The 60,948-nt window shown below is 45.9% G+C and overlaps 1 long non-coding RNA gene across 1 annotated transcript; it reads left to right on the forward strand.

Annotated features, from left to right (window-relative positions):
* Positions 1 to 9,266: 9,266 nt before the first annotated feature.
* LOC118099765 lies at positions 9,267 to 57,986 on the forward strand. Its single transcript, XR_004694363.2, has 2 exons — positions 9,267 to 9,367; positions 55,735 to 57,986. It is a non-coding gene; the product is annotated as an uncharacterized LOC118099765 (long non-coding RNA).
* The last annotated feature ends 2,962 nt before the right edge of the window (positions 57,987 to 60,948 follow it).

A 60,948-nucleotide genomic window follows, 5' to 3' on the forward strand; every position in this document is an offset into this window, starting at 1 on the left:
CCATAATACAAACAGCCCTGTTTTAGTCCGTATCAAGGCTCCAATACCGCTACTTTTGAAATACTTCTTCTTGTAAGAGGAAGTGTCCCCCTCTAATTATGCCCCCGGGAAACAAAGCTTCTAGGAACCCACCAGTTGCGGCTCATACATAAACATACAACCTGGTGCAGAAATGTCTTGTTCTGACGTTTGACTGTTGCGGGGGGGGGCAGACTTCAGATTTGATAGTCAGTTTACATGTTTGCTCTTTGATGAATACGATAATAGGAGTAATAATCTGACACCGTGTTGACAAGGCTGTCCTGTGCCAGGGAGGCTGAGAACATTTGGAGGATCAAAAGGTGAGGAGAGGCTTACATTTTCCAACAATCCCACCTCCAAGGTTAGAGGGAGGTGAGCTCTGGCAGGGTTCACTGCCAAGGTCCGGACATTTGCGTTGGTGTGTGTGTGCGAACCCTGACTCCGTCTTTATGAACGTCCACCTGAGTCGAGGCTGTTTCCGCTGTCACGGTAAATTCCTGTGCAGCTCTCACAGTGTCAGTGCCGGCAGTGGGCTGTCTTTGGGGTGGTCGCACTCAAGAGGCCCCCTGTTTCATAGCTCCTCAGGTCGTGCCCCCCCAACCCCCACCCCCACCCCCCCCTGCTATGCCTGTCTAAAATAAAGAGCCTCTCTGTCTTTGTGCTCTGGAAACATCAGTGATATACTTCAGCCAAGTAGCTTGTGTTTCGGCTGCCAACACAGACTGTGATCATAACTCTTACTGGTGGATACGTCTTTATGTGCAAAATGAAGATGTTTTTTTTTTTCCTTTAAGTCATAGAGAGTCTGTAAATCTTAAAATAATATACGGTATAAGTACCATAAATAATTGCAGTAGTCTAAAGATTACCAGTGGGCTACACACTGGTAATAGAGCAATTCAAGAAGATGTAAATTATTTTTGGATGATTCTTTTACTGCTTGTGAGAAATGCATTACTTGTCGCACTGAAAAAGAAAAGGACTGAGTGATTTCATACTATTCTCTGTAGTTCAATTCGTTCACTCTTTGTTTTGTTTTTGTTTGGGCGATGATTTTTATTCTTTTTGAAATTACCTTTATCGGAGAAATCAGATTTTAGTGAACTGGACTCCGCCAGTCTTCGCTTTTGGTAAAGTTTTAGGATTCACCTCGAGCAAGTGGGTGTGTTTATAACATTTCTAACATGCGACAGATGCAAAACAGAAAGAAAGAAAGTAAACAGATATATTAATAGCGCTGCCATATACAGAAGACACTAAGAAAAGAAGTGATAAGTGCTGAAGCTGCTGAAGCTGTGCTATAAACAAAAACATGTGATCTCCACAGTGGAATTTATACGTTAAATCCTGCCTCTGCCAAACGCTTGACCCCTGCCGTGAACACTCTGTGTTTTGTGAAGGTGTCTGAGTGGAGAATCTCCTGCTGTGTTGCTAATGTGTTAAAGGCATCCTTCAGATAGAGTCCAGACCCAAATGCGCAGAGTTCATGTCTGAAAACGGTTTTTGTTTAACATTTTTTACATATTTAGCGAGAAGGACATATTGAAGGTGACAGAGACAAACACAAGGACGAATTGTCTCAATTATCTCAAATCACCTGAGTCTCTTGAGTGTCCAGAGGGATGTGGCATTGAGAATCTCCACCACCGCGCTGAAAGCTCTGTCCCCAAAAGTCTGCAGTCTGGTGTTGGGATGTTGAGCAGACTCCGGTGTGTAATTAACACCTTTTCTGAGGTCAATTAAAAGACAGAGAGTCTATATTCAGATTGTGATCATGGACACATCATGTGGTGGAGTGTCCTGACTCCTTTGGGAGATTTATTCCTATACATTACACAGATTTTTCCTTTTTTTAGACAAGGATTTTTTTTTGCAGTGTACCATCAAGGTGCCCTTGGACCAGGGACTCAACCCCCAGCTGCTCTGAGCCAATAAATGACGACTGGTCATACTGGGCAGCTCCCAGTTGCCAGTGTAGGACTGTGGGAATGCGCACTGCAGTGCTCCAGTGACTTTCCATACATGAATAGCAGATAAGCTCGACTGTTGCATCGTTTCCAGCACAAGCCTCCACGACAGCGCGCTCCAGTTTTGAAGCACCGTGCATCAGATTAGAGCGCGATAGTGATCTCCAGCCAATTAGGATTTAAGAACCCGATAATTGGTGGTCTCCTTTTGTCACCGCGTTCATTATCCTAATCACGGCGGGTGGAGGAGCCACTAACGTGCATATGTGCACATTAAGGGCTTTATTGTTTTTGTGAACTGGGCTGTGGAGGGGAATTGAATGTGCGATGAGGGAGAGGGGAGGGGGGGGTGGGGGGGGGGGGTGTGGATGCTGTTATCTAATATGTGTTCGGGCTGATTTCTCCAACTGCAGATGTAACAAAGCCAGAAGGAGGGAGGGGCAGACACAAATGAATTTACCATTTTGCTGTTTTCTTTGTCTTTAACCCCGTTTTGTTTGTCGTCCATATATATACGGCGCATCCTCTTGCCCTCTGATCTCCCCCCCCCACACACACACACACACACACACATCCCTGTATTCGCAGACCTCAACCCTGTCTCCTCTCTCCCTCCCTTCCTCCCTCCTCTCACTTTATCTCCCTTAAGCTCTTTGTCCTATACATCAGGACACGGAGTAATGCTATGGATGCATGACGTCACTCCGCCAGTTGCACTCATTATTGTAATAGCCGAGTGTGCTCTGCTCGGGGAGGGGAGGCCAGACGGATTTCGCTGCTATAGGCTGCATAGGTAGAGGATCGTCTCCCTTTGTCTCCCTCTCTCCGTCCGTCTCTCTTTGTGCCTTTGTCTTGCAGCCTACCTTTTTCTTGTCGCCCTGCTTTTGTCTTTGTTTCCTTTTTGTTTTTACCGTCACACTTCTTCTGCTTTTCCTCTCACCGTTTCCAGCTCCCCTCCCTCCCACACCCACCCACCCACCCAATCGCCCCGCCACACCGTCGTCTCTTAATCCCTCTACGCCTTGGCACATACACATCTCTCTCCTTTTTCCTGTCTCTCATGGCAGTTAGTTGAGTGTGAGTGATGGAGCCTACTCTTCGCCATATAGTGCACTAATAACGCTGGCCCTGCGGTCTGACGTGCAGGATGTCTTCCTCCACTAGGACCCCTCTGGGAGGTTCCAGTACCACTCTGGGATGGGGTGTGTGCGTGTGTGTGTGCGCATATGATTGCTCATGCTGGTAATGCAATGTAAATATCAATCACAGTGGATGGGAAAATGGAAGATCAAAGCCGGGGGAGATGGGGAAATGGACGTCTGTGTCTAAATGTGTCTGGCCTGCAATGTCAATAATGAGCAGCAGCGAATCCTGCGGGGCCCCGATTCCTCAACAATGAAGTTAACAGACGCACTTGACGAGAGCAGTTGTGCGGCTGCTGTGTGCAAGCGGCCATGTGCTTGTGGTATTTTCGGAATTACAACACGATTCTCATGCACATGTGAGGTTTTCCTGTGATATAGGAGACGGGAGGAAAAGCAGTTGAACAGAAAAATGCAAGTCGAGCCCCTCAACTCTCAACGGGGCAATGAGAGATGATGGGTGGTGACAATACACCCTTCAACTAAAAATGCGCTTCCTCTCCACTGGCCTTCCACCTCTTGTCCCCGGGCCCCCTCACCGCTGTCTGTACCACGGGGCCCCGGCTTGAGAACCTTCGGAGGCTGCAGGACCCCGCCAAGCTGTCACCCTGCCCTGCCTCAACCATTGAGCCCTTCTGCTGGGCCTCTGACCAGGAGCCACGGGAAAGCATAGGGAAACTGTAGAAGTCTTTTCGTATGATGTGGCCTGTAGAACAGTCTTGATATGAACCGAATGTGACAACAGCAAATTACCGCCAACGAAGGGCGCAGAGGCCTGAGGGAAGCTATCACACACTGGACAGCACAATGACTAGTACAAAGCTACTGTCCTGCTGCATTAGCTGTGTCTAATTTTTATTTCGCCTGCTCCGTCTGTCTCTCAGTCTCCGAGTCTCCTGCTCTCTTTTCCCCTCGCCGCTGTCATTACTCCTGTCATGCTCAATGAGGCCGCAGGACGTCAGTTAACCGGGCACATGTGGGAAAACTGTCAATTATTAATCTCCTGTGAATTAATTTTGTATTTTCGAGTCAGTTCGACCTAACTGAATGTGGGATTAGGGTTTTGCTTTCCTCACGCCACGCTGAGATGATTGTTTGTCTGCTATTGATCACAACCAGGCAGAATCAATCCTTGCAGTCTTTCTGCTGCGCTCAAGACAAATAAGTAATTTGAGCGTTGCGGGAGAACTGGCCGGGAAGAAGTCTGACCCCGTCTGCTCCTCCACATCGTATTGATCCCGTGTTGCTCCTCGCAGATTACCGTATGTGATGCCAGTTGCTTGTAATCTCACCACGTTGGCAGAGGCGCAGACCGGCCCTGGGTGGTCGCCATGACAGTGCACCAAGACCAAGGGTTATGTAACCCCCCGCTGATGGAGTTGTGATTGGGGACCGATAAGGGCATGTGATCCCTGCAGAGGAATTAACACATGCCTCACTTCATCCTTGATCCCGTTTCCACTCAACATAAAGCAAATTACTAGTAACAATCTGCAGGCAGGCAGGCAGCGGTGGCGGCAGCGCAGGCTTCTGGTGCAACAGGGACAATGCCATTGTTCTCCAGCTCCCTCCCTCCCATACTCCCCCAACAAATTATAAGTACCCCACTGGGCTCGAAGAAGCCTGTCGGCCTCAATTCCATGAAACTTTACACATCTAAACCGTCTTCTTAGATGGCCGTGAAAAGAAAAATGTTCCTCCTTTTTTTGTCTTTACCCCTTTGTCCTCGCAGTCCTGGATTGTCTTCTAATTAATGGCGCTTTGAGGTTCATATTCATCACCGATTTTCCCATGCCTGTGACGGGCTGAGGGCTGATCGGACGGACAGGGCTCTGGGAAGGTGCCGACACAAACAAACACAAAGCCGATTCGACACCTGGACAAGAAGCAACGAGATTTGAAAGCTGAAAACAAACAGACTCAGAGTTCAGGGATCCAAGCATTGAGCAAAAAAAGGTACATTTGTTATTAGGCGCGGTGCAAAGCTGTGGCTCAATATCAAGCTGTAAAGTCTCACTCACATCTCTTACCATGCGTATAGAAGGCTAACAAATGGGAATTAGAAGATGCATGTGTGCCACTTTGTGTTCTGAAGGTCACCTCAACATTCAATGTAGCTGAGAGCAGGTGTGTGTGGGGGAGGGGGGTATTCAAGTGGAGTGGTGAGAAATGAAGACTAAGCACAAACAAAGGCGAATGAGACAAGGGAGTGCATGAACTCCAGGGTCAGGGTGAATTAATCTTCCATGCATTGAAATTCCAGAAGTGAAATTGCGACTCGTCTGTTGGAATCACAGTTCCCCGAGGAGTGAAAGCTGAATGTCCACTTTTTTGAGCATCTTTTAGCTGAACTCGGAGCGGAGCCCTGTCTGAGACTGTGAACCCCTTCAGCGCAGCAATCAGCCTGCATCAGCGTCTTCCTCAGAGTTGTGTAACAGCGCCCTGACCAACAGTCTTGGCTCGCCCTTGACTCTCACTCTCATCATCCCCCATTACTCCTTAAAAATGGATATTGAGTGCGAAGCTGCGACTGACAAACATGTTCATCTTTGTCGCCACTTCACCGCTGCCTTTTGATTACGTGCGATCGCCTGTCCGGGTCACCTTGCGATTTCCTGAATGTCCCTTCGCCTGCAATGAATTGTCCTTCTTTGAGCTCTCCCTCAACGCCAAGGAACAATACACATGTGAATGGATTTGCCTCGCAGTTGACCATTTGCATATCTATTTAACTAAGGATGTTGTCATCATATTTCATTGATTAACATATCTGCGCACTATGTTCCACGAGATTAATTAAAGCCATTTATCTGCTAAAGGTCCCCACTGTGCTTCTGGACATTATCATTTGTCTCTGTGATGATTACTGTTCGCGGCAGAAGAAAAGCTCCACTCGTCTTCACCGGAGCACCGTCGAAAGAAAGGGGTCCCCACATGTGGAGACAAAGGAGGCGTGCAAAACAAGAGCGTGTGGATTTAAGGCGCCGGTGACGTTGTGTACATCATCTCACCGAGTACACTATCCTCGCTGAACCTCCTGTTGTTCACATCACTCCCCTCCCCTCTCTCCCGCCCCTTCCCTTCTTTCTCTTGCATAATAGCCGCCGTGGCCGTGAGCTAGTAGCAGCAGCGATGAGCTCACAGCAGCTCACCCCGCCCACCCGGACCTGGCTGGGCTCAGCCGTTACTGAAAAGCTGCCAGTATTTCATCATCCTCCCCGTCTCTCTCCCCTCGATGACCCCCTCTGCAGCTATACCGCTTCCTGCCTCAGGGTGGCAGCGCAGCCACACATTTTTTTTTACTCCTCCCTCAGCCCCAGACACATTGTCCTCATTGACTCTCTGTGTGTGTGTGTGTGTGGGTGTGTGTGTGTGTGTGTGTGTGTGTGTGTATCTAACGGCTGGCAGGAACACCAACCGCCTGGAGTCTGCAACGCTCTCTCTCCTTCTCTCTACCACAGTCTGGCACTGGCTAACACCAGTAGACACAAGGGAGAGAGAGAGAGAGAGCGAAACAGGAGAGTGAGAAAGAAGGAGGGAGGGCAAGGAAAGAGACTGCGGGGAAAAAAAAGGACAAAGAAAAAGGAGGGAGGGAAAATTGAATGCAGGGATGAGGCAATGTATGGAATGATGAAGTGAGTGAGGGAGATGGAGGGAGACACAATAGGATGCTCTGGGACGTTGAGGGATTTAGGGAGAGGATTTCAGAAAGGGAAAGGGACTGGTGGAAATGGAAAAAAACGAGGAAAGACAAAGAAAGGGACAAATGTAGAAAAACACAGACAAGAGGCTGATATAAAGACAAATGAGGTGAAAACACAATGGGAAGGGAAGCAGGGAAGAGGGAGAGAAAGTAAAGGAGGAGACACTGATCAGCACCCACAGCGCCTGAAATTGAGTGTTTTGTATTTATATATCTGGGGCGGAATTCAGCTGCAATGCAGAGACTCATAAATCTACCCATCTGACAGCAGATGGCTGTGGATACAAGTGTGTGTGTGTGTTTGTGTGACAGAGTGTGTGTGTGTGTGTGTGTGTGTGTTTAGCTTTATAAAAACACAGCCCCATGCCCAGGTATGTTTATTAAGCGTGTGTGTTAAGAAGAGGAGGCAAAGGGCTCCGGGCTGGGCTGGGGGAGGAGGGTGGCAGGGCATGTTGTAATGGGCGTGAAGGGGGCACAAGTGGACGTGTGAGGCGGAAGGAGAGGGGCTCTTAAGTCAGCACCTGTCGCGTGCTGGCCCAGGGGAGGTTCTGTGTGAGTGTGTGTGTGTGGCGTGGAGGCACTTAGGGGAGGAGGGAAAAAGAGCTGGAATGCAGCCCAATCCCTTGAGGTCACCCCCCCAACCCACCCTCCAATGTCGCCCACCACCCCCCAAAAAGATTCCTTATCTCTCCCATGTAACCCTATGATCCCTGCACTTATTACTCCAGGCTCGATAAAGAAAGACAGTCACAGACAATAAGCGCATATCACAATATGCACGTGCACCCCCCCCCTGCAGAAAGGTGCGGGAGGTATTTTTGCACAGGATGGAAGATGTTGGCCAATGTCCAGACGAGGATTATATCACTTCCTCGTCGCTTCAATGCAGGGAAATCTAGTGGAGCCCCCGACTGCGCAAGCACTTCCCCTTCCTCACGCTGGCACCTCTGCCACGCCAGCTGCACGTCAACTGGGGATTCAGGCTAGTTAGTAATTTACACAATCTTAATCCAACGGCAAATCCCATTTGTAATAATAGAATATCTTTACGTCCCGGGGAGTGTTTTTGCTGAGCACACAAGCGCTCCGCCATGTCTTTGGACCAGACTGTGCTCCGACTGTTGGTCAATGAAAAGCACCGCCAGTCGAGGCTTAATTGTCCAATGACACCTCCGGGGCCGGTAATCAAGACAGAATGTTTTTTCATTCAGCATTTTTTGGGTAGTTTTAACTTGCCGCTGTTAAAATCATATTAAATCTTCATGTTCATAAATCATTTTTATGCCGTGGAAGTGCTCTGTAATTTCCTGGAGCCGTAACAGCAATTGGACCATTTGATGCCAAAATGATGAGTATCAATTTCAGACGTTAGCCCCCCCACCTCCCCGGTAAAGGCTCCTGAATTGCCAATAAAAAGGGATAAAGTGAGATGTCTGGACACTTTCACTGTGCCGTGACCTCACGTTGCGACCTTTGACCGGCAGAGTGTATGCACAATGAAGAGCGATGAAACACCAGGGATACGGGAAAGTAGTGGAACTCCCCAAGGTCAATGGCTTTATGGGGCGCAGAGAGAAGGATGGGTGGGGGGGGGGAAGGCGAAAAAAGGAAGTGGGAGCGGATGCAGGGTGCTGTCGGTTAGTAATAATAAATAAATAGATAAATAAGCTGTGAACCCCCCCAAATACACACACACACACACACACACACACACACACAGACACACACACGGTAGCCTACTTTCCCATTGTTTAGGCCAAAACGGCCCAGTTAAGATCCCCAAAGTAATTATGAAATTTAATTACAGTTCCTTGGGGAGCGGCATGAAAACGAGTTCCCATGTTTCTGTGCCGCCGAGCAGGGATCACCGCCGCACAGCAGTGAAGTGAAAGAATCTCAGGGCAGAGACACCCAGCGTTGTCATGACAGCTGGGGCATTACACAACAGGAGTTGACGCCGAACATGTGTTGACAGCGGCCTGTCACCTGTGACAGCGGTGACGAGGTCTCTCACACTTCCAGTTTGTCTGCCCTGAAATAGTCTTTTTCTTCAAATGAGAGCCGGAGTCTGTGAATGCAGAGCAGAGTAGACGCTGCGCTGAATACTGAATCAACCCCCGACGCAGTATAGATTACCGTCTGTCAGACTGACGGAGGCTCTTATGATGTGAAATCCACTGGGTGTCGGAAATAGAAAACACCCAGACTGAACTGCGGCCAACAAGTCATTAATCCTGCCTGGCTAACACACAGATGTGCAGCGAACAACACGATCCAATCACGTCTCCGAGTCATGGAATGCAGTCAGATGCCATAACAATATATGACATCAAAGCCTGTACGGTTGTAAGCTCCAAGAGGTTGAATAACCCCTCAGATTAGCGCTGTAAGTCATGGCAGCCACCCCTGCTCAGGCACCCAGACGTCATAAATGTCCCCAGACACAGGGCCAGTGTCGGGCTTGGCCCTGCTGACCCCAAAGTGGACGTCTCTGGGTGGTTGGATTTTTCTTTTTTTGTGATCCGGTTCCCGAGGTTAGTCTTTGTTTGTGTCACACTGAGTGTCTGAAGTCCACTGCTGGCTTTGTTTTAGGTGCTGATTTCTGACTCTTGAGGCCGGGGAGGAGCGGTGTGAAAGGGAGCAGCTGTTTGTTGCACGGCAGGGTGGGGGTGCACCCATGGGTCGACCCAGTACCAGTGACCTCAAAGACGAGCAGTGTCCTTGAGCACCACTAATCTGAGACAATGGAAATAAGTAATTGTCAGTGTTCAGCATTTTTGTCCTACAAGATTATTGATTATGTAAATATTTTCACAATCCTGATGGCTCAGACTAATCCTGTGTAAGTACTGGGTTCTTGGGCTGTGTCTTTATAGTGTCGCCGGCTCTTGTCTTATAAATACTTAATTTAAATCGGAAAGACAGTTGGAACAGTGCAAACGTCTGCAAACACTGAACAGAAAAATGTCTCCCAGCACTCAGGTCTGGCTTGATTTCATGACTTGCCACAATGTCCTTGGACGTGGAATCAAGTCTTCACCTTTCTTTTGATATCTGCCTCTTTCTTTCTTTCTTTCTTCGGTATTTTTGTATTTATGTCTCAACATCTCTACTTGTGAAGTGGCAGTAATCCCACATCTGTATCACCATCCAGTTCTGCTCGTTTGAACAGGCTTTTGTTGGCACAAGGCCCAGTTAATGAAAGTCTCTTCTTAGGTTTTCAAGATACTGGATTAAGGACAGGCAGGCAAACAAGAGAACAACTTTTTGGTTGCTTCATTTAAGCTGCGTTTCTATGCATTTCTCCAATATTTATACTGACGCTCCGGCTTCTGAGACTGGTTTGGAACAGGTGTATGTCTTAACAGAGGACCACCCTACAGGGGGAATAAAATCCACTAGCAAATCCACGCACAAGGCACGCAGACACCCAGACACACCACAAAAGAGGGCTCAGAACAAAGTGCAGGCCAAAGAGTGGAGTTGCTGAATGAAGCAGGTTTAGATGAAAGGGGGCCATTCTGACATCAGCAGGCTGCTGAGCCTCCGCTGGCAGCTACAGACGGGGTTTGTGCCAACAGGGCAGATGCTGAGGCCCGGCCACCTGATATGGAAGGAAAAGTCTGAACAGCAAGAGAAGGGGAAGAGAAGGTGAAAAACAATAGAGGACGAGAGCGACAGGAAACAATAACCAGAAAAACGGCAGTAAAATAAGCGCCGGGTGCCGTTTTACAGTGACTGCTCCTATCAGTTTCCTTCCCCTCCTTCACTCTTCCTCTCTATCGTACCCACACACACTCACACTGCCTCCCATTAGCATAATCCTACCCATGAGCATGGGAGTCATGGTTATGCTCCCAGGCAGGCGCTGACTTATGTTGTGTGCTTCTAATCATATTACAGTCAGCCATAAGCTGATGTTCTTGGCATGGTCCCTGCTGATAGGCATGTTAGACCCAACCCTCAGCCTGCGAGGAGGATGAGGAGGGATGCTGATGCAGAGTTTTGACATTTGTTTCTGAACAGCTGTTGAAGTGATGGGGCTATTGTTTTAAAAAATAATTACACTCTAAGTACTAATAGTTCATTATATTGTATTAATCTGTTCTAATTACAACAACTCATTGACTGACATGAACATGCTCCACTCTGCAGACATGTTTAACCCCCAGGAGTCCGGGGCTGTCAGGCTGTTTTTAGCACAACGTTATGATCAAACAAGTAATTTTTCACTTTGACATAGTATATCAACATATTGCTTTACTGATTTTACAGCAGCGGCTCGTCGCTAATGAATTATTACCATCACTGTGCCAGGAGTATTGTGTACTCACGCTGTACCGTGCCGAAGTATTGTCCTCCCCTCCTGTTCTGTGTGAGCACTGCACGTTCACAGTGGAAGCAAATTGCTCTTGAAACGTGTGTTTCCTAATCCAGAGCCCCAGGAGTTGATTTTGAAAGCAAACTCAAAACTCAAATGCTCTCAGAAAGGCAAGACAAATATATTATGTCTGTAAGAAGTCGGTCAAAGACGCACTGTGTAGAAATACACAAAAGGACCTTTAACTTTCCCCCATTGACTTCCTGTGTTTAGTTCCTGGGACTGTTTTTTTTTTTTTATGGCCCTTGGTAGCAAGTCCTTAGGAAAGGTTATACGGCAGTAACACTTGGCACCAGGAGGTCGCTACAGCCTGAATCCTTGGGCAAACTGAGGATATTTGCTGAGGGAAAGTGGAATTAAGTTCTCTACCACTGTACCTGTCAATGGCGTTGAGTGGCTTTTTTGCGCATGGCATGTGATGGAGTACCGAGCTTCTCAACGGTTCACCGATATGTTTGCCAAATAAACTACTCCCTGGACAAACATTTGTGGAAGAAAAAAGGATGAACATGTGTTGGTTCTAAAAACTGTGATGGACTGCTGATAGAGAAATTAAAGAGCGGATAGATAAAGAACTAACAAATCTTTGACCACATTTAAAGAGTCGTGGAGGAAGGTCTGTGTTGACTTAGCGGCACATAGAGATCCTCTTGTTTGCTGCTCCCTAAGTGAAGTGGAACATGCCCGTTAAACTCTATCAGATGGCCTGAGTGTTTTGTAATTTTCAGCATAAGGCTGTCATCTGGTCTGTACCCCACACAGTCACATAGGCGTAATGTGCGCGTGCACATGTGTGCGCACAATAGTATTGATATTATCCCCGCAAACCTACACATCCTCTTTGATCGAGTCCCTTTCCTGATCCTCCGAGGAAGGGGAAGGGGGGGGATGAGGCTTCCTGCAAGTCACAAAGACTCGTGGTGTCGTTGTGGCGAGGCAGCCCGGGAGCCAGGCTGATTCACCGCTCCGTCACCGTAAACAAGACATCAATCATCATCATCATCACAGCCTGATGAAGAGAAAGGAATCTACACACAGGGACTCAGCTGCATTGCTAACTGGTGTAACGTACATTACAAACGCACATGCAATTGCCATGTGTTCCCCGGCTACTGCCGCTGGTACCCGGGGAACACACACACACACATACACACACGGGGCGAACTCCTCGGTACCCACATCTCGTCCTTCACGGCATCGCCGCAGCATACGAGCTTGACTGACAGGCGGTCTGTTTGTTTTCCTCCTCAAGATGGAGTCCATTTCCTGTGCTCCCTTTGTTTTAGACTGTAGATTAAAAAAAAGATCTCCCTTTTAAACGCTGTGTTTACATTGTGTGAGCGCTTTGAGGGAAAGCACAAAGCCGCCACACAGTGGGTGGATTATAAACTTGGACCGAGTTTCAAACAGACTGAATTTATAAACACAGAATTCCCCCACACTCGACTCGCGGGTCTCAGCCTGCTAGCATATTACTGTGGATCAAACACAGACGAGGCCTGTCCTTGCACTTTGATGCATTGGTGTGTATGTGTGTGTGTCTGTGCTTGAGTTTTGTTGGCACCTGCTTGTGTTTTACACTCCCAGTTTAGCACAATTGGTCATTTTTAATGTCATTTTTCACCCGGTGTTGTAAGTTACGACACTTGCGTGTATAGGCATTGCCGGTGTGATGGCATCCTGGACGCCACGTCGGTGGGGATGATCTCTGGATGCCATGTTGTACACGCGAGGGGCGACGACCTGGGATCTCCGTGTCCTATCGAAGGACTACAAGTGCCTGGATACCCATTATGTGCCAGCTGTTCAGAATGAGGAGTAATTGCACTGTTGGCAAGGTTCCATGTGGGCCCCTGCGCTGTGGCTTTCCCCCACCCTGGGCCCGCTGCCAAGCCCTCCTGCATACTGCCTCCCTGACCCGTTCTACCACCACCAAACGGCACCCCGCCCCACACCCGGGGGCCCACCCCTACCGCTCCGCTCCCGACCCATATCATCCCCTAAAACTCTTCCACCCATTACCACCAGCCCTCTGTTCCACATTCCTAGGGGGGCACTGGTTAAATCTAATCCCATAATAAGACACTCAGCTGTCCAGGAAAAGAAAGAGAACTTTCCTCTGGTAAATTCTAGACTTCCTTTTTTCTCTCCCCCCCTCCTCCCTCCTTTTCACCCCAAGTGGAGGCAAGATGACACTTTGGGCCCCCTTGGCCAGTTGCCTTTGTCTTTCTTTGGGCTTGATTTATCCTTTCTTCCTTTTTCTCACTCCCTCTTTCCTCAGTTTTATTTGTCAGTGGTATAAGTTTGCCTCTGTGTTGGGTCCAGAGTCCCTGAACAGACACATGGGAGGGCCACGTTACTGAAGGGCCACATGGCTCTGTTGTGCAAGAACATATACACACACACACATTCATTTAATGCTCCCAACACACAGATGCAAGCAATTTATGCATTCCATTGCCAAGTCCTTTAACATACTAGGGTCTTGCCTGCAATCACCTGGTAAATGACATAGTTTGGATGCTATTATCTTGAGTTAAAGGGTTAAACATAGATTTCATAGGAATTTTGACCTTTCACCTAATTAAAATAGCCTGTTTAACTGGCAAAAACAGGTGGATATGGCAAAAGTAACTGTTTCTGTTTATCCGACGGAGAAGATCCATGCTGTGGATGACTTTGCCAATAACACAGTTAGATAGTCAATGGGCAAGACATAGGTCAACAGCTGAGGGAAGTCAGGCGATAGGATCTGTAAATTTTTACACCTTGGTTTCTATACTTACCCAGGTTAAGGTGGTAGTTTGCCTATTTCACATTACATGATTTTCACCCAGCCGACCAAAAGCCCCAGATTGGAGCCAAATGGGCTTTAGTCAGCAGTCGCCAGTTGCTATGTGTGAATTATTTAAAGACTCAATCCAAGAGGCTCGCCGACACAAAAACTCAGGTTCACATAATGTTTTTGATTTGTGCTGAAGAGTGTGTTTTAAACAGGACTGGCTTTTAAACAACAGTATTTTGTACCCCACTGAAATGTGTACCAACAGCTTGCTTTGTACATTTTAAGTTTTTCATTTGTGTTCTTAAATCAAACACATAATTAACTAGTTTCTTTAAATTACCCCTCATCACTTGAGATTCTGTTGTCACATATGGAACCTCCACTTTGCATCTGGTGCCCCATGTGACCTTTATGGCCCATGCATAAATTCAGAATACCAAATGAATTGAGATGATGTGTTTACATGCCCGGATAAATCCAGTGATTGGACAAACAGCTCAATGTGCTAATGAGGTTAATGCTTACATTGATTATTAGTTAAATGCGATTGAAAAGATTAGAGGAGGGTGTTCACAGAAAAGAACTCTGTAGTGAGAGTATAATCCTAATCTGATTGTAATTAAATTTTACTTTAAATGCTGAATGTTGTTGGGAGGTGGGGACGGAGGCCTCTGAGTTTCCAGTGAAGTGCTCATGGAACAGTTAAATGACTCTGGCCTGTATGAACTGCAACTTTCTTGTCAGCAGAGGTGTCCCTGCGCTTGTAGCTATCAGGTCAGTGTGTGAAGGGAGACAAGAGTCGGGGCTGAAGTGTGTGCACATGTGTGTCTGTGTAGAAATCACTAAGCTATAGGTTATCAGCCGTAGGAGCCTGGGAAACGGCAACAGACGGAGATACACATAGGACAGATAAAGATGGAGGCGTTCAGAAAGGGAGAGAACAATCGAGTACGAGGGATAAAAAGAAAGAAAAAACTAAGAAAAGTGTTAGTCATGAACTCTATTATTTTTCTGTCAGTGGTGCAGGGATAAAAAGAGAAAAATGGCGAATCTCACAACTTTTGGATTTCTGGAACAAAAGCCAGAGTTTATCACTACGTCACATTTTCACTCTTTCATCACTCTGTGTGTTTTTTCTCTCCTGCTGCTACAATCAGCTCACATGCCCGTTTCTCTGGCTTTGCCTCAGTATTTACGCCGCCTGTTTACTCTGGTGAAATGAAGAATGATTTAAGTCGGGGGGGGGAGGGACTACGTTGCTCGCGGTCAGCGCAGGGGGAAAATCAAAACAACAGATGGGCTGTGTAGTGTCTTTAACCCAGATTGTACCGCTCTAATCCCGTCTTCACTGCAAGAATGTTCACATTGGACCCGATGCGCCAAATGACCATTCGGATTTGAACCTGGCTGAGCCGGGGATAAAAAGGTGGCTAAAGCAGTGTTGTGTCTCACCCTGCAGCTTGTCGGGGTCACGTGTTGGAAGGAGAGCAGTCCAGATCGAGTTGCAGATTACTTCGTGATCGACGGCGGGGGGGGGGATGTTATTTTGACAGGAACAAGTCTGCTGCCGTTAGAAAGCTGCGCTGGGAATGAATAGATATGTGTTAGGGCGGCATGTCAGTGTGAATAGCTCCAGACGTCGCTTTAATGTGCCAGTGGCTGTAGATTGCATGACTCATATGAGGGCTGGGCGGTGGATTGGTGGTGGGGGGGAGTCAGTCAGCTGATGGGGTTGGGAATGGGTGGGGGTTGGTTGTTGGTGTGTTGGTTGAAAAAGTCAGCTGGCATAACATCATTAGTCGACCTTATAAAACCAGGTCAGTGGTGGGATTACGAAACCAAGCCTCGTTGCCCACTCCCCCACCTCCCCGGTGGGCTACCTACACCTCTACATAATTACCACTCCTTCTATTCTTAAGTCGGTAGCTTCTTATGCCTTCTTAATAGTTCTTAATCTTAATGATCAACCCAGTTTTGACGTTTTCTGTCGTCATCAGCTCCACATCCTCACCCCCCCAACCGCCTTCTCTTGCGTCCTGCTCCCCAATATGCTTGATTTCATTCTTTGCCCTTTAATCCTCCCCCCCCCCTTGCATAACCCATCTTTCACCCCCGTTGCCACTACACTTCGAGAACCCTTGCCCGTCCAAGGTCGGAGAGAATGCGTCGAGGCTTTTTAGGTCAGGTCAGAGGTTTTGGAGGGTGCGAGGGATTTCGCTGTAAATTAGTTGATCAGAAATCCCTAATTACGCGCGTCTAATCTGTCTCAGGGTGCCAGTCTCCAGCTTAGTTGTTGTGCCAGCTGCCTTTAGCGTGGGAGAGAATGAGCAGGAGAAGTCTGAGGGTTTTAGGAGTTCAGGGGTTGAAGTGTTAAAGCCATGAATAAAACAGTTGAGCGAGTCTGGGTTGAATCCTGGCAGCAATGTGGCATACAAAGTTTTTCTTGTGTAATTGTGGTGTGTTTGTGCGATTTCATTACACCTGAGGTGATCTTGTTTATGCAGTGTTGAAATTTTAATGCCAGACACAGGTAAGTCTAATCCCAGCGAGTTACCGCCGCAACATTGTTGACTCCTTCGCGAGGGCTTCATGACATTATTTGTGTTTGCTCACAATTAGCAGTGTGCAACTGCTCCCGGTATCGAGTTTTTCTCTTCCCGATGGAATCACAGCAGCCAGGTATTTATCATCCGAGGCAGTCATTGATGGCTGGTCAGCGCTTCTGTTGATTCTACCTGGAATCGATACAATGCCAAGGCTGACGTTGCAGATCAGGAGCCAGACATGGATCAATGAGTCTGTGGGATCAGAACCAGCCGTTGCTACAGAGCCTCTAAGGTTACAGCTCTGAAGCAGGGGTGTGATCTGACCAAATCTGCTCGAATTAGAGATACTCCATCATGGCCGTCAATCAGAGCGAGTTTTTCATGGGTTTTACGATGCAAAGAGAATCGAAGACATAATGTAAGTGTGTTAGATTTTAAAGGTTAAAACCCTCCACTTCACTCTTCACACAGAACTTGTCCTCACGACTTCCTCAGACATGATAACTGTCGTTCTCAGAAGACCACGCAAATAAGAAAAGACAACTGTAGCTCAACTAGTGACCAGTTGGGGCGTCATTAACGTAATTCGCTCAATTCGCTCAGTCAGTTAATGATGCGTTAAACACAATGCATTACAGGGAGGGGTGTTGATGCCAGATTGGGTAATCAATGAGGAAAAAAAAAAAAGTTATCCAGTGTCACGCTCTTTGATGGGAAGAGGAACACAAGGGGAGGTCCGTGACCGTGGAATTGAGCCTTGATAGAGGTCATGGGCAAATTATGTAGCGGCCAGGCAGTGGAGGCTATCTGACTCAGCAGGGGTTACAACCAGTAGGATGTGAGGTCAAGGGTGAAGACCTCGTCCAGTGGCCCTCTTGCTCTCCAGACAGCCGTAAACGGTGTCTTTCATTGTCAGAATCTCAGCGGTGACCCATTATGACAATGACTGTCAAGAACGGGATCGAGTCACTGGGTGTCTGTAACGTTTCGAGATCATCAGGTTGGCAAAGGAATGTCATTGGTTGCATGAAACGAAATGAAGACATTTTGATTTGAAGGCGTTTCTAAAGACTAAACGAGTAATTGATTTAAATGGGGAGAAAAGCTCAACTAGACCTTCAACTTGAGCTCATTTTGAAAAAGTCCGTATTGGAGGGTCAGGGACTTCTACTACAAACTATTCCTACAGCCTTGGATTTTTAGTCTCACTTGTACACACATAATCAGTCTTTGAATAACAACATGTACAGTAAGTTGTGTTTTTAACAACCTGGCAGTATGTTTGCTAATATAATGTATGTTTACTTAACTTATCAGGCTCTCGCTTGGAAAGTACCTGTCAGTTTGGGGATTGTAGTGATGAAATAATCCATGTCATTTATCAGTGAGTCGATTTTCAAAAGCTTATGTATGAGAAATAGCAGCTTGAATCTATTTAATAATAAATATGTACCCACACAGAAAGCTGCCTGCTCTTCGCTGATGACACAAGTTAATTCAAACACCTGAACACCATGAGAGTCTACCCTGTCAATACAGAGATTTGCTGTCTCTGGATCTATCATTACATTTCTTCATCTCCCTTTCTTCTCAGTTCTGCTTGAACATGCCTCCCTTCAAACGCAGCTCGTGAAATACAACACAAAAAAAATCAACAGGAAAGCAAATGAGTTTTTGACTTGTGTCGTCACTGCATTGCTCTTTGTGTTTAGCTCGAGGCACAAGTTTAGTAATGACAGTCGAACCTCAACGAGCAACATAACGACGCGGGGAGAAAGGCAGGGGAGAGTCAGTCAGACCTCGGGTGACGAAATGTGCAGAGAGAGCGAGAGTGAACAAGAGAACGAGCAGCAGAGGGAGCGACAGGAAGGGGGGAAAAGGGCCAATGTGGGGGAAACGGAGGGAGTGGGCGTTTTTATTGGTGTCACGAGAGAAGAAATCAATAAAAGAGGTGAAAAAAGCCTGCAGCTTTTAAGAGCCCCATCACCGTGGCAATTAAAGGGGCCTTCAAAGAGTCCGTCTAATCAGCGGTTAAATAAAGATAGGAGCAGGCGGCCCCGCTCCTGTAATCTCACACCTCCTGCCCTGCACTCAGTGGCCCCTTGAACTCAATGCGTGTGTGTGTTTCTGTGAAATGGACATACTTGTGTGTTTATGTGTCTTTTTTGCGCGCTCGCACACATGTTGGTGAGCGCCCGGACGTGTTTCTGGCAGCTTGTACGTGGTTAACAGATTCTTAAAAGGCAGATTAACCCGTTTAAGCTTCCCTCTCTGCGTCCTTCGCTCGCCGTCTCTCATATCTGACCTCTGTCCCAACCAGAGTGAGACGAAGCAGATATGTATGTTCAGCTTATATATTGCTGTAATAGCAAGGCAGTCTACCCTCTGTACCCGTGACCCTTCCGCTTACCTGTCGTCTTATCTGCCGCGCCATAGACTCATTCATCATGTGTGTAGGTTCTCACCGTGATAAGGTTGTCGGCCGGTGAGTCAATACTCCAGCCTTGGGTCTGTCTTCGCGAGCCTCTCCCTGCTCAAAGAAGCACTGTGTGGACAGAGCAGATTCCAGGCTGAGCAATGAGTTTGCTTTGGACACACACGGGCCGAGATAGACAGGTGAAAAAGGCCCTTTACACAATGTCATTGCATGTCATTCCGCAGTGGTAAAGTTTACAGGGCGGGTTGCCTGATTTCAACCTCAGTCGGCCAAGTTGTGTTTATGGAGATTTATGTGTTTGTCTCCAATACCTGGTTCTGTTTTATGGAGTTTCGATTGCTAGAATAGCTGCAGCGGCTAAAGTTTAAAAATAACTAACCTCTTGTAGATTATTTTGTATTTCATTAACATTGGCTCACGTGGCTGTCTAATGTGAAAGAACTGAGTCATAGTGATACAGATCCCGGCAGTTATCTTCTGCGCTTTAGCATCTTTCAGCTCATTGTTTTGGTTTTTCAACTTTCACTGTTCAATTCAGTCTCATCACTTTCATCAGCCCAGGAAATAGACAAAGTTGATGACTCTCAGGTGTACGACAGTGGAGCAGTTAGCAGCTAGAGAGCCACGCGTTCCCTCAGAGGTTGGTGGTGAACAAAAACAGAGCTAAAAGGAGAGTGAATACTGGATGAATGAAAGATAATATTTACCCATGTCTGCTGGATGTGAATTTTTTTAATTGCTGCTAGTCCTTTCCTTAACAACTGGAAAAGGTGATGGGTGTTAACAGCTTTTTCCTGCTCCCCTCACCTATTAGCCCTCTGGAGTCTACAATCACACTGGCATGACCAAAAAAGTGATGTTTTTGAGTCCAATATATTGATATAGATATCATATAGGGGGGGGGGAGAAAAATGATACCAGACATAGTAAATATTTTTGAATGTGGTATATAAAGGCAAAATTAAAGCTTTTAAAAAGGGCATAAATTGCCCATGGACTCCTCTGGGTTAATTTAAAGAATCGACGCAGCTTGAACAGTCCTCTCAAGTGCAGCAGGCCTCTCATGCTGAGACGCTGCTGAACGTCGCTTTCACTGCTTGAAATGACAAACATAGCTGGCGGCAGATTATATCAGCTGTAGCTAATTAATATTAATCCCATCACCAACTTGCCTCGGGGCCAAAATGAAACATGGCCACTGCCTGGTCAATATGCTCTCGACATGTCTGAGTCTGTGCTCTGCCAAAGAGACGAGGGAACATTACTGTGTCAACACAACTGATGCAAAATACAATGTTGTTTGTCGTTTCACTGATCCCTGTCCCTGTGAAATCGACACGGGGGACAGGGATGAGTCTTCTGTGTTGAATCAGTCTAAATTACACCGTCTCACATTTGAATCATGAGTCAGAATCTCGACTGTGTTGCTCATCATATCAAATCAACGTTCAGTATATCCAGGCTTAGTGTTCTTTACTTTTTCTTTTACATGTTTCTGAGGCTGGTACAAGGAGTTGGTGGTGATGACCACATCTCCACTATCCTCTTTTATCTGTATCCTCTTTAATTCTTTAATCTGTTAGCAGCTTAACTACTAACGTTTCAACTGCAGACCCTCTAACTAACAAACAAACAACCTCGTTACTGTGGCTATTGACTCCTATTGACTAATGTACAATGGTAAATCCTCCTGTTGTCACTCCATATCACAAAGTAAACTAAGATTGGTAGGTACAGTATTAAAGCACAATCACAGATGTGAGACGTACTGTACATGTAGCAGCGGTGGAGGTGCAGTGAGTAAAATGCAGCTATAAATCAGTTCCTATACTCGTGCTGAGAGCAGCTGCTTCACATAACTCCACCTTGAAGTTTCATATCTTAATCTTCTCAACTCATTGTCATTGTTGCATTTGTCTTTTCAGCCTCTGATCAGATTACAGATCTCCAGTTGCGTCTTTGCGTTTTAACTAAGTGACGAGTGGACTTAGTGAACGTGCAGATGTGGAGAGCTTAAGCCAAATTGACTGGATAAGTGGATTTCATTCTGGATTCAAATATGTGAAAATGCCGTTTAACCTTTACACACACACATAGATGCAGACACGCATCAATGCTGCTGCACACACCTGTAGCTTATGGTTGTGCGCTGTCATTCCGATGTTCCCCAAATCCTTCTTCCCTCCTCCCCATTAACCCCTGACACCTTGCCCCCTCCCCTCATATCCCCGTAGTTAAGCCGGCATTAGCAGTGGCCTCATTAGGACGGCATTAGTGTCAGAGATGGACACACTGATATGGCTCCACAGCTGGATCAGGGAAGGTACAGAAGACCCCAAGCCGTTTTTTTATCTTCCTCCCGGCCTCTCGGCCTGTTCATGCTATTGTTTAGGGATGCCTCAGTTCTGACACCGAGGGTCAGAGGTCGCTCGTCCACAGGAGCCATCCCTCTCCTTCTCCCCAGTGCACTGTCACTACGATTCACCACTCACACGGGTCCCTGTCACTCGGCGCCGACACAGCCGTCAGTCACGCGCATGTAAAAAAAACGCAGAGCTGCGCTCGCGGGCAGACGCTTACTTTTATCCCTGGCCGCTCCGCGCAGGCCCTCGACTACTTGGAAGTCGCAGCACTTGAGATTATTCACAGCAGCCTCCTGATATTTATCCAATACAGGATTTTAGTTGATAAAAATAGCAAATACGAGCCTAAATCTTTTGCAGTTTTCTTCTTTTTTGGAAATAGTTTTTTGCTTGTCTGTCCTCAAGTTCAGGTCCTTTAGTCAACATGCTTCAGTGAGAATAGCTGCCTGACACGTGGCCATAGCTGAATGTAGTGATGTCTTAGAGGCGGTGAGTTGTTTGCAAATCTTAAAGTTTACCAAAAGATAAGATAAACAAATTATTTAATCACTTCCTCACTTTATTGTGCTCAGGTAGATGTGGGTATGAAAAGCAGCACCATTAAAAACATACTAAATATTGTGTTATATTTTCAATCTGTTTTGGATGAATTCAGTCCTGCGCTTCAACGTCTGCTGTAACTCTACCTTAAAGGTCCAGTGTGTCAGATTTAGGTGAAAGGGATCTATTGGCAGGAATTGAAAATAAAATAATCCTTGTGATGTTTTTCTCTACGGGGCCGCCATGTTTTTTACAGAAGCCCAAACTGGACAAACTAAACACTTTTTTGAGTTTTTAAGACAACTGAAGGCTTCCACAGGTTCTCTCTCATGTTTTGAAGGGGAGGGTGAGGTGAGCGGTATTCATCTGCAACATACAACTTCGCCACTAGATGTCACTAAATTCTACACTCTGAACCTTTAATGGTTGACATTTGAAAATATGTTTTCTATCCATTCATATATTTACTTATTCTGTATTGATCTTCTTTGTAATTTATCATCTTCATTTATAGATTGTTTATCTCCAGTTGGTCTAATGGGATTTAGAATTACAGCAACACTTGAAAGTTAATATCACAACTTAGAAAAATACGAAGACTAAATTGAGTGAGTCTCAATTTAGACAATTAAATTGAACTGCGTGTCAGTTTTCCATCTTAGCATCTTTTCCACGTGAACCAGAGGAGAGTGTCACGCTCTCAGTTAGAAACCCGGCAGCCTTGGCCCTGTAACCCAGATAGCAGCACTTAGGAAACCACTGCCAACATTCCCATCGCCGGCAAATGGCTCCTTCTCCTAATCATTAACACGCAAATGGACCATGTTCTTGTGTGTTTGTGTGTGTGTGTGTGTGTGTGTGTGTGTGTGTGTGTGTGTGTAAGCGTATGTGTGTTTGTTGTGTACTTTGTGCTTGACACAAAACTGCGATAGACATAAAAAGCTGAGACCCACTTAGAGGTTTAAATTTAGAAAGCACAAGATACTTGCAGCCACACTCAGTCTTTAACTCTCTCTCTCTCTCTCTCTCTCTCTCTCTCTCTCTCTCTCTCTCTCTCACTCTCGCTCTCGCTCTCTCTCTCTTTTCTGCATTTGTGTGTGTGTGTACAATATGCACTTGTGTACTTAAGACCGGATGTTTGAATGGGTGTGGTTAACGTTTGTTGACCTCCTCACCTGTAAAGGTGCTGTAATTTTTATGATACAGTAAGAAGGCTTTGATCTGTGTTGTGTAGGTGTGTGTGTGTGTGTGTGTGAGAGAGAGGGAGAGTGAGAGAGAGAGAGAGCATGAGATAATTTTCAGCTCTGTTTCCAAGAACTCTGCTCCTTGTGTTTATATCTCATAAAAGTCACAGAACACAAAAGGATCTGTCAGAAGTCTCACTCTGTGATTTTTCTCTCCGGCCCCTTAAGGCCTTAAAAAGAGAGTGAGAGAATAAAAGAAAAAGAGAAAACACAACAGGTGAAGAGATGAAAAGTGAGCGGAGGCCAGACTCAACAGTATCCGGTGTTCAGGTGTGTACACACAGGGATCAGAGGTGAGAGGATGTGTGTGTGGGAGTGAGCGAGAGAGGGTCTCTCGCGTCACTGCAGAAGTCATTGGCTTCACCTCTGTCAGGTGACTGGTGTGCTTAGCAGCAACCCACCCCGGGCAGCGATCCGATAGGCTGCTCGGGCCCTGAGGTGACAGGTGAGGGTCGAAGTTCAGAGCGTGGTGGGCAGGGGTCTCCTGGGGGGTGCTGATGATCTGAAAACAGCCACATCTTCCCAAAGACCTAAACAACATTATGCATAAAGGGATAAACCCATATAATGTCATTTGTTTATCTTTTTTACTATTAAACTTGGTGGAAAGATGCTCAAGGCTCAAAAGAGGAGACATTAAACTTTGGTGCTGATCCAGGAATTTTCTTTTCACTTTCTTTAACATTGTGAGATCGAGAGTAAAAAAAAAACTCCAAAATTTAAATTTGGTTTCATAACTGGACTGTTGGGCAGATGTATAGTTAGTTTAGTTTCTGTTTGTACTGTTTCTATTTTATCATTTGACAGATGACAGCTGTTAAACAGATGTGGCAATTGAAAATAAGGCACAATGACAAAGGGAAATAACAAATAGGGACTAAAGGGCATCGATCAGCTGACAAACCATAAAAATTCAATCATTTTCCTTCACCAGTTCCTTCTCCTCACCTTCCACAGAAACGGAGACGCAGGGAGTGGTGGCTTTGCCCTGATTATGAGAATGAATGAATAACTTCCTGCTGCTGGGAGAGAGAGTGGCGGTGTGAGTGGGTTTGTTATCTGGCGCGAGTGTTTTATCAGGATCAAACAGCAGCTCCGGCATTAGCAACACAGGACTCTGCTCTTTTATCTGCACTGGCGGGGATAATCATTCTGTTCATGCAGAAATCAGGTGCAACAGAGGTGAGCTTGTGTTCATGGAAAAACTGTTAAGACCCGGGGATTTGGAAAAGGGAATTCACCCACCTAAGTCTCACGCAACATAACAACACTTAAACAACTGGGGTTGAGCTGGTTTGTTATCACGCGTTGCTCAAGGGGAACGCGGCAGCAGTCACTGGTGGAAGAAGAGAGAACCTCAAAGCTTTACAATGTGAGCTGAAGTCACCTTCAGGGTACCACCCGCCTCACACGCCTCCCAAACACCTGGTGATTTTCCATCCTGCACCATTGTGATGGATGGACGCAGATACGGTTGTTTCTTAATAACTTCCTGCGAATTTTCCCTGATAAAAATGTTTGCTCTGCATTTAAAGGAAGTTTTCCTTTTAAGGAGTGTCGGGTTGTGTGGGCGTCGCTATCAGAACATCAACTGTCACTTTTCATTTCTGCATCTGCAAGACTTTGGGAGTTAAATACGAGCTGTATTCATACCACTACATATAATTTGTGTTTTAAAACTAAATCGCTCTCCGTCAATCCATCAGCGGTTCAGCTCCATATCAGCAATAATCCCTGTGCATACCAATGCACCTAATAGGAATATCACTCAGCCCATTAATGTCAATTTTTTCCCGTCTCGATAAAATTGCTCCCCCGAGGCGCACTTCAGAGTGTATGTAGCCTTTTTTAAATACATGATTACATATTTAAAGTACAGTTTTGAGGTGCTTTGAGTATTTCTACTTCATGTCCCTTTATGTTTCTACTCCAGTGCATTTCCAAAGGAAAGTATGGTGCTCTTTGCTCCACTGACATGCTTTTCTTCTAATTAATTCAAGATAAGCCTTTAAAATACAATATAATTCAATAGTCTCCTCTCCTCTGGCGCTGTAACGGATCTGTTAGTCTCCGGTGGTTCCTCAATTTCAGGGGACTTCCTCTCTCACCTGAGGGTGGCCCCGCTCCAGACCAGTCGGCTCAGGAATCATCTGGAGACGCAGACACAGAGAAGATATGGATTAACATAAATCCACCCTAATCAACTCTGAATGACAGCCAGACACTGAGCAGCAGCGTGTGCATGCAGCGAACACACACACACATACTTTGTCCTTTACCCCGCTTCCCCTTTTTCAGCTCATACGAGAAAAATCGGTGACACAATAATTACATGAAGTGCCTTCTCGCGCCGTAAATCACTGCTGTCGCTCTTTTTTAACAGTCAAACACACCTGCGTGCACCTGAACGTCTCTCACCACCTTGGGCGAGCGCAGTTGCAGAAACACACCCAGCAATTTGGTAATATCGCCCCAATTGAGGATCTAGCGTATAATGAGCGCATGGGGAGGATAAACCCACGGTGTATACTTTCATTGCGTATTAAATCATTGCCGTCCCACTCTGACACCGTCTTTGAACTGTCAGGGAGCAGACATTTTCTTGCCAGATATATGGATATTTTTTCACCCTGCCCCTTAATTTTAGTACAACACAATGCAGAGTGAGGGGCGGGGAGGGGGTCTGTCGTTTGATGTGTTCTTACCCCATCCAAAGTAAAATATCCCCCCAGCTTTGATGGTGTTACCGTCAAACACCCCCTCTGCTTGGTTCCCTTGCGGGAAATTGAGAGTGATCACGCACACACTTGGTATTTGGCCAGGTAAATGTATACAGTGGATGAGGTGAGCTATGTGTGTGTGCATGCAGACATGTTGGTTGCGCCCCTTGCCAGGATCCCTTTATTCAAGCCACGGTACAGCGGTGATTCGACGGGCTTTGGGAGATTTAATCGCTCTGGGAGTTTGAGTGAGCAAGAGGAAATACCCTTAACAAGCAGAGTCAAAGTGTGATTAGCGTTCGTCTGTTGGTTTATGTGTGCGCCGGCCTGTTCGGGTGACTCACATCCCTCAAGTAATGACACATTATCCCTCAACACACACAGTAAGCCCCCGCTACTTTACAGCCCTGATCAAAAGCAGTAGTCATACATGTTGTTTCATCACTCTTATCCACTAACTAAGCCCAGTCATTGCTTTTATGACAAATCTCAAACTTAACATCCAAGTTATTGCTTTTATGATAAATCCTTTAGCTCTGTCGGGCCAAACTTTCATCTGCGTTGAACCCCCCCCCCCAAAAAAAATTCAAGCCCCAATCCTGGCTTTCACAACATATCAGGGAACTTTAATTCCCAGTACTCTTTAAGTTTATTACAAACCCTCAACCTGCAAGCCTGCTACTTCTGTTCATCATGAACTCCTAACCTTTCCGAGCCACTCCGGTCCGGCAGTAATATGGTCCCCCCCCCACTCCACCGCCCTCCCTATTTGGACACTAACGAGACGCTGCACACTGACCTCTGTAGCGGCTCAAATTAGATGTAAATTGTGCCTGATTTTTACAGGGGTCTCTAACGCGATCCAGATCCCCCCGCCATCGTGGCCAGCGGGTCAACGCCGTGAGAACGTCTCGCTCCCTAACGACATTTGGAGTGGTCGATGAGAGGGGTCGCGGGTAATGGTGACCTCACTGGCCTACACTTCACTTCCTTCTAATTAGAGCGCTGGGCCAGATCAAAAGAGCCAACCGCATCGCAGCGGGAGGGCTACTGAAGAAGGAGGGAGGATAGTAAAGACGAAGAGGGGGAGGGGGAGGAGGAAGACGGGGGGAGGGCAGGAGGAGGGTGAGGTAGAAGCCTTTTCTATAAGTAATGGGGTGCAGTAAGGATGGGGGAGAATTTGAGGCCCTTTTTTTTTCCAGTAGCCGTGGAGGTTATTGGGGCACTCAACCTGTGTGCAGCGGTATGCAGGAGGCCGGAGTGCCTTAAAGAGGGGAGACGAATGGAGAAGTAGTGGAGGGGAGAGATGCATTTGTGTGTGAGGTAGAGACGGGGAGAGAGAGAGAGAGGGGCGGCGGGTTAAGGACAGGAGAGAATAAACCTTTATTTCATGGCCTTGCAGGAGAACCACACACCTCGGTGCTGTCTGCCGGCCTGGTCTGTGTCTGGCCACGGCTGTGGAGACGGACCCACACACACAGGAAGTGGAGCATTTAGCACTTCCTCCCCCATGGTTGTGTGTGGCTTGAGCCCCCAAACTTAAATGTATGGACAAACGCTCTCTCTCTCTCTCTCTCTCTCTCTCTCTCTCTCTCTCTCTCTCCTCTACACACACACAGCCATGATTCAGTCACTGAATAGCGTTCTGTCCCCATGAAGAAGACACGTCCCCATAATGTGGCTTAAGGTCCCCACAACATACACAGGCCACACAGACACACACACACACACACACACGCAATAACAAGTACCAGATTACATCTGTTTCCACGGTTACTAATGAGCGCACAAGAAGGCTGGATTAGGACGTATATATCTGACGGTATCCACTGGGGGGCATTTAGTTCCAGGAGAATAAGAGTGTGAAGATGTAAAGCTGTGCAGAGATTTCCAGGAAACCACCAGCGTTGTAAAGATTATAATAATAATAGCTTGAATTTAAATAGCTCCTTTCAAGAGACCCGAGGACCCGTATGGTTGATTTCTTACTTTGGACTTAGTTAGTGCTGTGTCTTACTAAAGATAACAATTCTAAAGTGCTTTAAAAGGAAGAAATAAACTTATAAGTAGTTTGTTACACCTTCAAAATAATACGTAAATATATTCGGAAAACAATTATAAATCACATTGGAGATAAAATAATAAACTGCACTTCCTAGTTTTATGAGCCGTCCTTCATTCAGACACATTAATCAGCAATGAACAAGAAATAAACATATTATCCACATCAACACATATAGTCTCATGTTTTGTCTGCAGAAGCTCCCACTGTCCATCCTCTTTTTCTTTTAGATTTATTGGGAGTTTGTTAACCAAGACCAGTTAGACCAATAGTGACGATGCCTGTGAGGCCTTTACAAGATGGATTTTTGGTCGAGGCACTTATGTTGTGTGTTTTCTTAACTTACGAGCTCTGTGACTAAATCAACTCCCTCATTCATAACTTTGCCGGTCGGCACAACTGCAGCTCACTGGAGTAACTGTGGAAGAGTTGGTGAGTAAAACTATTTTGGGGGAAAAACACCAAATGCTCTTGAAGGCTTTTAGAGAACACTGAGTTCTTTCTCATCTATGGATCTTGTACATGTGAGGACACTGTGTTCTCTGGAGTCGAGTTTCAAGACGGAGCCCCGAGATGCTCTGAGCTAAGTCACATTTGTTGTCATCGCTCTGGTGCTAAAGATAAATAATGAGTCTGAATTATTCTGACTTGACCTGAGGAGAGAGCACATTCTAGTATTTACAGTTTAAAAACTAATCTTTCCAAATCTAAGTCTTGTTTTTGTTCACCTTATGTCTGGAATGCCGGCTAATGCAATGCAGCACAACAAGTATTGAATGGTAATTTTCCAGTGCTCTGCTATGTAAACTCCATCAAATCCATTGTTTTTCTGCCCATAAGTTGGATGGAACGAAAGGCTGAAGCTCTAATACAGCGCTAACCTCCTATCTTTTCTCATAAGTGTGCTGTGGATGGGGAAGATTGGGAATTTCATATGCTGGGAGCTCAACGACTAGTGAAACCGCAGCCTGGGAAGTTTGTGGCGCTTTGATGGAGCCAGGATTCCTGGAGCTTCCCGTAATCGTGGGATAAGGCCGTGTCATCCCTGTCACTCACCTGGATTTATCAGCAGGAAATCTGGATATGAGATGGCATTCCTGCCCCCTTCAGGAACCCGGGGCCGGTCGAGCTGCAGACAAAGAGCGCCACAGTCACCGAGGAGATGTGATTGGAGGCGCGGGGCTGCTATCTCACGCTGTGTCGGGGGCGTATCCTCTTTTAAAATATCCGTTTATATTGTTTTCAAACAAACTAAAGATGGAGATTTGTTTGGGTAAAAATCACATGGATCCTAGTGATTAAAAATCTGTTTGTAAAAGTCAAAAAAGCAGACCCTCCTCAGCCCTGTTCACCCCTCAGGGCGAACCAGTGAACTATGTACAACCCCCTACTATTAATGTTGACATGTTCACTGACCTAGTCTATCAACACACACACACACACACTCACACAGACAGACATACACACACACACACACACATAATTGCTCTACTCCCCCCATGCTAACCGGCCCTGATATCATCTGTGTCGTCTGATTCCGACTGAACCGACCCCGGACCTCAGAATGTGCCGTGGGTGCCCTCTGGTTCTGTATGTACCCATCAGAGCACAAGACCCCCCGTGGGCTCGGTGACCCTGACATGAGCTCCTCTCTGCGACGCCGCCGGGCTGGAAAACACTCCTCTCATTTACGGGATGCACAACCAACGCGGCCACAAATCATGTAAAATGAAGTCGCCAGGGTGTGTGAATATACTGTTATTCCCCGACAAAGAGGCGCATTCAGAGGAATGGATGTTTATGAATGAGGCTCTGATGATGGGTGTATTTTAAATGTCCACTGGGAATTCCAAATTGTAAAAGAATGCACTATTCATATGGTATGTAAGAGATTTTAAAGGTTTTAAAGCTGCAACTAACCCACAATTTGTACGTTTATTTTCATTCATTCATAATTTATAGTATTAAATATAAAAATATTGAACTGTGGCAATGGTTGTCACAATTGATTGTTAAATCACATAAAACAATTAATCACTCATTTAACAAATGTTTCTACACAATTCTATATTTTTTCTAAATAATATATATTTTTCTAAATAATAATATGTGATGAATAGAAGAGTGGATCTGCAGCAAATTGCAAAGATATAAGTCCCCGAATCAAAACACGGATTCTCTGAGGAATTAATGAAAAAGGATTTGCTGCTTTTCTGTTTTTTTTAATTTAATTAAAAAAAAGTTAATTGGACATTTTTGCAATTTTTAACAGATTAAAATGATTCATCAGTTATTTGGGAAATGAGTGAAGGATCAATAAATATCGACAACATCTTGTGTATGGATCTTTTAAAACCAAAATCTGGTCACGTGGCTGTGTATGTACGTCTGGATGCAGGATTCTCATTGATTTCTTTAATCCGTGTCATGTCTTCATAAACATGCACACGTGCACTGTACTGCAGCATACACACCTGTGATGTTTCACATAGTCGTTGAGGCATAAAAATGTGGCTGTGAACACACACACACACACACACACACACACACACACACACACACACACACACACACACACACACACATCCAGCTCTCCACACCACTTCATTATGGAAACAATTATTGGGGTAATCAATTGGCCAAATTATAGACCAATAACTGAGGCCTTATTGTCTGAGGGGGAACACAGCCGCCTTCTTCTCCGCTGTCCGGCGACAAACGCATCATTTTGGGCTTGACCCCTTGCACCCCTTGAACCCCTCTGCTCTGTTCCCCAGCCCTAATACCTTCCTGTCTCCATTATCTGGCTGTGGAGGTCATGCTGTCTAAAGGTCAGGGTTTAGGGATCATGCTGTCACTCAAACGGGCGCCTGAAATAGGTGCTGTGTCTTTTTAACCACGGAAGAGCTGGAAGCGACGTTGCAACAGTGCTTAGTTATGTCTCCCTGTCATTAGCCTTCTTTGTGCTAGGCTTAGCTCGCACTCCCACTCGTTAAAGAATGCGTTACTGTACGTTGACGAAACAACTGCGTGGATGTTGCTTTGGCCCAAATACCGAGTCTGTGCTCACAACACCAAAAGCAAACTAACTGGAAGAAAACAGTTCTTTAAAGCAGCCCACAGGAATCCAGTGATAATCGCTGGGAGGGGAGGTGGCCAGGTTGTTAAAGCTTGGGTAAAATCATTGGGGTTGGCTGTAGCCGGGCTCTGGCTCCGCACACTAGCCTCTCTGACGGATGTTTGCTGGCACAGACGCAGGCATCAGCCACGGTGCTAACGCTGCAATGTAAATCAAAGCTGTGTTAGCGCTGCAACATAAATCAATCACAGCTCCTGCTTCCACCGTCTGCAGGAGCTGAATGGGCCTGCATCGAGGGCTGCATTCCCAAACGCAGAGTGTCTCACCTGTGCCGCGCTGGTAATGTGACTGTTGTGGCTCGGCAGGACTCTCCCTTCTTCTTCTACTCTGTTAACACGCACACTTGCACCCACACACTGAGATATGTCTCTCTCCAAGGAGCTGCAATGTGAGAACACTTCTTAAGGCTCCTGTGAATGGGACACGCTGATGTACATCATTAACTGACATGCAGGTGACAAATGGCTGCACTGTGTTGTAAGTGTGTGCAGGTATCTACAGTTACCTGGGAGCCATAAGAGGACAAAGTTGGCCTCACATGTCTGGCTATGCATGCTTGAGATTCCCACGCATCTGCGTTTGTGAGGTCTTATCTGCAGCGAGACACCGAGCCCTGCAGAGCAAAGGGCACGGTTTAGAAAGGGATGATGCAAAATAAGCAAAGTCAGTGTCTTGGCAAGCAGCAGGGTTTTCGTTTTTTTTTTGTCTTTTACGATTTGTAACGTGGCAAATGCACAAATATGTGATTGCGTGTTGCAGCAACAATCCTGGCACCGAGGTTTTCCGCTGGTTTTTTGTTTGCAGGGCTGACGACAGGTTTTGTCAGAATATCCCTCAGAACAGTTTGTTCCTGAGTGAAACTAGATTTCCAGGTATTTGTTGCATTTAAACAAATGCACACTATCTTTAAAATCTATGAATGAACGTCTTCCTGGAGAGACCTCGGGGAGACTAAAAAGCCTGTTTGACATTTCTGTCAAAAGGAAACAAAAATGGTAATAAATCACACCTGGATGAGGTCGCCTTCCTCTTCTGGAGGATGTGGAGTTTTTTTAGAGCTGCCCGTATCTGCCACAATAAAGATTCCTGCCTCCTGACCTGGAAAGCCAGGCCTGTAATAAGAACCATCAAATCATGTGATTGATCATCCAACGCCGCTTGCGAGGAGAGAATGCAACAGGCTGGATGGGCCGGTGCTTGCCAACGCTGAGGATGGTATGTGGGTGTGTGTGAGAAAGAAAGTGAAGATGAGACATAGAGAGTGAAAGAGGGAGAGACAGACTTGTTTGATAGGGAGGACTGGGGGGGGGAACATCACTTTTTTTGCTCACTTTTTATTTTCTTGAAAGTGAGAGATGACAGATGGAAAGATGCTCGAGAGAGAAAACAGAGGAAGAACGAGACTAAAGAAGCAGACATCAAGAGGGAAGAGAAGGTCGGACGAGTCAAAACGAGAGGGATGGGCGACCGAGACCCCATTAACCTGCGGCCAGGTGTAAATCACGCGGAGGAGCTGCCAGTCTGGGCCTCGCTCTCTGCAGGAGGACCTTACTTGTTCCTCTGACCCGGCGATTACAGCAGCGTTTCTCAACAGCTTCGTCCCACGGCAGTTAAAACCTGAGTGACGTGATATTAACGTGCTAGGAGGAGGGAGTGCAGGAGTTGAGCAATTGTTCATATTACATGTTGCATACCTGATTTCATGCTTAAGTCTCTGCAGCTCGCTTTTGTTGGAGGCAAACTCCTGCAAATTAACCTGTGAGCGTACTGATGAGTCGGCTTGTATTTGTTGGAAATGTTCACTTTCGGGTGTTTGTGCCTGAAGAAGAGTCACTTTTTCTAGTGAAAACGTGTGGGTTCCTGAAACAGCCAAGGAGCTTCTATATGCCGGTGTCATAATCCCCTCTAATCCGATTAGTTTCATGTATAAACTCTGTCCTGCGGGCGATGAGGGACGAGGAGAAAACACACCAACTCTCTCTCCAAGACCTCGTCACACCTGGATCTTCCAGCTTCCAGGCGTCACACTCCACTGAGCGGAAGTCTGATCCCAACCCCCCGATAAGGAGCGTGGGTCTCCGGGATCGGGGCTCACTCACGAGACGAGGTCGAGGAGCGAGAGAGAGAGACAGTGAAACTGAGGGAAAGCGACTGTGGTTAAATTGGTATGTGAGTTTCCTCGGTGGTAGCTGAGGGGGTGGAGGGAGGGTTTGCGCTCGGATGGGGCGGGTGACAGAATGATGATGGGGGCAGATCAGAGCCCAAAGCTGTTTTTTTAAGGTGGGACGGGTTGATTGATTAACGGTGGTTTGAAGCCCCTGGGGGGACACCTGGATCGAGCTTCCTGTACTTTTCCCATCATGCGTTGCCTCAAACTGTAGAAAATTTCAAGTCCGGTTCCTCGAGGCAAATACACCCTCCCCCCCCCCAGAAAAAGGGCAAGAACTTTCACGCCAACACAAAACAAATATGATTGTTATGTATCCGCTTAGTATTGTCAACCAACCGGTTTCAGGGTAGTAAAACGAGTACGCTGCACAATGATTTAAAGCAACGCTCATTGTTTAAACGGCTGCATGAAGAAATCATGTTCTCATCCACACCCTCGCGTTGCTGCTTTACCCCGAGGATGCACAAGGGCTTAAAAGGTGCACTTTAAAATTTTTTATGCACAAGTAAAAACCTAAAGGAACAATAGAGTGTTTGTGAGCAACCGGCAGAGCAGCAGGGGTAAGAGGCGGCGAGGGGAAACAGTGGGTTGAGCAGAAGTTGTTGTGCAAGTTGAGAAGGAATGCAAAGTGTTTGAAAAGATATTAGATAAAGCTGGCAGAACATTCCCCGTGTTTGGCTGTGAAAGCGTTGCTGCGGACGCCAAGCCTCGTTCCTCCGGCGAGGCCGCGTACTACAGCTGAACAGAATGCACTGACACACACACACACACACACACACACACACACACACACACACACACACACACACACACACACACACACACACACACACACACACACACACATTGCCCAAGGGGCTGTTAACAGGCTGTGGAGCGAGATAGGGACCAGGGAATTTAGTCACTGTGTGAAATTGGTTTCATTAGTCTCTGAATGGCAGATTATATAACTACAGTCGCATGAGGCTTGTGTGTTGTATTGCATCTAATCAGCATTTTTAGAAACGAGGGATAGGTTTTGTAGAAATGTGTTTTCTATTCTGAAAATGTGTGTGCAAAATTAGCTCTCGAATTCTCCTGCAGGTGAAATGATGACAACCTCCTGAATCCAAATGCACGTATGGAGCAGACATCCTTTGCATCTTTTCCCTGCTCCTGCAGGTGCAAGCACGAATGCTGAAATCTCCTTTGGTCCCTGGTTGGATGTGCAGCTGTGTCCTTCTGCTGAAGTGATAAAGCAAAATCACAGATTATCTGCAGTGATAATTGAGAAGCTATTTAAGTGAGAGCAGTGATGGATGCAGCTCAGGTGAAGGCAGGGACCAGGCAAAGTTCCAGCCAGAGCCCTGAGATTCAGACTATTTTTAACTCTGCAGGATTTGATCGTCGCAGTTTGTAAACACAGCGTCTAGAAGTTGGCTCCTCCTCCTCCTGGTCAATGAGCGATGGAGAGTGAGAGCGCATGAAGAGAAGGAGTGACGAGAGAAAAAAAGCAGTAAATCAGAAAGAAAATGTTAAATTGTCAAATTGACTCACATTCTACGCAGACTGAAGACAAACTGACCCGCCCCCCCCGCAATCTGCTGAATCGCAGCAAACTTGGCGCTTGCTCTTCCCTGGGCCACAAACAATGCAGAAGTGTGAAGCCGACACACATTACACCTTTTCTTCCAACTGCACGTCATTATTTGTAGTAAAACCCTGAGATTGCATATTCAAGTCAGCAGCGTGGGAACATTCTGCTTTAAAACAAGAAGGAAAAATTCAGGTGTGAATAGTTAAAATCCTAATATAAAGTCTGTGCTACTGTAATGTCTAATTAAACTGACTATAAACACGTTTTAAATGACGGATGACGATTTGAACAGTTTCTCTTTAAAACCATGTGCAGTCTTTACACATCGCTCTGTCCTTTGGCTTTATTTTCTATAACAGGCCGCGTATTGTTGTTTACACACGCGCCTGCTACGTTTGCTGGTGTCAATGCTTCTGTCACAGCTGCCACTCACACTTCTACTGCGACTGCTGCTCATCTCGCTGCAGACGCTACAACCACAGCTTTTATTGATGCTGCTGATTCAATAAAAACCCAAACAGAATTTGTGCTGCAAGGTGCTTGAGGACACAGGGTTATTAACGAAGAGATGAAGGGAAAGAAGAAGTGCAAAGGTAACTAAACATGTTTGTGCCTTTTAAATGACCTCTAATAGATGCAGTCAATTGTGATGCGTGTTGAACTGGTCACTGACCAACGACGCACGGAGCCTCTGGACCACAGAATGTCACGACACAGCGCTTTTCATTTTCCATGCGTCGCAGAGAGAAAGCACAGAGGCTGACGAGGGCAAACACACACACACACACACACACACACACACACACAGAGTGGCACTTAGGCCGTGGAAAACTGCTGACATGTCTGCTTCGACCAGGCGGCGCTCAGTCTGTGTCGCTGCCGAGTGGTTCGGCTGCAGCAACGCCGGTCATGACGCTCCTCCGCCAACGGTGACAGGAGGACAGGGCCGGAACAAGCGGCGGTTTGTAGATGAAACACGACCAGGAAAATACAACAAATCACACAACTGTCCCATGAGAAGACGGTGTTGTCTACGGATGAAAAGTAAATACATGCAAATGCCAGTTTACGCAGAGTACGCCACTTTTTTTTTTTTGACCTCTGGATATTCTTCAGTGTCACTTTTTTCACTGCCTTGCATATTTTAAAATATGATATTGCCGTGGCAGCATTTTAGATATTCGCTGACACACCTTCTGCTTTCCTAGACTGGGAGTCAGACATCAGCCTCTTTGCCGTTGAGTTGTTTGGGTTGAAGAGGGGAAACTGGGTCAGGCTGAAACACCCTGGGGAAGAGAGGGAGGGGATGGATGGAGCGATACAGGCTTGGGTTTGTGTGTGTGTGTGTGTGTGTGTGTGTGTGTGTGTGTGTGTGTGTTAGTGGGTGCTGTTGGAGAGATGGGGTTAGAGTAAAGGAGGAAAGAGAAGTCGGAGAGACTCGGGAGGATGATCTCTGTCTACGCATTTCATTTTGTTGGCTTTTAATTGAGTTGTATCCTCTTTACCCGTCACTTTGCTCGTCTCTGCTGTAACTTCGATAGTGCAGTTTGCTGTTTTATCCTTCCACTGTTTGTATCCGTCAGTCGTAACGGATCAAGTTTGTTTATCGCCATTTGCGTGAATCAAACTGTAACGCATGACCTCATCTGTAAACGTGATTTGAGTCATGTCAGGAAGATTTTCGCCGGCGACAACTCCCATGATTCCACGCTGCTTCATGACGTCATCAAACTTGGTGTTTGGTTGTTGTTTGATTTAGAGACACTTAGCGGATGAAGTTACGTTTGTTTCAATGTCAGAAAAAAGAGGAATGTCTGGCCTCGGCTGCCCAACGGTACAAAGCCCAAAGCAGCAAATCGTCACATCGGAAAAGCTGAATCTTCTGTAGATGATCAGATTATCAAAATAGTAATGATAGTGCCTGCTTTAAGAAATATACACGTTTGTACACAAAACGCTAAAGGGAAAAAAATGGCAAAGATTTTGAGTCGAGTTCAATGCGTCTAAACGTGAAACACAAGTTTATACATTTTATTAATCATATCTCTGTCGCAGCTCTCGTAGCTTATTGTGGCACCAAACCAGAACTAGCATAGAGCTTCACGTCAGCACGTTTTTATCCTGTGACGTGATTCTTGAACTGGTCATGTGAATGGACGACGCAGGCGTGAGTGGCGTCTCCTGAGAGTTAAACAAAAAAGTTAAACAAGAAAATTGAATTAAAAACAATTAAAAGTGATGCCAGACAGTTTTATCTATCCTCTCCTACTGACACATTTTGGGTCCGTGATAAACAAGTGCAAAAGTTCAACTCCCGGCCACGCTCTGTGATTTCGTTCCTTTTGTGTCTCGGCTCATGCTTCACTTGCCCCTGAGCAGAAGTGACAAAAAGTGGTGCAGCAAAGAAAAACAAAAAGTGAGGGTGAGAGGTGCAGACAGATAGAGGGATGAAATAGTAATGAGAGGAGATGATGGGCAGGGCCAGGCCACGGCCGAGCATCACCCTCTCTGCTCTCCTCCTCGCCCCCTGCTGTGATAATGTCCTGCCTCGTCTCGTGTCATCCTCCCCGACCCCCAGCTCCCCCGTCCCCCCCGTCCCATCCTCCTGTACCAGGCTTCTCTTTTTGATTTCTCCTGTTTCTTTCCTCGACAGCAGGGGCGAAGCAACCAGGAGGGGTGAGACACATCGCGAGGAAATATGTGAGAGAACACTTTCTCCCAGTCGCTTGTATAAAGCCATCAGTGTCCCTCAGTGTTAAGCCCTGCCGTTCCCTCCGCCGTCTGTCGTCCTCACCCTCTGTCTAGTTATCAAAGTGTTTATTCAGCCTGGCTTTGTTTCCTCTCTCCTCGTTTACAGAGAGAAACTCGGGCGGCAGAGTGTGATTCACCGCATTCACACGAGGACAGTGGGAGCGACCTGAAATGAAAAGACATCTCGGGGGGCGGCGAGGGGACAAGGAGGAGGGGGCTTCATACATGCCAGTCAGTGGGAGGGTATGGAGGCTTCCATGCCAGTTAGAGGTGGTGGCGAGATGGTGCGGGGATGGAAACGAGGGGCCTCTCTGGATCGTGCCCCCGCTGATTGAGATGTACCCCACACAGGCAAACCCCAATCCGGAGTGGCTCCACAGCGCGGGTGCCCCCTTTAGCCTCCGGGGCGCGCCAGTCCGAGTCAAGGGCCCGCTGGGAAGCAGCGTGTGGGGGGATGAACTTGACGTGCCGCTGGACAGAGTGTAAAGGATCCCGCGGGTGGGGGAGGAGGGCGAGGCAGGCGTGGGGTGCCGGACGGTGCCAAGGTTGCCCAGGTTACGGGCAGAAGGAAGAGGCATGATATTCTCTCACTGTCTTGGAGGAGGGTGTGTGTGTGTGTGTGTGTTTACTTGTACTTCTACATTTGTGAGGACAATTTTACGCAAAGACGTTGCAGAGTGAGGACATGTTGGGGAATTGAGGACATTTTGACAGGTCCTCACACAGAATTAGGTTTAGGTTAGGGTTAGGCATTTGGCTTTGATGGTTAAGTTATAGGGTAAGAGGTTAGGGAATACATTTTGCCAACGAGTGTCCTCACTAAGATAGAAGTAAAACCATGTATGTGTGTGTGTGTCGTTCTTATACACATGCTGGTTGTGTGTCGCTTCACCGCTGTGAGGCTGCTCCAATTCCTGCCACTGTGGTGTCTTCACTGCTGCCCTTTGATGATCAACACACACATTTACAGATAGTTTCATACACACACACACACACACACACACACACACACACACACACACACACACACACACACACACACACACACACACACACACACACACAAACACACGCACACATGAGCAGAGAGAGTGAAGTCTCCCACATTGCTTTGATGCTATAATACAACACACACACACACTCGGATGATTCTATACGTTGAAGTTGCTCAGTAATGTCGGCAATTGGTCCTATTCAGTTGCTCTTATGATGGCCTAATCACAATAGTTTGAGAAATTGGGGCCGAGCCGACAGATTGATTGTACGCGCAGTGTGTGAGTGATTATGTGGGTCTGGTTTGTATTAGGGCTCTGTCGAGGGATATAAGGCGGCGACTGTACTGTGAGCTACTGAGGTGTTCTGGTATCCATTTGGATGAATCAGCGCTGATGACTGAACTGTACGGGGCTCACCCAGATAACTACTACTCTTCCCTGATCAAACAAACCACCAGCAGAGCCCTCTGTCATGCGCTCTCACTCTATTATCTCTCCTTTCCCTCTTCTCCTTTCCCTCTTGGCTCTTCTTCCTTTTCACTTCACGGCCTTTTCTCCCCCTACATTTACTTTATTCCTCTCCCTCGCTCATTTTTTAATCGCCATCTGCCACTCGCAATCGCCCGTCTTTCGGATTCCGGCAATTTCCAGTGTCGTGGGCAGCGGGTGGGAGAGATGGAGATGATGAGAGGAGAAATGATCCATGATTCATTCATCAGGAGCTGGAGAGAAAGAGGAAGCACTCTTTTTTTCCAGGCCTCTTCTTTAAAAGGCCGCAAAAATGATTCAAGTGGAACTTTAAAAAAGAGGAGTTCCAGGTAGAAATGTTATATCTTGAGTGACACGAGGAGGGATGAGGGCGATCAAAGGCGCTCTGGGGGTAGAGGAGGCCACACAATCACCCTAAAACAGATAATTGGCCAGTGCGGGGTTTATAATGGAGCTGTCAAAGGGCTCCCTTTTCACGGCACAATGGTATTTGTGTGCGCCTGTGTGTGCGGCTGTGTGTGTTTTTGTGTGTGTGCACGCATGCTTGTACGTATGCGGAGAGACAGGTTTTTAACATAGGGACTAAAGGTCAATGTTGGGGTCTCTACACGCCTCTGGGGATGTGTAAAGACAGGAAGTGGAACACGAGAAAGGAAAGACAAACAGAAGAAGCACGTTGGCAACTATTAAAGATCATTTCCTCCTTTGTTCTGCAACTTTGTGATGTGGGGTTGTCTTACATAGAGCGTCGGGGCTGCCGTGTCTTTTAATGAAGACCACAGAGGAAATCCAATGTCTCGGGGTAGCTACAGCTGCAGCTAATGATTTTTGTTAAATCAGTAATCATCTGCAAATCACTATTCTAGGGTCACTACAGACGTTTTCAGACATGAACTCTGGAAAATGTGCAGAAAATTGAGTCCAGACACAACAACAGAAAGACTTTCCAGAACTTTCAGGCCATGGCGTCTGGAAAGATCACGCAGCACAAGACGTGTAAATCCTGCAGCGGGAATCACATGTTTTTGTTTATAGCACATCAACAACAGTTTAAATCAATAATCCAAAGATATTTTACGAACACAATAATAAGTCGTCACATTTGGAAAAGTTACATTTTGGCTTGATAAGTTAGTTTAAAGTTAAAACCGCTTTGGGTTGATCAACTAATCGATTAATTAACAATTTTTTGTTTAATAAACCTAGCAGTCCAGAGATAAGGTGAAGAGGAGAGGAGAGGAGGAAGAGAGGAGGAAGAGAGGAGGAAGAGAGGAGGAAGAGAGGAGATTGATGGTCCTAATCCCTCCTTGGTGGCCTGGCTTCCCTTCAACACAACAGGTCCCATAATTACCCCCTCTCCTCTGGCAGCTCAAACTCACAGCTCTAGCAGCAGGGAACTGGCTAATACTCTTCATCCTCATCACACACACTCACACACACACACACACACACGCACACACACACACTCACACACACACACACACACACATGTAGACGCCGGTTTTTGGATCTGTCTTGAGACGGTGACACGCAGCAAGGGGACGGACAGAGGGGACAGTGTGGTCGTCGGGACACTCGTCCAAAATCTGCTAAGAGAGAAAGGAAATCAGTTGGCTGGCAGAAGGTGTTGTCAAGAGGCTGTCAGGGTCGACCATATTTATTTTTCTGTCTCCTCCTGTCTGTGGGCCTCTCGCTGACTCCGTGTGCAGCTCACCTAATTAACTCAGTCACAGCCAAGAGTGTGTTTGCCAGGGGAGAGATAACGGCCACACTGTGAGTATATGAGCGGACCTGCACTGTGTTAACAGGATGTGTGCGTCTGGATGTGCAGGTATATTCAGGTTATAAAATATATTCAAAAAAGACGTGAATTAATTTTGAAAGTGTTTCCCATTGGCTTTCTGACAGGCAGTGAGTCATCATCCCAGTGCTCGTCTTTGATTACCCTGTTAAGTGGGTTAACCAGTCAGAAGCAACCAGTCAGAAGATGTTTTCCAGACTCAAATCTGGAAGTTGAAACGTGAGCTGGTGAGAGGAGGTCTGGCTGCGTGAGGCTTACAGGAGATTTCCTAACATGCAGACAAGTGGCTCTTCCTTCCTCATCTGTGCTCAGATTTCTGTTTTAATCCCATTTATATGATCCAAAACGTGAAGGAAAGTGAAGTGTAACACAAATCAGTTTAAATGTATCATGAAATGCGCCTTTTTACATCTTCATTTTCCTCCTGTAGTACTTTTACCTTGTTGACCTAAAGACCAAAGTCTGCACATTTACCTGAAACCTTCTGGAGTTGCTGTATGTGAGATTACAAATGATCTGAGTCAGTTGTTCTCTGCATTCTCTGGAACTTTTCCCGACAGCCCCCTAGTAAAATATCCTGGTGAGCCCGTGTGTGAGTACAGCTGGAAAATGTCTGGAAGGTTGACGGCATTTCTACCACGATGCAAAACTGGAAGAATACAAATATCTCCGGAAGAAAAAGAGGATCTCTACATGCAGAAGAAGACATGCCCCCCCCCCATGCATGTTCTGCTTAGGCTCCACCCCTCACCTGAGTGTTGTCAACATGTCTGAAGCACATCCAGCCAATTAAAAACAACTTTTAATGAGGACTGGATCAACAAAGCATCACAGAACGTTTTAGAAATAGAGAAGATCTCTATCAGAAGTCGGAGGACGAGCCTCGAAATTTCTCCCGACAAATAAATCCTTTATTTTTTCCGATCGTCTCTTTTTTCAAACGTGTCTGACCCGTTCAAAGCCAAACACCTGAAACCCTATGAATATTAAGCAATGTGTATTTAAATGATATGTAAATTCGATTTTCTAATTTAACTGCGTTTCTTTAATCATGTTTTAATTTGTCGTTTATTGAAATACGTATAGACACAGATAATCGTCACACATATTAAAGTAATTACAGTTGTATGAGGGATTTCTTTCCCCCCCTCAATTCCTTCAACGTCTCCCTCCATCACTTTCCCTTCCAGGCCTGAGTGACAGCTCTGTATTGTCCTGCAAACAATTAGGACCCTGTTAATATAAAAGCCCGATTTTTGGGTTAAATCTGCAGCATTTGTTCTGGAAGTGCACGTCGCTCAGTGTTAATCGTGGTGCTCTCTCTTCTCTTACATTTTCCCAGTGGAGACTGACTGGTGGTGGAGAGATAAAGTGCTCTCCGGAATGCACAGAGGTGCTCCCCGTCTCTCTCTGCCGCAGTTTTCATGTTTAATGAGCCGACCATAAAGGACTGCTCGGGATATTAATAATGGATTAGCACTGTCTGGGTCTTGATAGCTGCTAAATAGCTTCTGAACATGATGTGATGACATATTCCCGAATCAATAAAGAACACTGTGAGCGCTTGAAACCCGCCGCACACGCTGCCGCCTCGGGAATGTGGACGCTGAAGTGCTCGGAATTGATTTACTGCATCTCGTTCTATTCATTATGTCTTCCTTCACGTGGTGATCTTCACCGCTGATCGCTCACTTCTCTCTGTGCAGCTGCAAACATGCTATATTTGACACAGATCACCACCCCCCACACACACACACACACATGGATGCTCATGGACTCCCCACAGTATTGCACTGTTTTCCTCCCACACTCAGTATGTGTGGTCCTGCTCTCTGCAGATGATTTTCTTATAAAATCTCGGTCTCAAACTGGAATGAGTCGGCTGTTGAAACAACAGATTTTCTTGGTTAATTGAACATCAGTCGGTGTTAAAGTTGGAAAAAAATATTCTTTATTACTGTTTATTAAGAAGGAAACAGTGTGTGGTCAGAGAAAATCACATGTGGGGTAACCGCAATTTAATTTGAAGTCCAAAGTTATGTGATTTTTCTATGACGCATAAAATGACTAAATAAGAAACAATCCAAGTTAGAGTTGAGGAAACATGATCTAATTTATCTTTATTAGGAGTCTAACAGTGAACAGTTATATGACATCATCCTTACTCAACAGAAACTTAACATTTGTGAGAACAGACAGAAACGTGTGAAATAACCACAAGTAACTTTGGCAGAAAACAGAAAGTGTCTTTATAGATTGTCCTGTTTCCAATTTAGTTTATTTCTTAAATCTGTGTTTAAGTTAGTTTTTTTTTTTAAAGTCTTGCGTGTGTGTGTGTGTGTGTGTGTGTGTGTGTGTGTGTGTGTGTGTGTGTGTGTGTGTGTGTGTGTGTGTGTGTGTGTGTGTGTGGTTTGATCTGATTTGATGAAGTGCAGTCTCCTCACCAACGTAACCCAGAGACCCAACAACCATTTGTTGGATTTGATTGGTCAGCACATAATGTGACATCACGCTTTTCAAACTGATTCCAGCCCACTTCAGCCAATGAGAGGACAACAGACCATAACTCTGCTATGTTAAATACAAACTGTTTGTTAAGAATCAAATCAAACATAAATAACAAGCTGATTGAGAAAATAAGTTTTCTAATCATTTCTAATTTGGGTTTTTTGGTATTAAATTTAAACTTGATTTATATTTTTAATTCAACTTTTATTTAGTTACACTATCTCACAGTGAATGTAGACTATTTGTAAGATAATTTAAAGTTTCATTTCATCTTGGCGTGGGCATTTTCTCCAATTGTTGACATTGTTATGTAACATCTAATTTGCATATCAAGGCACATAGCTGACATTTTTTTGCTGGTCGTGAAGCGAAGACAAATCAAATCCGTCTCTGAGACGAAGGCGAGGGTTGAGGTTAGGGGTTAAGATGAGTGTGTGGGGGTGTGGGGGGGAGGATGGCCTTCTGAGAGCAGATAAACAAACACAACAACAATTTAATATTTGACCTTATCGATTAAAAGACAAACCTACGTGGAAACGCTGCTGCTGCTTTGACTCTAAAGTGGTCGGACACTTTTCATGTCGTGTAGGACGATGGATCAAATCTGTCACGATCCAGTGGAGACCTCATCATTCTGTAACTCAGATACTTCTGGATAAGATAACCATACTTACATCCACCACCAGCCCTCCCCTCCCTCGTCCCACCCACCGCAACCAACCATGACCCCCCCATGGGGGTCATACAATGACTGTCATGCATATCATTATTGGTGGGGGCCCTCCTTCCCCTCTGGGGGTCCGCTCATTGACCTCCTGACAAAGGATGAAAGTGTCCCGTCCGGGGGAGGGGGCTGGCCGGGCCGAGGTTGGGGTGAAGAGCCCTGCGTCCTCCTCCGGGTCGGGATAAGACCCAGCAGGGCTTTCTTCACGCTAATAGGCACGACCCCTGAACCCCACACAAAGAGCATCACTTCAGGAGCCATGAGCACTCAGTGTGGGAGAGCAGGGAGGAACCAATGGGAGCGGGCTGGGGGCTCCGGGTGCCTTTGAGAGAGTCGGACCAGTGACTTTACAGAGGGGAGAAACAAGAGAGAAGGAGGGAGAGAAAGGACCAGGGGGAGAGGGAGAAAAGATAAGGGGAAGATTTTTGTTTTTGTTTAGGGGAAAGGGCTTGTTGCAAAAGTTCAAAGGGCTTCTCTTTCAGTGCAAGGGTCTCCTTCTCCTGCTTTTCTTCTCCTATTCTCTCCGTCTCTTAATGGCAGAAGCTGGAGGGATTATTGTGCCTGTGTTCAGATTCCTGCTTAATTACTTGTTGCTGGTGTGTGTCCACAGTGGGCCGACTACAGTATCTACCATTGAGTGGATGTATCTGCTCGTTCATGTGGAGAGTGTATCCCAACAACATGTTGCCACTCCAGGGACGTTACACACAAATAGTCACTGGATTTTGTTGGAACACGGCTCATTGGCCATGATGATACTTTAGAAATGCAGGAACACACATATAAATACAGAGGCGACAAAAACCGGTACAAGAAAGTTGTAACACAAAAGATAATTGTTTATTGTATAATATGACAGAAGTAGTGGGAAAACGCCCAAAGTTGTCATCACAGTGTTTGTATTAAACTGCTCAAATCGCTCAATATTCATAAAAAAAATTGTTTTGATTTGGAATATTTACTGATTAATGACTTAAATGACATAAATACCAAAAAAAGGTTTGTAATGAAGTTTCAGTCCATTTAAATTTTGATTAATTGACTGTTTGTTTCATCTTTAGTTGTGATGATGTTCATCAGCACTGATAAATGAGGAAGTTGTCCTATTAAAGCAGAGTGTGTATATATGATGTATATGTAAAGCATGAATTAGAAACACTGCTCCACTCTTGCAGTTTTGATTTGCCTCTTGCAGAGTTCTTCCGCGGGGTCTTAAAAAGTCGAAACATTTGTAATCATCTGAATTTTAGTATAGGTCTTAATTATTTTAACGATTATTTATCGCTACTTTTTTATTATTAAGAGAATTGTTTTGGCTCCTTGTGATGTAGTTCTTTCTGAATGATACAGATATTGACACACTGTGATAAAGCTAAAAACAAAAGTCCACAAACACTCATTTAACACTTATTGGAAAAGACTATGGACACCTACTGTCTCTCAGGTAACGTGATGTTTCGAGGGTTATTCTCTACTCGGCTGCGTCACCTGACCTTCAATGATGGGGACGTATAAGTAATTCTGGGACTCAGATATTCCTTCATATTTGTCGCACTTGACATTGGTCTTAAATTAAATTTTAACTCATTGAAACCTGCAGAAAACGTGTGAAGTTCCTACAGTGAAGCTCCTGTGATAAGGAGTTGATATCATGCAGCATGTGATGATGCTGTGGGAGATAACAGGTTAGGCGTACAGTAAAGGTTTTCTGGGGGGGCTGGGAGTGGTGAGAAGAGAATGGCTACAGTGGGGTCTGATGTGGGAACCAGGGGCCCCTCCTGGCCTCCTTGTTTCAGCTCCGTTGATCAGAGGGGGGGAGAGGGGCGGGGTACTGTACCTGCAGGGAGCTGTGTGTGTGTGTGTGTGTGTGTGTGTGTGTGAGAGTCCACTTTTTGGGTTCTGGCATAATCCATCCACAATGCCCCCGCCTCTCGTCTCCCTCCCCTCCCACTCCACCTTCAGCCCTTCAGTGTGACAGGTCCTAAACAAAGCTCTCAGCGTCTTCACACACTCGCTCAAACACACATCATGGAGTAAATACATACCAGGACGAACGAGGGAGGAGTGGAAGGGAAACAAGGGCGAAAAAATGGAAAGTGAGAATTTCAAATGAAAAACCGGCCTTTCAACCCACCCGAGGCGGGCAAATGGGTTTTCTCCAGCTTAAATTGCTTTTGTTGACGCTGGCTCGGGGGCGTCGGGCAACTCTGCTCCTCAATGGCACCGATTCTGGACAAGCTGTAGCAGAAAATGATGTTTTCTGACACTAAAATAAAGTGTCTATACAAACAGCAGAGAGAGAGGGTGTCACACACTTGATTGCGCGCCATGAAATAAGCCCTCCACTTTCCCAGCACACACCGACTCACATCCCTGCACACGCACACACGGATGTACCGCCGCACTCGTCAGTAAAGGTTGTGAGATCTAAATTAGATAGAAGAAGAAGGGAGCTCATCCTTTACCTGCAGCAGACTCAGTTTATACGGTCCCTCGGGGGAACTGGGTCCCTCGTGGGCTATCACCTGCGGAGATAATCTTCATCATCGCTGTAATTAACGAGGCCTTAATGGAGGCTCTGAAACTCCGCCTCGGGTCATTAGCCGCAGGCGGAGAAGCAAAGTGCTACTTCGCTCTCAGCTGTTGCACATGCACCTTTTAGAGCGGCGCCGGATTACAAAGACGGGCTGTGAGAGAACGGAGAGAAACGAGGAAGTCACTGCCAATATACGCTGTTCGAGAGCCGAGTGGTGCTCCTCACCTCTAATTGGCGTAACAGAATAGTACTTAATACCGTTAATTGTGGTACTTTTACTTTGTTACTGCATTCAAGTACATTTTTCATCTATCAGCACTTTACTGAAGTAATTTATTTTCAGCTTCTTCCCACTTATAGTCCACAACAAATACCTGTACTCTCTTTACACAGCATTGCGTTAAATGCTAACATGTTTTTTATAAATATTTTTAAAAGTGATGAATAACGAGTCATCCAATCAGAACAGAAAGGTAACATTAGACCCCGCCTCCTGCTGCTGAGACTCAGCCGTGATGTTGTTGACCTTTGCATACGGGACAAGTACTTTTACTTTTTAAACTTTAAGTAAATATGAAAGCAAGTACTTACTTTTACTCAAGTTTAAAAGTTGCTAGGGTACATTTTTTGTATATTTCTTTGTACTTTTACTTATGTAAAATGTTGCAGTACTTCCTCCACTACTGCTTAATACAAACAGGACGTCACTAATTTCAAAACATATACATCTTTTGGTATAAGCAGATTCAGCTTCTGGCGTAAAAAACTTCTATGAGCCAATTGGCTGTTGTTCATCAGTTTTAAATCACACCCTTGAAATATATTTAATAGTAATATCTGTGTGATGAACATTTTCTGATGATACAAAATACAACTTTTTACACGGAAACCCCAAATTATGACCCTTAGAATTTAAACAGAAATATCCTCGATATGCAAAAGCCATATTTTACCTCGTCTTGAGAAACTGGAACCTACACACACATGCACAGTCTCTATCACTCACATGCACACACACACACACACACACACACACACACACACACACACACACACACACACGCACAACACGCACACCAACATGGCCTGGAAGAGTGTTATGTCAAGTACCTCCCATCACGCTTTGTTCCTGTGTAGTGAAGTGAGTGAAGCGAATGGCAATTCTTCATTCTCACCCTCCCCTTCCACCCCAACTTTCATCCTCACCTCCCTCCTTTCCTTCTCACCCCGTCCTCCCTCTCCCCACAGCGGAGTTCCGCTAATCCGTATTGAGGAAGAGACCCCCCCCCACACCACCATCACCACCACCCCACCACCCCAAAAGTTTCCTCCCCTGTTTCTTCCTCTCCACCTTTAACTGCCTCCCCCATTTCTCTCCTTTTTAAAAAAATTTTTTTTTTAAACTTCCCACCATTCAACTCGTGTGCACCTTATTTGGCCCATATTTTCCAAAAATTAAAACTGCCGACCTTTCCGCGGTGAGCCCTGTCTCTCGCCACGTGAGAATCGGGGAGAGCGACTCGCGGCTTAGCGTTGACATCCTCCCTCCCTCGCCCCCCCGCCTCCTTCCCTGCATCGCTATACACTGTACCGATCAATCAGTCTCCATCTCTTGCATTCCGTCTCTCCTCTCCAGCATCCTATCATGGACCAGAAACAAAGCAGGCTCCCAGCGCTCGCCCCCCCGTCCCTCCCCACCCACCCACCTACCCTTTAGCTTCCGACCGGGCCCGGCCGGTTAATCTTCCTGAGGTGTTCAGTGTCTAACCGACCCCCCTGATGCCAGCAGACAAAGAGAGTGCTCCCTAATTCTTCCATTCTCTCCGTTACCCTCACCCCTTCGCCGCACCCCCCACCTACATTCTCCATCCACAGGGGCCCAGAACCAGCGGAAAGGCTTTGAAGAGGGGGAACACCCCCTCCCAGCTTCTGCCTTCCATCCCTCTGGTACCCCCCACACCCCTCAAAAAAAAAAAAAAAAAACCTGCACCGCCAAGACTGTCAGGGTGGCCCTTCCTTCGCTCCCCCCTTTGTGGGGTCCTGCGTACCCCACTTTACATACCTCAGAACCTTAGCATCTACTCGCCCCCCCCCATCCAGCTCATGAAAGACCGACCTGCTCAAGAATGTTGTTTTTAGTTCCTTCCTTTTCTCATTGAGCGCGTGATTGGTGATGTGCCTGGTTTTGTTGCCCGTATCAATGGTGCCACTTGATGACAATTTGGCGGGCGAGACGGCCATTTTTAATCGGACGTTAATTTATTGCACTGCACCCTCGCTGATGTGACTTTGGTTAAAGGAGTGAGTCGGGTGTTGTGTAGCTTTTTGTTCCTTGTTTTGTTGGGGAGTGTGGCTAACATTAATAGCGTGTAGCTATAGCCCCTCTTTACAGAGGCCTCCGGTGGCACTGAGCCCTGGAGGAGAAGTCCCTGCGTTTTGTAAAAGACCTAAACACGTCTGATGACAGCTGCGTTAGGGCGAAAATCACCTGATCCACCAACTATAACAGACGAACACTACATTACGTCGCCTCTATTTTAAACTACCTGTGCACTCTACGCAGGTTTTTCAGGTCGTTTCTATGCAGATCTCGAATGAGCATCTGAAACTCATCACCTTTGAGCTTTCTGACAGTGGGGGGTGCTGCGTTTTCTCCACAGTGCAACAAGCGTGTCCTCTTTATGCAGCTGTTGGCCAAGGTGTAGTTTTCAGACATGAACTAGCTATAGCTGCATCTAATGCTTTTTACTTGCATCAATAATCGTCTGTGAATCGCTGTTCAACTTTGCACTACGGCCGTTTTCAGATATGAACTCTGGAAAATGCGCCGTTCCAGACATTTTCTGGAGCTTTTTCTTTCACGTATGAAGAACGCAGCAGGAGATTGTTCACAACAACAACAAACGAGAGGTGGGGTCTGGATAGAGAACGCAGGAAGCAGGACATGACGTCCACAGTGTCTTTGTTTACAACTCATCGTCACCAGCCGTCGACTCTTATCACATAAAACTCTCGAATCTTGTTGTTTTTCCAAGTTGACATCTTTGCGTCTTCTACGAACATGACTCCTCTTTTTCACCCTGAGATATTTGTGTTCCTCCAGTTTTGCGTTAGTTGCGTCATCAACACGCCCACTTGCTCGCTGTGACTTTCCCTGCTGAATTCTCACTCTGACACTTTCTGGACATTTTAGGGAGCTGGCAGAGAAAAGTGACAGAAAACATTTGCAGCATCTGACTCGGATATTTGCATTCTCACCAAAAGCCCCCATGGAAAGGTTCAGGAGATTGTCCACAGTCCGGAGCACGTCTGAAAGCTTAATTCTGTCGCTTCTCATGTGCACCCCTCCAGAGGAGATAAAAAAGATGTAAAAGTGTTTTACTGTTATCACCAAATGAAACAATCCCGGCTCTCCTTTTCTCATACGACATTCTTAGTGTTGCACTTGGGGATTGAGGGTGAAGAATCCAAACCCTGCTCACTGTTTCACCAGGCCAATCATGACCGACAGTTTCTCAAGGTCACAAAAGTTGTGTAACGCAGTCTCCCTAAACCCAACTTTTTTGAAACGTGTGGAAGGCGGAGGGTTTCAGTCGCTCTTCCATGGTCCCAAAATGACTTGGAATCAAAGGCAACAACGACAAAAGACAGAAAAGCATTTTTTAAATCTTGCGTTAGTGTGGACACAGTTACAGGTGTTTTCCCCTGAGAAGTGTTAATGAAACTGCTGAGGCTTGGTTAGTTGATACTGCGTGGGATGGCTGACTTAGCTGGTGTGCCACAAGTACCGGTCACTGATACGTGTTCTCACCACACTGGATTTATAGTAAACCGGCAACTGGAAATCTGAGCTCAAACCATGACCAAACAATCACTGCCGGTCCCTCCTGTCCTCTGTGGTGCTTCATCGAACACATTTAACATCTTCTCTTTCCCCCGATCCTCCTCCTGTCTGTCCGGCTTTGTCTCCATCGGTTTGGTATCTCGTTTTTTTATTTTTATTATTGATGCTACTGGTAATCTTTTCAAGTCCAGTCTTCTACCCACATTCCAGAGCCCATTACCAGTTAAAGTAGAAGGTGGTGGGGGGAGCAGTATTACTGTGTCCGTGGGTGGATACCTGGGTGAATGGCATGTGCACAGCTGGAAAAATGATCCTACTTCAAACGGCGGTATGAATCAGAGAGGTATCGCTAACACCACCCACTCAAAAGCAATAAAACAAGTGCAGGGAGGGGTGTGTGTGTACTCTGTGTACTATGTGTGTGTGTGTGTGTGTGACAATAAATGAAAGTGAAGTGATAAGGAAGAAATTAACCATTTACAGAGCAGCGCTTAACCACCGGTTTTATGAATGAATGTGAGCATTGTCCGGAATTAAAAATTAAACAGCTAGATTTCCTCTCAGTTTACGGATGATTGCGCTGCGTTCGCTCAACTTCACCGCAATTGTGCCCGTTATGTAATGGACGTGCTTCTAAGTGCAGCTGAGGTATGTATAGGGGATTTACATAGATTGGGGGTGCACGCTCCGAGAGGGTCGGGGGCCCCCATTCAAATAAGACAAAAACGAGGGCAGGATATGAAGTCAGGACTTTGAGAAATACCACCACTGTGAGTAATATGGGCCTCGGGTTTTTCTCTGGATACACACAGGAGGTGTGTGAAGCCTTTTCAGGAGATCAGAAGCCTGAAACGTGTGATTATGTCCGAGCTAAGCAAGTAACATCTAATACTGATAAAGAATGAAACAGCTGCTGCTTCGTCTACAACCCAAATTCCATTTACAGTAAACGACAGCTCCTTTAGGAAAAGCAATAACTTCAGAGGAGCTTCGCCGTGCCGGCTTTCTTTTGTTCTCGCCGTATCTTATCACAACAAAGGAGCCGCACGGGAAGATCAAGTTCAAAATGTAACTTTTACTGCTGTTTATATGATCAGAAAGTAAAAGAGAAAGGGGATTTGAGTGTGTGTGTCCAGAGCTCCAGAGAGAGAAAGGGAGGAATAAGGAGCAGCACGATGATTCAACAGGTCATTTGGAAAATTCAGGAAGTTGAAGTGGATTATTTATGAGAAATAACTTACTAGTTATATATTAATCCTGTGAAAACTGACGCCACCTTGGAGATTGTTCTTTACATGATCCTGTTTCATCTAATGTCCAAACTATAATAGCAGCAGAAAGCCAAGGCCTCTGTCTTCTACCTCATCACGTCGTATACGTTTTGTTGCGTGCAGTGAAAAAACAGTTGATAATGCACTAAATGTACATAGTTCAAATAACTAATGTAGAGTTTAGTAATAGTTTTTTCCATGTTTCTATATTTGGAAATCTTTTTGATCCGTTTGTTTAGTTAAATCTGATTAAAAATGTCAAATTTTTGTACTTTATTTACAAGAACAATAAATTCTGAGTTTCTGACTTCAGTCGTTGATGCAGTCAAGAGTAAAATAGGAACAGTAGTTAAACTTAGTCATTGGTTCACTTTTATTCCCCTTAAAACTGCTTGTGTGATGTTACGACTCGCACTGTGACGGCACATTGAACCACAACCATCCACACAACAGACGCACACAAATATATAAACTCAGGCAGCTGTTTGATGTCCAGCCACATGCTCTCATACACCCATGTACATGCCATTTGTCATTGTGTGGAGCTATAATAGCAGCGTGTTCGGAAAATATAACCCGGAGCTCAACATGTTCTCCTCTGTCCTCAAACCGTGCTGAAATTACAGACCCCGGAATTGTTTATTGCCCTTTATCGCTTAGAGATTAGCCACAGGCCCACGCGGACCTTCAGCAGTCAAATGATTGTGTGTTGAGAGGCAGAAACAGCAAATGCGACGTGACCCAAAGTAAAAAAAAAAAAAAGTGTGGTTTCTTATGGAGCTGGAGCTAAAAATGTCACACTTCTGGTTGTTGGTTTGTTTTGAGGAACAAAGGGAACGGGTGTCCACACGCTGCAGCTGCATCCTGGATATAGATTACATAAAGCTAAGTGTTCATGCATTGTTATGTGTGTTGTTCCTTCTGCAACTCATCCAGTTGGAAGCAGCAGCAGCAGCAGCAGCGCCAGCAGCAGCAGGGGCGGCGCGGCGGCTCGGCGCTTCACACTGTGTCCCCTCGTGCTTGTGCGGGTCTCCTCCAGGTGCCGTGTTTTGCTCCTACAGTTCACTGACGGGGAAAGACCAGAGGCACTAACACACCAAACAGGTTGTTTGTGTGCCTTTTTCATTACTGCCGATCAATTCTGATCCCAAGAGAACACTCATACTTTTCCCCCCTCCGGCTAATTGCTTGCAAATTGTACTTTCAGATAACCGTAGAGCATCTGCCCTAACCGGACCAACTGCTTCCACACACCCCGTCCTGTACGCTGGGTTGTCACAGCACATTTTCCATATCCTTGAACCATGCAAATTACCGCTTTCCCTTGTTCTATTAGCCGCGAGGGGAGGCAGTCCCCATCAATAAAGCACACATTATAATTCCTCCATAGCTTCGTTCTCTGATTTCACCATCACTCTTTCATATTTCTCTGCCATTCGTTACAGTCGATGTCCCTGTGAGGCAAACTGGATGCTCTCACAATGTGATTTTAGGGCTAATATAAACCTGTTATGTACATAAAATCAGCATTTAATGGTTGCCCACATCTAATCTGTAGGGTAGGCTTTGAAAAGGGGGAATAATCTGAGGCTTTGAGGATGATAAAGAGTGATGGAGGGAGCTGTATGGAGGAGCAAGCATGCGTTTCCCATATCAATCAAGGCCTATGGATGGCGAGGCTAGTTAGCAGCCCGTGATTGTTTTGAGGCCCTTGGCTGGGGTTCCAGTGTGTCCCCGAGGCCTGTCCCTTTTGCTTGGCCCAGTGGGGGGCGAGGTGGCGCCTCCGTAGCCCCAAATCCAGCCCACGTTCATGCGTCCGTTCGGATCCATCACTGCAGGGCGGAGTGGTGGGGCAAGGGCCGGCCTTTGTCCAGCGCCGCATTCTTTGGCCCATTGTGCGCAGACCACAACCATTTAGGGATTTTAAAGGCTCGTTTGCACAATTCCTTTTGTCAGCGACCCTCAGCACAGAGAAGCAGGAGAGCAGCGGAGGGGGGGGGGGGAGGCCAGTGGTTTTTCAACGTAAAGGGGAAAAAAGCATTGAAAAACTCGATGAGAAATAAAAGTGGGACAAAAATTGGGTTTGTTGTAGTTTTTTAATTTCATCGATTGGCAACGTCAGGGAGGGAATCAAGGCACTTGGCACATCTCAGACGCCCCCCCACCCTGTCATGTAAAGCTCTGTGTCTCACCATGTCTTCATGAAAGCCTTGGATGTTTTTTCCTTGGGCAACAGGCGGGCATAGTTTTCTCATGGCACCGAGGCACATGTCGTAATGGGAATACAGATACCGGCTCAGACACATCGCATGTCCTCATAGAGTAAAACAAATGCTAAGCATAACAAGATATCACCGACTCCTCCCCCCCAGCCCCCCGTAAGAAAACAGCTTCTTATCAAACGAGAATATTTTCCCTTTTCTCAGAGCAGAGCCGTGAGGGTCCTTGGTTTCAGAGATTGTTTTGACTGTGTGTGTGTGTGTGTGTGCGTGTGCGTGTGCGCGTGTCAAAGTAGAGTGAGATCTGTTGCATAACCCAGATCTTCCTGCATACTTAATGACATCATAATGTATACAAGGACGTTTGGATGAAAGCGAATCAATCAAGTTGCTGCCATTTTCAAATTTGTTAAACATCAGTTAAACACTGACATAGTTATTTTTGCAGTGTGTGTGTGTGTGCGTGCTACAGTCGCACAACACTGGTTAGGATCAAGCTTCTTGTGCCTGTAACATAATGTGTAGCAGCTCACACTAAAGTGGACTGAAACCAAAACCCCCAACGTTTAAATCCAATATGGAAAATCAGTTCTTTCATAGGATCGATTCAGCATTGTTAGTGTAGTTAATTAACACAAGGAACATGTGTTATTTACCATTGAAAGCTTGTGTTTTTAACCTTATCATCACATGTTTCTCTCCCCTAGACAATATTACACGAGCTGCTTTTAATCATGAAAAGTCTTGTTGATATTGATAGATTAGAACAAAATTTTGTGGTATTGCCTGCTCTTACTTTACCGTCTGAATCATTTTCAGGCTGTGAACCTCATTGATATTCTTATTAAAGTTCAGGTATTATTCAAGATGTTTCAGTAGTTTAACTTGAGGTACCATAAAAATACTAGAATGGCACGCAGTAGAGCTCATACCTCTGACGGTCCCCTCTAATTCAGTCAAGATGCTCCAAATTGGGCCCACTCTTAGATATATATGGTCCCCTAGATATTTTTCATCAAGATCCACGATTCTTTGGAAATAAGTAATAATGTTAAAGCAATATTAAAGAACTTGAAAAAACAATCCTGAGTCCACCCCTTTTTTCTGGAGCCGTGGAAATCAGTTGAGAAGTTTTTGCGTAGCTCTGCTGAAAAACAAACAAACAGAGGTATCGGTCGTATTTTTCACAAACTGTCCCTAAAGAGAAAGTAAGAAACAGTTGCTAATTGAGATGATTAAACGTTCCACTCTTCAGAGGTTAAGTTAACATGTGTACACAGCTCAGGATCCTCACCACAGAGCGATGTCTCAATACACGCTGCTGATTTATTCATTGATTTGTAATCAGCTAACTGATTAACCACATGGGTGAATGTATGAGCACATGACGGATGCGATGGAGCTTTTGTGTGTGTGTGTGTGTTGTTGTTGTTTCGGGCCTCGTATCGCACATGAATGGGCGGCCGCAGGGGGGGAAGATGGTTAACCAGCTAATCTGATGCAATGCAAGGATACTTAAAGACTCTCACCGTCCTCTAAGGCACATTGTTATCATCCTGATGAGGTTCAGCGCTGAAGCAGAAACCAATGCATTCCTTCCCATTGTGCTTCATTCACCAGAGAAGCTGCAGAGAGACAAAGGAGGCCGAGCATCACAATCTGGGCCCATTGTTGCTCATACAGTGACCAGCCGAGTCTGTTAGAAAGTTTTATTGACTGACTTAACACTTGACTGTGAGGAATCTCGCAAATCAATTACTATTTAATTTGATTCAAGAGGCCGTTATTTTTTTCTTCCAGATTGCATTTCTGGATTCTGATCCTCTTCGGGGAAATCGTGAGGACAACGAGCGAGGGTCGTGACTTGTGGCCGAGGGGGGTCAAAGTTGAGATGACTTGGAAGGTGGCGATGGAAGCAAGTAGGAAAAACAAAGGGTTGCTATGGAACAAGCAGACAGTGTTTGAATCAAGCGTAGGAGAGAAGCTTTAAAGGGACTCTGAACAGAAACCTGTATGGTTTGTATTTGACAGAAGATTATTCAAGATGTTTGAAATGACAAGTCCGGGCGCATGTTAGTGGATCTTTCTTTACTCTACGAGGACATGCACTCAGTGCTTTGATGTATTCTGTTTCTTCTAGCATTCGGGAGTTTGTATATGTTCTGAGCTGCAAACCTGCACAGGCGTGTTGGTGTGCGAGTGGAGGGATGGTATGTGGAACGCAGAGCAGCTCCGAGCTGATTCCTGCGGCGCGTTGACTGATTCGGTCTTTGAATGTGACTGAATTTCGGACTCCTCAAAGCCAAGGGGTCAAGTGCGTCAACATGCAAAGTCATGTGTCAGAACGTGCACATCTTTTTATGATGGGGGAATGGCTGCGCGGTGGCACCACCCATAAAAGATCAGACGACCTCCAGCTCCTGTTGGCACATCACCTGACCCGGCTACCGCTTCAATGTGCATCTACTTCAGCTGTTCTTCTCCTTGTTCTCGCTTTCTCTCTGTTTTTTATTATTGTATGGAGCTGGGCCTTCCAGCAGCAACCCACAGGAAGTCATTCACTTCCTAATTATCTGCACATCAAACAGGGGTCGCCGCGGAGACGCAGACCATAAATTCAGCCCCCTCCCCACCGCTGTGGTGCGATAGCACAGCAACAGCTGCCTCTAATTGGGGCTGTAGGTTCAAACTGCTAACATATGACTTCCCTCCTATTCACTAAGACACTGTCTGCCTCTGCCAAGGCCACAACACACACGGACCAGGTCACCAGCGCAGAGAGCGATCGGGTTTCAGATAAAGAGAGACGGGGAGAGTCGAGAGGCAGAAAGACGCCCCTCGATGGCACAGGAAACTCGGTGTGGTTTCGGGATGGGCTCTGAAGTGGTCCAACGTGGCCCGCTCCCACCGCAGAGGCCCTCGGGTCAACAGGAGCTCCCCCAGATTGACAAAGAGAACGAGAAGGATGAAGAGTGAGCGAGTGACAGGCTGCGATAACAAAGGGCGACCACAGTGCGGTTTCGTGACGGCTCTCCGGGTGAAAACCGATGAGTTGTCAGATCCAGCTGGGCCAGATATTGTATCGCAACAATCAAAAACCTTTTTCACACTTGTGTAAGAGTCCAACCATGCATTACTGAAACATGATCGAGCGCCCCTATCTGTTTCTCAATGTTTAAAAAAAACTTGCTTTTATCTGACAATTCCTCTAATGGCAGGTCAGAGGTCAGAGTCACTCACAGAGCCGGTTTCTTCTTCTTCTACACACATGGAGAATACATGGTCGGATCGATGTTTGTGTACTAAACCACCGAGGGATAATGAGCTCTTTCCAACACATGACCGAGGCAGAGTCGCCGGGAGAAGAGTCCATACTCCAAAGGGCTGAAGAGGCTTTAGTACCTGTCACAGCCATGTAAATTGGGCCCTCAGCAAGTGAACGAGCCGGCCCATTGTCTCTAATGGCCTCTTGTTAGGAAAAGCCGCCTACAGTGTGAATTTGACTTTGTATGCTCGCTCCGGGCTACGTGCATATGCACTTCCTACCGTCCCTTAAGTTTACTGCGTTTCAGCAGGAAACACAATTAGCCCAATCAAAGTGAAAGGAAGGGGGTCGAGGGGAGGAGGAGAGGAGAGGAGTGCGTTTTATGAACATGGGTGGTGAAACAGCAGCATTGTGATGGCAGGAGGATATTAGGTGCTGGGCGGCAGCTTTTTGATGTAGAGGAGTCTTTAGCGGGCGTCTGACTCTTGTTAAAGTGGGCTGACATACAATTAAAGATATATGGCCCGGGACAGCCGTGAGATTCGGATACATTAGCGGATTAGATTTTAAAAGGGGCTTGTTTAAAGGATGGCCAGTAAATACTATTCAGCACTAATGTGTGCTCTCATGTATGCGGCGAGCTGGGTATCGTTTAAAAGTACCATTCATAAAAGCGCGTTAATGGAAGTCTATTAAAAAGGGATGTGAGGGAGATTCATTATTGGTCCACAAACTGCTGTGTGTGCAGATCCTCATTACGGCAATAAAGTCATATTCCCAGATGCTACCACTCTCATTTGTCTTTTATTTTTTCTCTGTCTTTCTATTGATGTATTGTGTTTCATATTGTGTAACTATGATATTTAAAATGTGTTTTTATATATATATATATATATATATTTTAAAGAATGCATGTTTAAAAACAGATTCATGCTGATCCTGTATCTTCAATAATTCAATAAATTTAGCCACACGTCTTTCTCTTTTCTGTTCAGGGTTTCATGCAGACTAAAGAATAATTTATGCTCAACGTTAGATATGGAAATTCTCTCTGTACTCTGCATTAATTTAATCCATATTCGTGCACGTCTTCTGAAATCACGAAATCAACATAAGCAGTGTTTTTGACAACAGCTTCATCATCACCTGTCCTCCTGCTCTCTGTGGAGACTTAATAAAGCAAATTCATCATTTAGTTGTTCTTATTCATATAGATTTTTCTCTTTCTGCTGTCGGACAACTAAACAGTATGAAAAATTGTTTAATCGAGGCCCATAAACACTATGAATGCATGAATTCTGCAATAAGAGGTGACAGAACTGCTCAGAACATTAAGGCTTCACCATCAGCATCATCGATTCATTCAGTCTCACTCACTGATGAATTGGTGATGCACACAACCATAGAATATCCTCTGTCCCTCTGTATTTTGGTCTTTTAGTGTGATGCATGTTTCAGGGATGTGTTCTGCCCGACTCCGTCCATCTGCTAGGTGTCAAGACGAGCGCGTCTGCCACTGGAGGTATATAATGGCTGAGGGAGGCAGCTCTTTAAAAAGTTATTGAATCAGGAAATTCCTCTAACACTCTGGGAGCGGGGGGTCATTGCAAGGCTTAGCTGACCCTCTGTAACTACCCCTCTCATACCCCTGGGTGGACTCAAAAGTGGGCTCACTGGATGTCCCTTAGTCAGCACATGCAGGGGGTGCGGACAAAAGGTCCATTCTGCCGACAATAGGGGGCATTTAGACCATCGCATACCCTGGTGACTCCAAGGGTGGGGATGTTGGGGGGTGGTAGAGGAGCAGAGAGAGAGAGAGAGAGAAGAGTTGAGATAATTTGGAACTTCAATGAAAAAGAAGCTATCTATAGAAAAGGGTCAGTGCTGTCCAAAAGCTAAGCTTACCTATGGGCCAGGTCAGAGGTCAGGGACTAGACACACAGAGGAATCCCTGTGGTAATGCTGAGAGCAGAAGAGGTAATGGGGGTTGGGCTCGATCGGAGCAGGGAGAACACAGAGCGTGGATCCAAGTACGTCAAAAAACATTGTCTTAATGAGATGATTGCGTGAAGTATATTCCGGTTCAATCCGCCCAGCAACATTTATGTTAGAAGCTATGTTTACAGCTGCCGTCTACACTAGACCAGAGACGATACTCTGGGGCTGTGTTGTAGTAGAAAACGATGACGCTTCCTGATTGGTTGATTAGTCTCGACTCCACCTCGTCGTCAGTCGAAGAAAAGAAATCGTACTTTTCACCGTTATGGTTTCTCATTTTCTGTAACTTGTCAACAATCTGCTTCCTGTTTACATTGTCCCTCATGTGACGTTTGTTTTCAGGTCTTTTAGTATAAGCGGGTATTATTTTCTGATCCAGAGCTAAAACATTCGTGTGGACGCAGATTGTTGTATTTTTAAAACGTGTTAACCTTGTCTGTTTCACCCCCCCCCCCCCACCTGCTCTGAGCTCAGCGCGTTTGAATCTGACCTCAGCCTCTTTGTGGGGGAACGCTTGCACCAGATCAAAAATATGTGCGTATGCAAATCGCGTGTCCTTGTGTTAACCTGCAGTGACTTCAAACATCAGCCACCCCTCACATGAAGGGCGCACAAGCTCAAGGGGAAAGTAAAGAAGCCACTTTCATCCACATCTAATGGAGGACTTTATTTTTCTGCTCCATCCTCACACAGCTCCCAGGTGCCCCGCGTGCCCTCCCTTCCCTTTCTCTGGTCCAAATCAAAGGCTGATACTCTAAACGCGATGAATGACATTGATCTTAATCTGTGAGGAGTAAGGGTAATTTCGATGGGTGTGTGTGTGTAAGTGGAACAGAGGGAAGGTCAGGGGGTCTGCGGAGAGGGGGAAGATGATCTCCGTGCTCCAGCGGGGCACAAAGCGAGGGCGCGAGCTACAGGAGCACTCTCCCTTACAATGCGCCCTGAGGATCGTTAAGTGATTGTGTTACAGAGAACAGGTGAACTGCGTCTCTCTGCCTCGTCTTTTATATTTTCCCCTCTATTATGATTTACAGGCCCATTCTTCTCCGCGGCCAACTCACCATAACTTGTGCTGTTCTTTTGAAGGCGGCCCCGCTCGCTGCTATTGTACCTGGCCCGGCTTTGAAGTGCCTAAGTCTTAAATGATGATGAGACAAGGAGAGTGCTTTTCTTTAACAGCCGGGGTAAAGGAGGCTCTTGTTTCTGACAGGTGTCTTTTATAGCAGGGAGTGTGCTGGACTGGTGTTTTGTTGGGGATCGAGTTCCACCCTATCCCCATCACCTGCTAATTGAATAACATTAGCTTGCCATCTGTGGAGATTTACTGGAACTGACCCCAGTGCGCTGTTTGGATTACAGATTAGTCGAGAATATGGGAAAATGAGTCATGTAAATAAAGCTCATTGTTGTTCTCAGCTCCGGCTCTGCGCTGACAAAATATGATGCTGAGATTTCATCACCATCCGGCAGCCAGAAGCTTAACAGAAGATAAATAGAGGCACGTGTGTTCCACAATGAGTTTAAAAAGGCTTTTGAATTTCATCCTATCCACACATGCAAATAGATTCGGTAAAAAAATAAATACTGCCCCAATACTGATTTCAATTAAGCCGTTTTCAGCAGAATTTGGTCTAGAACGTATGAATTCTGCTTCGGAGATCACGTGTCTCTGCACAGCTCTCTTGACATCTTTGTCTGTGTCTCCTACTTGTATGATACAGCTTTTGTGTCCTGAGATATCTGTATTCTTT

Source organism: Hippoglossus stenolepis, chromosome 20, assembly GCF_022539355.2.
Source record: "Hippoglossus stenolepis isolate QCI-W04-F060 chromosome 20, HSTE1.2, whole genome shotgun sequence".
Taxonomy (NCBI): Eukaryota; Metazoa; Chordata; class Actinopteri; order Pleuronectiformes; family Pleuronectidae; genus Hippoglossus; species Hippoglossus stenolepis.